Source organism: Dreissena polymorpha, unplaced genomic scaffold (assembly GCF_020536995.1).
Source record: "Dreissena polymorpha isolate Duluth1 unplaced genomic scaffold, UMN_Dpol_1.0 chrUn094, whole genome shotgun sequence".
Lineage (NCBI taxonomy): Eukaryota > Metazoa > Mollusca > Bivalvia > Myida > Dreissenidae > Dreissena > Dreissena polymorpha.
Window position 1 is genome coordinate 1 of NW_026273408.1, and position 72,089 is coordinate 72,089.

The following is a 72,089-nucleotide window of genomic DNA, read 5'->3' on the forward strand; positions in this document are numbered from 1 at the left end:
TACGTGTACGGCGGAATAGCTCAGTAGGTGAAGCGTTTTTTACTTCAGGACTCTGGCAGGACTCCAGGGTCACTGGTTCGAAACCTGTTCCGGGCAATGTTCTTTTCCTTTTTTAATTTTATTCTTGATTTTTTACTGGAGCTTTTTACGATCAAATGTTTACATTTATCGATATAAAGCATTTAATGAATAAGTTAAAAATGCCAAAATCTGTGAAAAGGCACCTTTAAATCGCAAGTCCGCTATCAATATGTCCACTTTTGGCCTTCTGGGTATTATTTGAAATAAAATAAAACTAAAATAATGTCGATGGGAAACAAGCGGCCGTAACGTGGTATATAATATTCTATATTAAGTTTCATTCACGTTGACGTGACTGTAAAGAAACGTGTAATATGTGGAAGTAAGAGATGCAGTGGCATTTTAAAGGACAACAGTTACCAATTTGATGTTATGTTTAGCGTTCACGGGCGTGTAGGTTTTTTTTAACAAACTTAACATATGTTTCACCATATAGAAAATGAAGATGGATAGTGTATACGTAATGCCTTAAACAACGCATTAAAAACTCCGCAAATGCGACTCAATTAAAACTCAAAATTGTTTAAAACTCTGGGCTCTAAAATTTCTGTTTTATTTGTTTGTTTTTTAGTTATTGACATTCTTTTTTTTATTAGAATAGGGACTTTTACCAGTGCCAACAACTTACTAGATCTTATCATTGTGAATTGTATATTTGTCTTATAATAAATATCGTATTGCTCTTTTAAAATGCGTATCAGATCATTGTTTAATTAAAAGATTATACATAAAATAGAATATTATAACATGTATATTGTATGATTTATCAACACCCATTACGATAAAAACATTGCGCTTCAGTTCATATTACATTTAAATATTTCTTTAAGAAACTAAAATATGATAACTATATTTGTGAATGTTCGCATGCTTCTACGGTCATTTTTAGATTGGTGATGAAGGTTTAACTGACTAAATTTGTCCTGACTTATTTGCAAGTGCCAATATTTAAACGGGACGCTAAACATATAATGCAATGTATATGACCTTATTATTCAACATCAACGTTTAGTTGTACCATCAAAGAATGTGACATGCTACTTACGAAAAGGATCTTCTACAGTCGCGTGTCGACAGCACACGCGTTGGACAAGATCGTATATGTGCCAACATATGTTTAGAGGAGGACATATAACAGGTCTCATTCCGTACTCCTTCAGTATGAAGTATCGCTGATAACACCACAGCGATTCCGATCGCTTATGAATACTATCGAATGTGTGACTAAAAATTTGAATAGGCAATTAAAATTAACGTCCTTGCTCTTGAACACAAACAAACACGTATACAACATCAAAGCATTTCGAAAACTGTAAAATTGTATGTATGTATTATTAAATAAAGAGGTATTTTATTCTCTGTAAAGGCATAATTGAAGAACATGAATATAATATTAATTTCAACAACTGTCAAGTGTTTCGACATATGCTAAATATACCTGAACATAGCAATCAGAAGGTTGAGAAGGAGTATATTGGTGAAAAGCATATAGATCCCCATCATGATTGGAACCACAATCTGTCCAGTTTTGCTTGGACAACGCGGATATATTCCGTTTGTCCAAAGCCTAACATCCGTTGTGCAATCCGCAGAACCTGTTTGGAAAATGATAATTACTAATCGATTCTAATGCGGTCAATTTCCATGATAAAAATTCATACCTGTAGGCTGTAGGTGCTTGAAGTTCATAATATGATTAGTTATAATATACATTGTACAATCATATTATACACAAATTAAGATTTTTTTGGTGACACATACATACCTTCCGTATCTTCTAGAAACAGTTCTCCATAAAGATGCCAGTAAGGCTTTCTTATAATTTGTAGAAATGTTTCCCAAGTGAATGGAGAATCAGGGAAGAGGATGGAGTGCGAGGCAATCGCGTACGATAATACAAACACTACCAAAATAACAAGGAAATACACCAGGTCCTTTAACTGGAACAAAATACACACACGAGTTAAGTGATCCAACATATCTCTTGCTATTGTGAAGAAAACGTAGAGATGCGCAAATAAATCTCACATAAACCCTCGCAAACATTGGTTGACGTTAACGAAAAAGCAATGGAAAAAACTTGCGATTAACAACAATTGAATTTTTTACTGTTTGTTATGAAAGATTGGTTATATGCGAGGGTCAACAAGCTGTTAATGCTGTTCGCCGATGTTCGATAATATCGTAAACACTATTATGATATTTATTATAGTTATATATGTTCCAGGGAATGCTGAGACTTAACTTTTAAAATGGCATACACATACTTTTGACAAGCACTGTGATTGCTCAGATATCATTAAAGTGATATAAATCGAACGTCACGGATAAGAAGAAAATTTTGTAATTGTTTGAATGTGTGTTTTTCGAAGTTTATGAGGTTCGTCCGCGCCTTAAGCTGCTTTATGTGTGAACCGACATGTGCACCACCTTATTAAATTTCAAGACTCCCAAACAATGGAAAGTATATATGCCATGTCAAGCTATAAAGTTGTTAATGAACGATTTGAAATGCTAGCGTGAGGGGGTGGGAGCCGGAGTACCCTGAGGAAACCCAACCTGTCCGGTATGATGACAAACAAGCTCACATGCTTCCGGAAAGGGGATTGAACCACAACGATAGCAGGACCGCCCTATGTAATTATATATTTTTATTTCCAAATTAACTCAACATGCATAACATACATATTATATTTATTGAATATTGTAAATGTCATATATATTTTTTTCTAATAATAATTTATTAGCTGTATTATTTTGTCCAGTTAACTGCAACCATACAACAATACAAGAAGAAAAATAATCATTCTCATGTATTGACCCTTTCAGGTGAGTTGCACTTGCAGTATCTGTATTCTAATCGACAAAATAATGCATTTTGCTTGCTGACTTTAAACGTATTTCCATAAAAAAAATATGAACCACTTTATAAAAGGATTTTCTAATATGAGCATTAAAAAATATTGGCAGGTTTTAGACATGAACTACACAACCGAAAAATAGTGGCTTTGCGCTATTGCCATGTCGCTACTGATTGAAGATCTTCTAATAGTAACAATGCATGGTATTTATTATGTAACATTTAGACACGCTTACGAATCTCACTGGATATACTATTCATTTGGATTAACTAAAACATCTAGCATGCTATGAAGATTTAATTATTTTTTAACGAACTTATCCGTTGATGTTCATTAGTATGTTAAACGTTTGGTTGTTCGATTTTAGCTGTATACAGCATAATGACATAGAACGTCTCTCACAATTTTCCTGACTCAGTTTACATTTACCGACATATAACCAAGCTATATAACGTGATGAATTCATGTAAAGATACTGTAAATAATGTATCATAAACGAAGCTGGGATGAGCTGCTTCGAACTCGGTGATAAGAAGAAATTCGGATTTACTGTCCAGCGCTCGAGTTACTGAGGCAGCCGTTTCCGTGTTACAGTAACATTATGGCTGTAATAATATCTGGCGTACAGGGCTTAATTTAAAACATTATACAATAATATAATAAAAACATATAACATCACGTACCATTTGTTGAATCATAATAAGTTTGGGACCAAGGACATTTTGAACAGAGAAGATGTGGATCAGTCTGAAGAAGAACGCTACAAAATCGACAGCAAGCACGACTCTGGGCCAATCCAACGCGTCTTGAAAGTGTTTGAATCGCAGTCCAAATCCGATAAAAAACATGGCGATTGTACACATATCAATGATATTCCATCCATTCGAGAAGTACTCTTTTTTCTCATTCGACGTAGCCATCTGGAAACATATCACACATGAATACGTCTATATGGTGAATAAGCACTTGTATTAGGTCTCTGATAGAAAATATGGGTGTACTTTTGATATAGTTGTAATATTGTCTCACAAACCCTACGGATAAAGAATCAAATCAATATCGGGAATGGATCTACCAATGCCTAATACGTAGAGTTAAGATTTTGAGAGCTACATTTACGCGCCAAATAAGCAGCTAAGCATTATTTTACAGAACAATATATTTAAAATAATAAAACATAATTGCATGAAAACTCCATTTCTACATAATTTTCCACAACAATTTTTAATGACAACAGGTAGTTTTTGGATGCATTCCCAGCTTAAACCAATACAATATGCATGTTCTGTCCAATCTCGCTAGACGCTCGATTCAAACCTTTTATTGGGAAAACTGTCCCCACACGGTAGGTTTGCAGAAAAAAATGTGTCATTTCAATTGGCAATCATTCAGTTAAAATTATAGGTGATTACAAGAAGAAATATTGGACGTATGTACGCAAACGTAGTAGATTATGCTGAATTTAACAACGATATCCTTATTATTTTGGCACATGTAAGAGACTTCTTAAGTGATTAAGTATAATCCGTTGATATATAATGATCGGAAATGTAAACCTTTCTGGGTTAACACACAAAAATGTTCCCCTGCCGTTTAGAGATTCCTGCGAATTAAAAAATACTTATCAAAAGTCTATTGGATATTAATATAATTTTAAACTAGGTAAAGCACAAGTCTATGATACGATTTACCTGCAAAACCATTCCGATGGATTTCATTTCACACATAATAGTAGTTTATATTAAAAAAACAATTTATTGTTTGAGATAAACGTTGTTAAACATATATTTATTTAAAAAACGGATAGATATTTATAAAGTAAAATCGTTGATTATATTAAAGTTCAATAGTATTAGACCTCAAATAAATTCAACATATACAAGCCCTATTGCATCGAAGTTTGTTTGGTTTGTGCTTTGTAAGCCATGTTTTATCTTCAATAGAATAAAATAATTAATATAAGCAGCCATTTAACTGTTATCATTTGTTGTTTTCTCTACAGCGTGCGTTTGAGATCACAACGGAAAACACGATTTGTATAATTTTATCTGTGGGCCTTCCCCAGCTTATGACATCATATTTTACTAAATACTTTGCTACCCCAATGCGATTTAGATCTTCAGCCACGTGTTCATGCTTTTGACTGTAATGGCTTTTTAAAATCTGTAACCGTTATAGAAAACCAAACTTTAGCATAACGGACATGTGTTACGAGCAGAACAGGGCATGTGTAACACACCTTGCATTCGTAGCAGCCGAGAAGTGTAGGATACTAACCTACGCACTTGGAAAAAACATAACTCGGCGTAACACCATAAGCCAATGTAGCAATACAAGCTCGAATCAAAACTTTGAAACAAATACTTTGTTATCGAGTACAAGTTATATCTTCAACAAGTGTGCATGCAATGACCGAGCCTTTATGTGATCTTTAACCTTTTTAGGAAACCAAACTTTAGCATAACAGACAATATGTAACGAGCAGAACAGGGCATGTATAACAAACCTTGCATTCGCTAGCAGCCGAGAAGAATAGGATACTAACCTACGCATTTGGAAATCAAAGTACTGAAAGTACTGGTGTGACGATGCTTTTAAAGAGGATTGATAAAAAAGCATCAATTTAAGTTTATCTACATCACAGCAATTGTTGTATGTGGGAACGAAATTTTTGGTACGAAAAAAAATTTGGGTGCGAAAATTTGGGTACGAAAAAATTATGCCAAAAACAAAATTTTGATAGGAGAAAAAAATTTGGTACGAAAAAAAATTGGGTACGAAAAAAATTAGGGCTGAAGCAGCATCGCAAAAAATAGGTTTTAAAAAAATCCGGGAAGACAGTTAACGCACAATTACGCCTAACCCTCATGTTGAAGTTAAAAAAATACAAAAGAAAAAGAAAAATAGCCTCTGCAGTCAGCCTGTGCGGACTGCAAAGGTTAATCCATGACGACATTTGACGCACAATTATGCCTAACCCTCATGTTTTAGTCAAAAACTAAAATAAAAAAATAGCCTGTGCATTCAGCCTGTGCGGACAGCAAGGCTAATCCGGGACGACATTTTACGCACAATTATGCCTTACCCTCATGTTTTAGTAAAATAAAAATAAAACAATAGCATGAACAGTCAGCCTTGGCGGATTGCACAGGCTAATCCGGGACAACATTTTACGCACAATTATGCCTAACCCTTATGTTTTATTAAACAAAAAGCCTGTGCAGTCAGCACAGGCTAATCCTGGACGACACTTTACGCATAATTATGCCTCACCATTATGTTTATTCCAAAAGAAATCTCAAAAATAGCTGTTCAGTCAGCCTGTGCGAACTGCACAGGCTAATTCGGGACAACACTTACGCACAAGCATTATGCCAGTTTTCTCAGAACAAGGCTCAGAACATATGACATATGTGGCAATCTGGTTATATGTTTTATTATGATTTATCAAAGAGATCAACACTTGTGATAAGAATATTTATTTGTCAATTGTTACATATTTTTATTAACATTTGCGTCTGCATTTGCCAATTGTTGTTGTTGTTTCCCATATTTCAATGATAATAAGTGAGGTATGCCGAATGAAAAAATTGCGCTAACTCAATCGGACTCTTTCGGTCTTCTAGGTAGGTCGCCATTGTGCATTTTTGTTTCATGGTGTGATAACTTAGACGAGATGCTGAAGCAGCATCGTCAAAAACCTAACTCAGCGTAACACCATAAGCCAATGTAGCAAACCATGCTCGGATCAAACCCGAGCGGTGTCGTAACTAAAGTTTGCATTACACAACATACATTTAATACTTTGTTATCGAGTACGTGTTATATCTTCAACAAGTCTGTATGCAATGGCCAAGCCTTTTTGGGATCTGTATCCGTTGTAGGAAACCAAACTCTGTCATAACAGACCAAATGTAACGAGCACAACTGGGCATATAAACCAAATCTTGAATTCTTAGCATCCGAGCAGTGTAAGATCCTTAACTTAGCTATTGAAGAAACAAAACTCGGCGTTACACCACATGACTATGTAGTCACGACCCAAGCGGTATAGTCTCTGTTGCAGCCTTATTTTAGGCAGAAGCCTAAGCGGATAAGCAATGTTTGCAAATCACCCACAGTTTATGATAAAAAAGCAGTTAACTTTGCCTTAAACTATTAACAAGTTATACGCGTACGTGTTTGACTGTTGTGTCCCATGAGTAGTCATAATGTTTTAAAAGCACCAATGCGATGGGAGATAATTAACCATTCATTACAAACTTGTTTCCAGTATTCTATTATCGTGTTTTACTGAAACGTTCTTTTGTATTCGGTACATAATTCCTCAAGATCAAGGCACAATTTTTCAAATATAATGTATACTATAAAATATAGACTATTTTGAAATAAATCATAACGTCGGAGATTCTTATGTTTTGAAAACAACGTTTAGGCATTTGGCGAATGTTTTCTATTATTTAGCGTCTGGAGTTTCACTTCTTCATATTGTATATTTCTCGTGTATTGACGTGCGAAAAAAACAATTGTGAAATGAAAATAATGTATGCATAATATAGAGCAGCAAAACAACATATTCTTCGAAGATTTGTAGTGAAACAAATTGGGTTATCGTTCTGGTGGTTTATGTTATGTATCGAAACTATCATGTTGGAAATTACCTCACACAACACAAATTACCGATGAATGGGGTTGTCAAATATTCTTTTGGTATTTACATTTTTTAACACATACCCATTGTATTTGTGTTTTTTTATTCTATTATTTACCTGTCTTATTTCTTCTCCCAGTATAGCCATTACCCATGTCATCAATACATATTCCAAGTTCGAGATCGTTGATGCGAGATCAAACAGCAGTACGTACGCGAAAAGGCTCAGAAACATCACATACGATATCTGTTGATCAACAAGGTATTAGATACAATTGATAATAGACACATGGTCTGTTGCCATTACAAATTATTGTCTTTATAAATTTATGTTCATGTATAGTTTATAATGGAAAATGAAAGAGGGTCATATGTTTGTAATAAGTTATCGTTGCAAAAAATAATCGCCTTAACCATAACCAGCAATAAACAATTCTTAATAATTGAAAGCAGGTTTAGATAATGTGAGTCCACAATAGTGCATGAAGTATATATACTTGTAATAGTATAAATATGCATACCAAATTATACGCAAGTTTTGTTTTTGGAGCTTGTAAGAAGTCCTTGATCTTGCTAAGGTTTGCACAGATCTTTTTCGGTGCTGTTTGTTCGACTGGGTTGTCCTGGGTCGTACTTTTGTCCGTTTTGTAATTCAATAGTTTTAGCGATAACGCTGGACACGTTAAACAAGAGAAAAACTGAAATAGCAAAGCATAAACAGATTTAATTATCATAATAATTTCAGAATCAGATGCAACAATATCGGATGCTAATAAAGCAATGGTTGTTCTTATAAACATATACAATAAGCGAATACATTAACACAGTTTACTCAAGAAATTAATACATACTCACATATCTGTCGTGGCTAATTATGTTACTACATTTAATTTGTTAAATGTTTTTGTTCATGTGTATTTATATATTATATGTGTATTGATTTCATCGAAAACATCACGCCATCGTTTTTCTTTGTATTTCCAAACAGGTTTAGGAGCATATTGAACTTCTTTTATATTGCGTCTAGTAAGGACGATACACGTAGAAGATCTTTTCCAGGCAGATAAGTGTAAAAATGTCGCTAGAAATCTTATTTGGACATATGTAAAGCGCCTTTGATTGGTATAACACTTAAACGCATCACCCGAGGCCAATTTAAATACATATTTACCGAAAATTTGGTTTGTTTGTAGTATGCGATGTGATGTTTGAAAACTGACTTTTACTTTTTTTATTGTGATTCTGTTAACAAGGTATGTTTACATGCACGACAATATCAATGTCAAATGATTATTAAATATTTTTACAAATGTAGTTATAACCACAATCGCAAACATAAACACGCTTAGCATTAGTTGAACTACTTTTCATATTACATGATTTCTTAAGCAACATGTATGTGAATACTATGCACCTTATAATCTTTGGGAAAGAATTATAAAAATCAGAACGTAAAAACTCTATCTTTCTTAAGCACTCGATTGGTGTATGTGCATTTTTTTAGATGGCAATAGGAAATTACCTTTACTATATACGGGCTATTTAAAAATGTGCTTTATGGTTTTAGAACATATACATTAACTTCGTAAATAATTAAAAACAAGTTTTTTATAAAATGGATTACCTTCAACGTAGTTGTATCCTCGAGTTTTCCATTCCAAACAGATCCAAACAGATTGCGGACTGCTAGCTGGTCAAGGAAATCCATGTGTTTTGATTTTATAGCCAATTCTATGCATGTCTTCTGCCAAACTGGTATCTCTAGCGTTAATATCTGATTCGTGTTTGTGTCATCACTCTGGGCACATTCGTTTAGAATACCCGTCGCCATAGCAGATGATTTTCTAAATGAAAATGCACATCAATTAATATCAATTTCGTTTGGTATTAAATGAGAGATAGTATCACTAACGTGCCATGTATACGCAAGTTAATAACAGTACCAACCTTCCTTTAACTGGAAGTCTTGGCTGTGACAACATAATGTATGTTGAAATTAAAACGTACATAAACACTTGCGAACATTATAATTAAACAAGCTGGAGTAACAACAATGTTAAACAAGCATTGAAACATATATATGCTTAATTATTGCATTTTATAAACAAATGTCATAAAACATATTGCTTATCCCACAATTTATGGGTTTTATTTATTGTAACCAAATGTTACACTGTTGATCGCAAAAACAAAAACCAAGTACATTAAATGCATAGAGCCAATTTGTTTTTATATTTTGCTACGCATGAAACATCCGAAAACAAATGTGTTATTGGATTCACGCCCACACACGCACGCACGCACGCACGCACGCACGCACGCACGCACGCACGCACGCACGCACGCACGCACGCACGCACGCACGCACACACACACACAGCACCACACACACACACACACACACACACACACACACACCACACACACACACACACACACACACACCACACACACACACACACACACACACACACACCACACACGCGCGCACGCGCGCACACGCGCACACGCGCGCACACACACACATATATATATATTTATATATATCTGCCTCTCTCCCTCCCTCTCTCCCTTCCCCCCTCCCCTCCCCCTGCCCCTCCCCTGCCCCTCCCCTCTCCTCCCTCTCCCCCTTCCCCTTCCCCTCCTCCTCTCCCACTCCCTCTCACTCAGAAATGCTATTATCTTTTTATAGATACTTTATATACAAAGAAGCGCTGTATATGTCTTCAATGGTATATATACATACTTAATGTATTTCTGAATTTCAGTCTTAGCACTTTGTCGTCCGTTTGTCGTTCCACAGCCTTCAACAAATTATATGTTATCAGAGCCATGGCGATCGGATTCTGAAAACAATAAAACTGAATGTGAGGTCAAATCCTTCAAACACAATATGCATAAGCAGTTAATATCCATTTACTATAATATGTAAAATGTTAATATAGCGGGGAAAGTTAATCTAAACGACATGCTATCTTAAAGTTGATTCAGTTTTTGATAACAATTTAAAAATTCCCCTTGTAGAAATTGCTAACCAAACAACCCCTTGGTAATAGGAATTCCATGTAATTTGCAAAGATATACACAATATATATTTAAATTTACCACACAGAAAAAAAAGACCTACTTACATTTGTGAATAACACAACTTTTATCCAGCTGAGTAAATGATTGTATGTTTAGTCCAAAAAGAATAACAGCGTGATAAAAATACTGAGTGATATACATGTGAACGATAGTTTTTATATTTGTTGCTTTCAGTTGCTGATATACCACTTGACACACGGAATAGTAAACAAATGTTTGTCAAGTCTCAGTGGCATTAAGGTCCCATAGTGGTTGCATTTAGTGAACTGAATTATTACACAGTGTATAACGATTTATTAAAGGTCGAAATCACAGATGGATTGACGATCATATTGAAGAAGACACCTACGAAAATGCTTATAATTGCAATTGATGTATAGTTATAAATCAACAATTGGTATGTTTTCGCGTTTAAGCTTGATCAATGGTTGTTTCTAGCACAATTCCTAAATCCATTTTACTTGATAATATAATAAACCAATTGGCCTGTTTTCTTACAATTAAGTTTATCAGAAAAGTAAGGTAATACCAAACATAAAATGGGTATTGAAAGTCCATCCAAAGTCAAAATTAGCGTTCTCAAGCCAGTATTCACCAACTATATGTTTGCAAAGCTTAAACTATGTATTTTATTGCGAACTCTTGTTTAGAAATAAAGTTCTTTACGGTGTTTTTACATTCTGCCTAGCCCGTGTGTAAACCCCTAAAAACCCCGTTGATCCTGCACCTTGCTTACAGTAAAACAAAACGTTATTAGAGCAACCAAAAGAAATTCAAACGACTCGCAACGATATAATCCCCCTGCGGTTACACTTTCAATCAACAGTACAATCTTATCAGATATATACACCTTATGAGTTTATAACTTAATGACAATCAGTGCAATTGCCTACATTATCATTATTCATTATGTATACCGTAGACAGGCAAACATGAACGAAAAATGGACACAAAAGATGAAACATAAACCTAAATTTAAATCGATCGTCATTACGTAGTTGTAATGGAGACAATCATACAATGATAAATCTCGGAACATGCAAAATGCATGCGTGGACTTTTTTGCGGGGTGAAACCAAAGCAGTCTGTTCGTTCCCGACCCTCACATGCACCCACATGCAATGAGTGTTTTTCTTAAATCAGACACAGAACTTCAGATATTTGTGAAAGTTTCAAATTTGAGAAGAATTTCAAAAGATTTTAAGCCATTTGATCATATGCCTTGAAACATTTGCTGCAATTATAACTTAAGTTGTAAGTGAATCCAGATGTAGCTGTGATCATAGCAAGACTGATGGGTGATGGTTGCACTTGTGCAATTGTAAAAAAATACTTTAATTTAATGTTACATTTTAAAGAACGTACTACTAAAACAGAAGTCACATTATGTTACTTTAAGAATATTAAATCGAAATGTATCTCAAGAATGCGCTGAACGTCTCTTATAATAAAAACTGGTTTCTTGTAATGAAAAATATAAAGAATCTTTTTGTTTTTTAAACAATTATTAATGAAATATCATCTTACCAATAAAGCCAAAGGCTTAAGGTCATTTACCTGAGACCAGAATTAAACTGTTTTTATCAGCTCTCACGCTCGATGTTTCACTAAGTATTTTGAACTCGACCAATAATCATTAGAACATATATTATCAGCAAGTTTCATTACGGTAAAAACTCACCTAGTAATTGATAACACGTGGACCAGTTCAAACTCCACTGAGATATCTTTGAACAAATATTCTGACAAAGTTCGTGAAGATTGGAAACAAATGTGACGTTTAGAGTGTTTTTTTAATGGGAGGTGATTTTAATACATTACAATCCAAACCCAGACAAAAAAAAACTTCAAAACAGGTAGACACATAAAAAGCAGAAATAACATAAACTCCATATTTGACTAATGGAATTTGATTGACATATGGTGACTGGTGAGCACTTCACGCAGAGCAAATATTTTCAACTTGGTATTCAAGTGGACAATTTGTAATTTTTATAGACTGGATTTCTACTTCATCACCCAAATATATGTATTATCATTAATAAATGTGGCCAAAATAAAACCATGATACAAGCCCCGTTTTTAAGGAATAAAATTGTAAAGCTAGCAAATGCGTCTGCAATCAACGAGTAGCTAAATCACACTGACACGTTATCGATCTTCTCATTCGCGCACGGAGGCTGTATGATGTGATAGAAATAGTTTAATGATTTTATTAATTTTCATAGATTGATTGATTTCTATATAACGCTAAATAAACTGGAAGATATCTAGCAAATATTCATTTTATTGTGTATATAAGTATATTTAATGATTGATTTATTGATGTAAATTTGGACCAAGAAAACCATTACATATTTCTTCAAGATAATGTAAAATTATCAAACGATGATGGAGACAAATACCCCGACCATTTGTCAGAATATGAATGCTCTCAAGCATTGAAAGACATAACAAAATTACAAAAAACCCAGGCTCAGATGGACTAACAACAGAATTGTATAAACTTGTTTAGACCGACATAAAACAATACTTAATCAGTTCAATAAATAATTCATTTTAAACAGAAACTTTAACCGAACTTCAAACACAAGGTCTTATTTCACTAAAGATATTTCATTTTTAATAATTGGCGACCAGTCTCTTTGTTAAATGTTGACTATGAAATAGAAAGTAAGTCTGTAGCTAATAGAATTACACCTTTTCATAAAAAAACGTATAACTACGAACAAACGGGATTCATAAAAGGAAGATATATTGATGAATGAAGTCATTGATAAAATAAACGATGCCGATGAAACAGTAATGATCTTTGTCTCTGATTTTCAGAAAGCCTTTGAAAGTTTAGACCATAATTGTATTTATGAATGTTAAGATCGCATTGGGTTCAATCAATCTCTAATAAAGTGGGTGAAACTGTTTTATAGTTATCCAAAATCTTGTGTAATTAATAATGGGTATTTCTCTCATTTCTTTGACATCAAAAAGGGAGTGAGGCACGCCTGTCCCTTTTTGCCCTATATGTTTTGAATTACTAGCGAATTGTATAAGACATGATACAAAAAAAGGAATTTACATAGACAATATCGAACTCAAACAAACATTATTTCTGATGATGCCTGTTTTCTGCTTGACGGCAGTCAAAAGTCATTTGAATAGTTAATTATTACCCTTGACAAATTCACAACTTAATCAGGTTTAAAATTGAATAACAATAAATGCTCTGTAATGAAACTATGTGCATTTATAAGGAGAAAATAAAAAATGTCCACATTAAAAAAATCATTGAGACTGTAAAAGCGCGACCACACTTGAGATAATAATATACAACAATACAAATGTAACGGCTGAACACAATATATGTACAAAGAATCAGGAATTTGAACACTGTTAACATAAATGGAAAAAATGCAATCGTTCACTTATAGGAAAAATCACAGTTATCAAAACTTTTGCATTGACAAAACGAATAAACCCATTTACAGTTTTAGAAGGACCAGATGACAGTTAAATTAAAACTTTAAAAACAACTATGTTCAAATTTGTATGGAACGACAGGATTAAACGTGATCAAATTATACAAGAATATAAAAATGGCGGTTTGAAAATGATTGATATAGAAAGCTCTGGATGGTTTCAAAGCTTCTTGGGTTAATCGATTTATACACCAACATGAATAAAAAATAACGAAATTATACAGTTTTCTTCTGCAAAGCTATGGAAATTATTTCATTTAACAAAATAACATTAAACCTGACGATATAGACACACTAAAGTTCGTTCAATGTTCTTAAAAGACATATTAAAGGTCTTGAATAAGGTCTACGCACAAAATTACATTAAAGCTATCGGAAAAGAAATAATTTGGAACAACTCGTGTATTAAAAAAAAATCATGTAGAACAAATATATGACTATAGAACGAGGCAATTTTATAGTTTTTATCAATTACAAAACTTGTACGGGTTAAATAACAGTGATTTTCTGAAATACTATTGTCTTATAAAAAGTGTGCCACAAGATTGGAATGAAAGCTGACAACTGAAGACATAAGTTATCAACCACCTGCAAATTTACTTTCATCGGATACAGAGTCAACTAAAATCTGCAAATTAGTATACCAAAAAGTCGTACTGATGAAGCAAATCAATCTAATCATGGCAAATCCAAAATGGTTATTATGTTTTGATAGAGACTTTGAAACGAATAAACTGTTTACTCACCCGTTTATACTGACCCATGACACAAAAATAAGAATTTTTCAGTATAAATATATTATGCAAATTATTCCTTACAAAAATTATTTACTGCAGTGTGGTTCAACACATTCCAATTTGTGCGTTTTATCCAGCATCAGTAGATACAAATATGCATATGTTTTAGGGATAGCCTATAATTCAACAGGTTTTGAACAATTTAAAAGTGTATATCGAATTTGCCGAGCATTTCAAATTTTGATTATGAACATATAAGCTTTCGTAACTTTTCAATTGGTCATTCCAAAATATCACAGATTGTCAACTTTTTCATATTGTTGGCAAAATTTTATATTTTATAAAAAAAAGTATCAGAACAACATTCCCAATATTTATCCGTTTAACACGTATCTTCAGAATAGGCTAAAAATTGAGGAGATAATTGCTTTCAATAAAGATCAAATATCAACTTTAAGAACAATTTGGAACAGTTTTTTAACATAAATGTTTAGTCAGAACATGTATTTGTTTGCTTTGATCTATTAGTCGAACAGTATATTATTATGTATATTGATACTGTCTCGTTAATTAATTTCGACAGATATGTCTATTGCATTGTTTTTTTCTATTCTTTATTGCTATTCCTTAATGTGTGTAATTGTATTATCACATGCCTTTTCTTCAATTACATCTATCCACCTAGTCTTTGACCCCAAGTGACCAAGTTTTGAACTAAACCATTATATCTATAGGACCATTGCTCTGATCAAGTTTCATACACATTGGGCTAGACATTTGGGTTCTAGAGTGTTAAAAATGTTTTCCTTTAATTTTGACTGGTTACGTAGTTTTCGAAACCCACGTGACTCAGTTTTAAAGGTTCACGAAGTCTGGAAGATTATTGTGGCTTCTAGAGTGTTCACTAGTTTTTTGTTTTTTATTTGACTAAGTTACATTGTTTCTGACCCAACGTGACCCAGTTTCGAACTCGACCGAGGTATCACTTGAACAAATGTTCTCTTGAAGTTTCCTGGTGATTGGACAAGCAATACATACTAGCCTGACTTATTATTAGAAATAAGTGATGTATTTAAATACCTATTTATGAAATTGAAGAATATTGAAGCATTCGAACGAGTGTAATTAAAACTAATATTACGCTGTGTAGCAGTCCAGTGGTTCCGCTATTTCGCTTCTCACTCTTCTGTTATACGTTATAACGGATACCACTTGATTTAAACGCACGCTGGGAACAGTTTACTAGTGTATTATTCCGTATTTAAATGCTATATAATGAACACAGCTTAGAAGCAATTGTTTAGAAACAGGAATGTAAACTTATTTACCTCCACTTTTCGCAAGAGTATTTCCGCCAACTTATGTTTACGCATCATGCAAGCCCACAAATACAAGTAATTCCAGTATGGCAAGAACCTGTTCTGGGACTCAATAGACTCAACTGAACCTTGACCACCTTTCTTCTCTTTCTTCTCTCCACAACATAATACTCTGAAACCATATTTCCTTCAGTTACATTTGTTAGAGCAAAAATTCGTGAATGTTCATGCGTGTATGTAAAACTGTAAAATGTATGTTTTCAGAAACAAAATATTATTAAAAAAAGAACCTGTTCTTCTGCGTTGGGTTAGAGGAGACGTCAGGATGAGGCTTCCAATGGTCATACACTTCCTTGTCTGAAGGAACAAGAATTGCACACATATTTAAACATAGTTTAACTACCATATTAATTGGTGCTTAATCTATGATTCTTCTTCGTCTTTGAATTTTTTATGGTTAATTCAAGTTTTAGTGAAATTTTAAAAACTGAGAACCCTGAGTCATTTTATGTATAATACTCTCTCGGATATTGAGGTTATTGAAGTTATGTCAAAAACATAAGCACAGTTTGTTCTAACTGTTTTACAAATACCAAATTTTCCTAGCTAGCTAGTTAGATATATTTACCTACATGTCAGCTTAAAAAGATCGTCAATTTGTTTAGCCTAATGATGTTTGTACGTGAGGGACAATGATTTCATATAAATTAAACGCAGAATCGTTGATTGTTTTAATACCATTTAGTGTAATAAACTGAATGAATAAACAATCATTGCTTTTGTCAAAACAAAGATATAATGTCGTTAGTTAAGATTTATAGTTTTAGCAATTGCAGTTGTAATTCAAAAGTTAATTTGGTAGGATTGTTTCTATTAATGCCGGCTCCGCGAAAACAATGCAGCTTTATGAGCAGAATGAACTCGTACATTGCGGATCCATTACGCTGTGCGCGGTCAACGTTAAATTCATTTGGGTCTCAGGTGAAAACCTAAGGGCATTTGACTATGCTTTTTATATTTAAACACATTCCCCGACTTTTCATTAAACTTAATGTATATATATATATATATCGTGTGCACTATGCATCAACGCTTTTTGTTATTTTTTTATCTGTCGCTTTAGATTCACAAATACCTTTCTGAAAGGGTCAACGTTCAAACACATATGCGCCTCTTAACGTACACAGTTGAAACGTTGAGATATAGTTTGGTTTCAAAGTTCACGTTCATACCACTGGTTGTTTTCAGTTAGGATTAAGTTCTATATAACTCAAACCATTATTGTACAAAATTGTTCTTTAATCTTTAGAAATAACTTGAATTTGTATTTACAACCTCTTCAGGTTTCGATAGATATCGAAATCTTATGGCGGTCGATTGTTAACTCGAACTCGATAACATATTCGTATAACCTAATTTATTGTGCAAACATTTCATAACACTTTCTAACATAATTGGAATATAGCATTTCAATTTTACGTAACCAATATTTAGTAACGCGTCCATGCATAAATATGAATGTTATTTCTACCACAGTCTATTAATATAGCATTATTATATAAATGCTCTGTGGTGCTGCAATAAATCTTTTGCAAGCATAACTATGTACACTTTTTTGTGTTTGACCGCACTGAACAAAAATAACATTCCTCGATATGGGTTCCGGAATTTACATTCTCAAAAGACCGTGGGCATCCGCCGACACTCTACTTATTTTATTTGCTTGACATGAAATTTCGTGTATTCGTAAAATGTTACATGTTCGTTAGATCTTACATTCGTCCATTTGTATAAATATCTGATGTAAAGGCCCGGTCATACAGCCAATTACTGCTTAATCACGTACAAAACGCTTTGAAAATCTGGTGGACGTGGTCGTTAGTGGTAATTTCTGGTCGATTTTGGCTTGGTTGTGCTTTGGTTGTGCTTTGTAATTTGTCTGGCCGTCGGCGACTGTTCCACATCTGAAACAATGCTTAAGCACGGCTAACCACTTCCAGCCATGTGTAAGGCTAGAGGCGTCAGTTCTTGTCAGTGATAAGCCGCAAAAAACACGCCATTTCCCTTGATACCGAAACACCCGTCCGATGACCGTGCTCTGCCCGTGACAGCCCGCTAAACGTTCGAGTCTTTCTGCGTCTTCCAAAGTTTTAATAACTGCCGGAAAACGAATTATCACGTGTATTACCCGTGGTTGTCCGCGGTATAAAGTGCTGAGCAGTTCAAGACTTGTTTCCGCGTCCAAAGCCGTTGCGAGTTTTCCCTGCGTCCTGTCACGTCTTAACATCGACCTTAGCTCGTCTTAAACTCGACATCAACGCGAACAACATCGTCTGCTTCGCGAGATATTAATTTCTGACGAGTTGTGGCCGTGATTAAGCCATAAACAAGTTGTTAAGCACATATTCAAAGATCTATGGTTTAACTGAGCATGTTCACGAGTGTAACAAAATTTGAATAACAATTTTTTTAACTTGGATCCTAAGGCCGTTTGGGGTTCGATTCCGACCATTGTGACTTGCTTTTAATCGCTTAATTTATAAATGAATCAAGCCGAATTCCTATAATTATTCCGCATAGCTGGTTGTGCTAAGTAAGAGGTCAAGAATGAAATCAACTTGTTCAGACCTCGAAAGCTTTTCCACGGCGATAATCCCGGCGTTAATCATGTTTATGTTTAAAGTCGCGTTGTATATAGTGTCCTGTATTGTATGAACAAAAGGTCACCCACCTTGAAAAACGACGTGCGCGTTTAAACAAACAATCCTCTCTTGATAATGTTCATGGAGTATTCCCGTTTATTGAACTAGGAGCATCTAATTCCTTTTTATAGGCACGTTGGAAATTTTCAAATATCAGGATTCAGCGTTATTTTGCTAGTCGATCAAAACGGTTGTCGTCGGCAAAATGGATAAAATGTCTATGAAATGGGCTTAATACTACCGTCGGCTATTGAGTGTTGCACTAGTTTCTACCCAAAAATGGATGGCTGCGTATCTTGTTTAGAAGCTTCGTCAAGAACACGGTTTTCTAGTTTTCTCAAGAGTCTAAGATGTGATACTTTAGGAGAAGCTGATGTGTGTCACCAGTGTGAGTTGCAATCCCATACAATAATGTAAAGGTGTTCAGTTAAAACAAAACCAACGCAGAATTACGTTTCTGTACCATAATGAAACGATAGATTTTAAACTGTCCAGAGTAAAATTCATGTTTAAATGTGCGTTTTTTAATGAATTTAAATGTTAATAATTTGTGTACGAAAAAAATCTTACTTCTTACTTACTTCTTTATATTTAATGTATTATCATTTACATGTATCAATTTTGTTTATGATGGAATAACGGATTGCTTTTAGACAAGACATTAATTGTTGGAACTTAATTAACAGTATGAAACGTCAATATTTCCAGCAACCGTCAAAACGATGAATGAGTAATCCCAATTATGTGTTGCCCTTTTATAATGTTATTATCAATGGATGTTGTTGGCGTCTTTGGTGAGGTTAAAGGTCAACCATCGCATGACACCCAAATCTCTTTCTGATTCGTTCTGCAGATTTGTTGTTTTGCCTTTGGTAATTGACAATAGTGCAAACAAACACTTTTTAAAAACTTTTAATATGACAAAGTGGATTAAGCGAAAGTTTTATATTTGCCAGATCATAAGTGTATGAATGAAAAGTGGCAGAACTTCGCCACAATACCATGTTGATTTGTGCCAATTAACTAGGAAACCAGGCTGCTTTAACAAATGTATTTTTCATAATCCCGTAAGTGTTACTGGATATTTTTTGTTACAACGTAGAATACCATAAAGCGAAAACTAAAACATTTATTTGACTCCTTGGAAAGTACCAATGACGAATTAACAATACATATTTTAATGATAATATTTCTAATGTGTTTTGTTAAAAATGGAATTTGGTCAGATCATCACCGTGCTCATTTTGGTCAATATTACATTTTATTTTAACGGTTTTGTGATTAACATGACATCTTTTCACTGTGTTTGAATGAATAACGCTTGGTAGCGTCTTGAAGATAACCGTCCTATTAGTTTGATGTTTTGTTAATTAAGACGTGGCTTTCAATACAGGCACCTTACTTGTCAAATCTGGAAGCTAAAATGTTTGTGAGCTATATAAACAAAACACATTTGTTTTCGTTTAACATTCTTAATAGCATCTTTAATTGTAACTTACATTGTACGCTAACATTGCAACCTATTTATTACTATTTAATGAGGCATGATCTTTGCTATTCATGGTTTATAGCCATAATTCGCTTAATATTAGACATGTATCTCAGTTGTGTAATAATTGTGGTAAGTATTTTTTAGTGTAATTACACCGTTACGTTTGTCACTGTAATAACAATACTCTGTCTGATGATCTCATGATTTCTGTTTATTTCATAAATTCCTATGACAATATGCATACATATATTTTGTAAAAAAACATAATTCCTGTATGTATATTTATAAAACCAAGTATCTTTTGTTAATGCTATTGCAATTGTAAAATTAGTCATGATAACCTTGTTTTATGAATCTGTAAAAAAAGAGAATGCTATTAAAACGTTTCATTGGCCACAAGACAATATATTTTCGGGATATAACACATGATTCTTGTTAAACTCATGTTATTAACTAGACGTTTGTGTAATGATTAACAATAAATCCCATATCATGTTTTAACTGTCTTAAATTATATTTATAGTGCAAAATGTTACTGTAGCATATACATTTAACTGTTAAATAAAGATAAAGCATCAAAAATCATATTACCAACTATAGTGCCTCGAACTGGACGCGCCTTCATTATCTGTATAACCTCCATAATCGTTGCAAGGTCCTGCAAACACAATTTGATGGAGGCCAATCATGATACGTATACTTGGAAAGGTAGTGACGAATACTCGCAAGTATCGGTTTTATTTATATTAAATGACCGTTTTGTAGTTGTACTGGTTATCTTTTTAGCCGTTTTTGTTCGGTGTTTCAATAATTATAATTAACGATAAAGGCGAACATTAAATGTATTGAAACTCTATATTTTAATTTATATAACTAAGGACATTAAGGCGAATTATACTTGTAGTGTCATCTATTGAATATTACGTGAGTATGCTGTTCTCAAAACGTTAATTATTTAAGTACCGTTTTTGAAATATTCTTCTTAAAACAAAATTTAAAAACGGTTAATTTTATGTCAAGGAATCAAATCGTTTTCGCGGAATGACAATAATTGCAGAAGCTAAACGAACGACTGAACTGACATGACAAAGGAGTATTAGTTATCATATTGAAACAGAAAACGTTTATAACAATTTCTCGATTTGGTGAAAACAATAAAGGTAATAATAAAAACAAAAAACTGTCTAAAGAGAATATTATCTATTATTATATATTGCCGTATATAAAGGTTTTTTGTTTGACATGTATTACTATCAATGACTTTTTTAACAAACAATCTACATTTTGTGAGGTTTTATGATTTCAAATTGATATACATGTATCACCGTCATTGATATTCAAACTAGTTCGCAAAAGGTTGTGAAAAATAACTTTACAATGAATATTAAAAGAAATACCCAGGCTAATGCGTGAACAATTTTAATGTTTTCAAGTGTCAATGAAATATCTATATAATTGATAATACTAGACAGGCGTTTTGACCGAGGCAAACATACTCCTCTGCCGTTAAGTATCTGATCTTTTTAACAGTTGTCTTCTCAATAACTGTTTATGCTAGAAGATCCTGAATACAAATTATTTTCTGACATTATGAATGTCACTATATCAGTAGTTTCAAAAAGCATTGATATTTTCATGCTGAATTTGCACAAACTGCATTTGTAGCGTATAGAAAGTAATATATTTATTTTAATTGCACATGCAGCTTCAAAAGCACTAAAACTTTATAATTCAGAGTTGTGTGACTTCGGTAGTTTTAGTAATATTGAACACAGAAATCTAGTATAAGCGTGTATATTCATAAGGAAGCACATTTAGGCGAATGCATATATTACTGATATATGTATTACATTAATCTTTTGAAAGAACTCGTGCGTAAATGTGTGTATTTTAAGCTAGCATTGCATTTTAATTGTTGGTACAGTTCTACTTGCTCTACAAACAAGTAACACAATACTATTTAGTACGTACCTTGTTTGCGGGAGGAACAATTAACTGCAAAATGCCAAGAGTACATCGTTTAATCAAAGACATTGCTATTTTACTATTTTCCAGTGCAAAATTGTATTCACTCCGTAGCATTTTACAAACATACGTAGAATATTATATACATTCATACTTTTCATAAACTATTATGACTTTCATAAACAGCGTATTTGATGTATAGCTATTTAATTGGTACATAAATATAATTGTCGTGCATTAAACATGCAGTCATAAAAAATATAATTGTCTTATAGTTTAAGTATTTTACATCAAAAAAACCACACTTGTTTGTACAATACAAACTTAATTAATGTTGAATATAAGTATGTAAATCATTTATTATAAACCTATTGCACATAAGAAAATTAAGTAGTAAGTGCTGAAGTGCATTGTATAAGAAAACTAATAATGCAGAGTTAAAAAAATAATTCATATTTGATAAACTGTATATTATGTGTTAAAATCAGTAATGTCATTATATAAGATGTCCGTAAATATTTTAACAAGGGACCAGATTTTCAATTCTTCATCAAATTTAATTGTATTTTTTTGTGAATTTCAACAGTGTGTTTTAAACTGTTTACAAGTCCATACTTTAAAGGGATACTGGTTTTTCTTTGACAATGAAAGATATACCGTTTAAGCTCTAGGTATACTATATTTTAATCGTTATTTTTTGGATGATTAATACCAAGTTCTTGATCCTGACATGTTATGTGAATATTTATGCTTGGTAAACTTCTACCAATTTATATCAGCACATATTTAGTAATTTCTTGGGTATATGGACCGTACCAGAACAAGTGCATTATATTTTCAACTTCCAAATTACAGAATGTACATAGTTTATTTGCAACTATTTGCATTTTGAAAATAAAGGATTTTGTTCCCAATATTCTGCGGATTATTATGTACTGGAGCCATTTGATATGTGTTTCATTATTTAGATTGAATGCAAGTGCATGTACTTTTTTCCAGTCAATATTAAAAAATTACAAACTGGAATGTCATTGTTTTGAATTAATGTTTTATAAATATGTTTCTCTTCTTTAGGGCTGGTTACTTTTTTGTTATGTAAGTTGGTTATATAGGTCCTTAACTTTTTTCGTCAAAATTCGGCAGGTCTTCAAAATTGTCAATATATTGCTTTATTATGTTAATTAATCCTTGTTACAATAGGAAGTTTACATTTGTTTCAACTTGTGTATCCAAAGATTCTTTGGAAATAAAACAGTTTCTTTCTACCATAATGTATCTAAAACAAACCGAATTCCTCTTTCATATATACATTTTATATAGATATAGCTATTGCTTATTTTAAAATTATGATTATAAAATTGAGGCATATCCAGAATATCATCACAATTTATTATTGGTAGATTTTCAAAATACAATATAAGAAGGGTCAATATATGAATAATACACCATCAACCACAAAACAATTGCTACAAAAGGTATTTTAACTGCTCCTGGTAGGGTTGAAGGTCCTTTATAACGTATCACAAGTTTGCCACAATCGGACCTCCGGAAAGTGTGTTTTTTTTCAAGATGGCCGCCAAGATGGCCACCTAGACCTATTAATAATCATAACTATGTAACTATCCAATCCAATTTGACACATTTGGTGTCTATACCTAGATTTCAAGGGGCAAAGAACACAGAAAGATCATCAGACTTGTTTAAGTATAATATAGTACACACAAATCCAACATGGCGTCCGAAATGGCCGCCAAGATGGCCGCAAAAACCTATTAATGATCATAAATATATGACTTTACACTCAAACGTGATGACTGGTGTACAAACATAGGTTGCAGGGGGGGGGGGGGCAAATAACACATTTAGATCATCAGACATTGTTTAAGTTTATAATATTACACACAAGTCCAATATGGCGTTCACAATAGCCGCCAAGCTAGCCACCGAAACCTACAAATGATCATAACTATGTAACGATACACTCAAATTTGATGAATTTGGTGTATATACACCGGTTTCAGTGGGCAAAGAACACATTAAGATCATAAGACAAAGTGTAAGTTTAGTATATTACACATACATTCAACATGGCGTAATAAATGGCCAACAATACAGTACGAAGGACCACAAGTCCATAACTTGTTACTCAAACGTTATGGTTGTTATGTAAAACGCCATAGTTGAGGAGGCAATGATCACTTTTATTGAATTGTAGATATCACTAAGCAGTTGAATAATCCTGAAATCCAATCTATGATATTTAGCTGTCGACTATCACTTAATACACAATCACATTTGTCTATAACATTTATCTCAGAGTGTTAAATTGTTTGTTTTGTCATCCTCCTTCTCAGTACCCACCTATTGTAAATTGTTTGAAGTGTTACAGTTTTCAGTTTTGCAAAGGCCGGATACAGCAGTGCAAGGAAGTTCATACCGTCTGCAGCTGCATCGAGAGGATTTACATTCTACAAAGCAGTTACAAAGGATGATTTTCAAAAGTTCTTCCTATGCAGCATTTTGTTTTTGTATGATTTGAATATATCGTCCTGTTTCGTTTCCCATTCAATTGGTTTCATAGTATTTGACATCTCCATTTATACCATTATTTGATAGTACATGTATACGCGTTGGCTATGGAATAATTTTACATGTGGTGTTGGGGGAAGTCGCTTATGAGTGACGAATGTTCCGGTAGTAGCCACTTTCGTTGTGAACATGTAATGACACAGAGATTCTAAGGAATAATTGGACTTACCACTAAAACAGATCCCCCATCAAGCATTTGCAAAGATTTGATATGTTCCCTTGAAACTTATTTGGAATGGAAAATGAGCTAGCACATTACTTTTTCGCGATGCTGAAAATCATTGAAATTAAATTAGAGCCTTAATAAGCACGAGTTCTTTCAAAAGATAAATGTAATACACTTTGTGTTCCTTTGACTATTTATTTACATCGAAGCGGAAGTAGATGGTCTTATTGTCCCTTTCGGAGTAATGAAGGATCAAGATGATCAATCTGTATCCTCGCCCACCAACGTTGTGGTGCTACGACGGGATCGTTCCACTGCAGCTTTAGCAATATCAACGTCAGCATCCCTTAAAGACAGAATAGCATAACATCCCATTTTAGTCAGAGCTGTGCTGATCAGAGCAATCATGTTTTTGTCACGAGACAAAATGTCTTCCTTTTAAGACGAGCATTCCATTTCTTTGCTGAAACTCACGATAGGATTAACCTTTTTTGATGGTCTCTGGTGTGTGTTGTCATTGTTATAATGACCGTTTTCGTAGCCATCGAACCCCAACGTCGCTTGTCCGTAATGCCTTACTGTGAATATGCATACGACTCGGCTATTGCGTTATATGAGTCGCCCTTTTCCATTGTCAACGATGCTGCAAAGTGCCACCTTCAAGAACGAATCACTCTGTTTTCGGAATACAGTTTATAACAGCCGCACTTGATGTGTCTACAGCATACTCTCAAATGGCCTGAGCGATCTGAGGCTTGTCTGCTGTACGAAGAATGTTATTGGCTTTAAAGAGGGCATGATGATGGAAGCTCAGTTCATAAGACAATATGTCTTCAAGGGAAAGAGCTCCAGATTTTGACACCAGCCGGAAACGCTGACACAGAAGAGCAGAATAAAAAGCACAGTCAGGAGCGATCTCAAGAGATTTGGCTCCGTCTTTTGTCTTGAATTAATAAGCTTTGACCAAATTTCCTATGATGTCTCTCATGATCGTGTTCCCAACCACCTATATTGCATGAACATTCACATCTGACCCAGCCACTATCCCATTGACCATGTTTCTCAGAGTAGTATAAGCTGTTTATGGTGAGCAGGTTGTAATCTGTGTCTGCATTTTCTCGAGATCAGAAGCATCTCCATTGATGCACACCTCAGTCGACTCTTTGTGTTGTGCACTTGTAGCATAGGTCTGGTCCGTATAATTCTGCATCGCACTGTTCCGCTCGGATGTTAAAGTTGTAGATAGGGTCCAATGGGTTTGCATTTCCTTGGTCATCCAACTTTTGCGAGTTAGACCACCTGTGCTCTATAAAAAAATCATCAATGTTTTCTCACTGACGAGATCACGTCCTAGCCCAGCCCCGTAACGTGAAACCCTATACCGAACTTTCGATAAACGTCTAGTTGGGTTTCTCAAGTTTGCTTATTTTCTGCATATACATGTCGTAATAAGCAGATTGTAGGTTATGTGCTCAGCTTCAGCAAAGATGTATAGACAATCGGGAACTGCCTGCAGATTCATCAGCCAACACCCAGTACGATATGCTTAAATTCACACCCTTAAATTGCTAATAATTAGCTGATAATTCAGCCATACTATGATTGCCTTTAAGGTCTAGGAGAGTTTCATCTTCTCGGAAGCCCTCCCGAGTTTGATAAAAAAAAACATGACATGTATCATCTGCTTAGTCTTTTTGTCCCTAAGAAGGAGAAGTACAACATCTTGGCATGATGCAGCAGTATCTGAATCTCAGGATCTTCCTTGTTCATGTCCGCTTAAAGCTTGCTAAGTAGGCATTTTTCAACAAGAAGATGGTCCTGTGAAGCCATCTTGACAGCTTTCCATGTCATAATTTGCAAAAATTGCATTTTATTCCAAAGACAGTCTCAATTTTGTTTTTGAGTGCGGTTTCTTCCATAAGGGATCCATTGCCCCTCCCCCCCGCCCCCTGCAAGTTTGTACGTGTTTGAAAACATCCCAACATCTGAACAACGTTTTTCAGGCAACTACTTTGTGGCGCATCAATGGTAATTTCGGCAGCCTGCCAATACAAACGTTACAATGGTAAAACGGTTGTGGCAAGGTTGTAAACAAAGGCTTATGTTGACAGAATGAACGAATTGTTCCCCAAAGTACATATTAATCATAGGCAAGAATTTGACTGACAACATCCCAGGGTACTGGCTTCCCTGATACGCATCATTCCCTGCCAATTCGGTATAACTAGTCTGAAGCTGAAAAATATCGACCCTCTTGTCATAATTCAGAAATCGCGGCAGGTCCAACCAATGGCGTTTCACATTACAATCATTACGTTTGAGTCAAAAGTAATCGACTTGTGGTCCTTCGTATTGCCTCGGTGGACGTTGAGAGAGATTTCTGTGTAACATAATAAATTTCAACTATGTATGATGATCTATATGTGTTCCTTGCCCACTGAAACCTATGTAAAAACAACAAAATAATCGAATTTGAGTGGAAAGTTACAGAGGTATGATCATTAATAGGTTTTGGCGGCAATCTTGGTGGCCATTTTGGACGCCATGTTGGATTTTAGTGTACTATTTTTAACGTAATATTGTCTGATGATCTTTATGTGTTATTTGCCCCTTAAAATCTAGGTATAGACACCAAATTCGTTAAATTTGATAAGATAGTTACATAGTTATGATCATAAATAGGTCTTTGCGGCCATCTATGCGGCCATCTTGAAAAAACATTTTTCCGGAGGTCCGATTGTGGTAAACTTTTGATATCTTATAAAGGACCTTCTGCCCTACCACGACCAGTTGAAATTCATTGTGTAACAATGTTTGTGGGGTCAAACTGTATATCAGCCCTTCTTTGTATTTTTTTTAAACATCAAGCCAAAATTTATTGTTCAAGATTAGAGTAAACATATTTTCTCGGCAAACATTTTTACAGTATTTAATAATATTTTAAAATCTATTAACGATTTTGTCAGTGAAAAACAATTCCCTTTGCCTCACACTATTCTCTTAAGCCATGTTATTGTCATGCTATTTTCAAAAGAACATAATTAAATCTACCATAGTTAACCCACCTTCGTTATAATCCTTAACAATTACTGTTTTTGTATAGTTTTGCTTGGTCCTGCCAAAATGAAGTCATAAAAGTGTTGATGTATTGCTTTAATGGTGCCTATTCTTGGCGTTGGTAGTGATACAAATAAATGAGTAAGTAAAGTTTAAAAAAACGATTTGACAATCGTTATCTTTCCTTGAGGAGTAATATTTCTGCGATTCCAATGACTTATTGCTCTTTTAATACTTTCGATTTTGTTTTAATTTTTTTTCATTACCAGGTTGTCTAAATCAATATCAAACACTAATCCAAGAACTTTAAAGATAGTACATTGCTATATGTTGATAGTATGTTAATCATGTGCACTATATAAACAATTCGTTTTTCAGCATTGATACTATAAAAAAAACTTATTAAAATGTAGACAGTACTCCACCTTTCGACGTAAGCCTTTCAGCAATCCATCTGTATCAGCCTGTAAAAACAACACAAATAAAAAAAAATTACATAGCATTTCAGGTTTCAAACATTGTGTAACTGTAATTTAATACATGTTAAAGCGTATTCATTCTTTTTGGCTGGCTGGATAAATTGAAGCGTTTTGTCATGATCCATAACGCAAGAATTTGAATCGTCACATGAATTTAAATTTGCAGTCGACAACTTTCAAATTTGTATCATCGTGTAGAGTTTATAGTAATCGAACTAGTAAATAAAAGTTGGATTATGATGGTACATGTACAATATGGTTGATTTATAAAGTTTAACAGACGGGTCCTATATAAATATTTTTTGCATTGTATATTTCCTTTTTTCAATTCAAAAGGTTTTGATTTCATAAAGCGACGCGCCACACACATGAAACAGACAACACATGTTAACTACAATTTGGGTAATTCAATTATTGATAACACATTTATTTTCATATTTTCTTTAGCATATTAGAACACATTTAAAAGTAAATACACTAAAGTATCATATATGAAGAGTTCAACTTACTTCATTGCACATTTTCTTGAATTGCAAAGCGCCTATCTTAACTGAATCCATCGAGCCAAGATGCTGAACTAAGATTCTAACAGGTTCGATATAATCGTGAATACAAAAATAACACACGAGGTCATCCGTCTGTAAAACATAAAACATAATCTAGTAATTCTGATTTTATAACATTACAACAGGCTTTCCATGTAAGAAATCATACACAATTATTTACTTAAATAAGACTTTCTGTTTTATTAATTTTGAATCCACTCCAAAATAAAAAAAATGCATTTAAAGCATTTGCTACTATAAATTCTCCTATTATGCAATAATGTTAAAAAAGATGCTTTTGAATTTTTGACATTTTATTTGTCATTATGAAATCATAAATGAATCAAAAAGGACAAGGGTTATAAATGTGATTCGATAAAACATAAACCTCATTTGAGTCCAAGCTTCCCTAGGTAGTGACCGCAGTTTAATTAATTGTGTATGTTTTCAGTGTGCGTTTTGTCATTAAAGGAAATTTGTCAATGACCTTAAATAAAAATGCTTAATCGAGATAATAACGATATTTCTGTTAAAAGTTTTTATTTTCATAGATTGGATCTTATTTCACATGTGAGTAGTTACAAACATGTGCCCGCATGCTAACACACACCATTTGATATAGATTGTTTATGTTGTTACAGCTGTTGTTGGTGCTTTTATATTTTTTAGCCATTCTTCGACACTTATGATATATACAAACAGTAAACGCCCTAGAATAAAATCATATGAAACATTGATACAAATTCCGGTGTCATTCATTAAAGTATATATATTTATGTAACGTACTGTGGAACATTTGTTTTTCCGATTTGTACATCTACGAATTAAGTCGAAAACTTACATTGCAAAGACTGCAATCTGTAGACGCCAGTAAGTTGGAAACGACAAATAGGTCGCGCTCGAGAACTGACGCAATATGTTTTTCACTCCACTTTGCTGCGAATGAAGTTTACATCTTTTAATCAACATAATCGACATAATAAAAGTATCTTAAAGGGACTGTAAAACCACGAATGACGAAAAAAGAAAAGTTCTAAAATACTGTTGTTTTTTTTACAATTATTAGTTTATATTGTTTAAAATATAACGACTGGTATATAACATTACTTGAAAAAAGTATTTTATTTTTAATTTTTACTCTATTTTTTATTTTTTAAATTTTTACTGGGTATGTCTGCCAGGTAACTACCAGTTAACTTTAAATAACGCAGGTAGATTGATCATCATCATAACGTGGTAAACCCAAGAATGCAAAATGTGTATGCGTAGTAAATTGTATATATTTTATATATGAACTGATCAATCAACTTGCGTTATTTATAGAGTGTATATTGTTATGTCACCTGTTTTCGCGATGTACTTGCGATTTCACATCGCGAAATTATATTACCAAGAATACTGAAAATATGAACTTTTGTTAAGTAATGTAATATACCAATGGCGATTTTTTAATCAATATAAACTAAAAATTGTACAAAAATACGGTATTTTAAAACTTTTCTTTTTTCGTCATTCGTGGTTTACAGTCCCTTTAATGCAGTTAAGTATATATGAAACAATAATTTAGAATATAAATTATCAAACGGTCTTCATGTCGCATGTAACACTATAATGACAATGATAAAAACATGTTTTAATGTATACAGTAAATGTCAAACATAAAGAATCTTGGTGGATAATGAACCGGATTTTATATAGACGAGTATGCATTATTCGGCATACCTGCATACATGTTTATTAAAAAAAACTGGCTGGGCGGAATAAAATTCGTTTCCTATATTTTGTTGAATAATATGCAGTAATGACAATTTACGAGTTGTCTGTATAAAAAATAGAAATGTCTTTTAAACAAGCTTCTCTTAAACAAATCTTGGGGTAATGTTTGTCCTGAATGTATAACTGCAAAACAAAGATCGGATCACCGATTTCGCTCTTTAGCTATAAACGAGACTTGTTATACACCAGACTGTTGAGACACCAATACCCAAACAATTGTTTGATATTTACTCCATCCATATTAATATGTGTACCGTGAGTAAAGCGAATATATGACGTAGCATATTTTCGTCATTGAAAATAACTTTAAAACTGAAATGACCTTTATCTGACGCGGTTTAGGTTTAATTTGTGTTTGTTAATATATTTTTTTGCATGGTATACTTAAACTAAACATGCTTAACAACCAACAGCAAAAAAGTCAATTCTATGCACAAGACTTAAAAACGTCAAACGTGGACTGTTATATAAGCAGAAGACCGCGCCTACTCCCGGGTCTTTTTTCGACAACCTTGTGCTTGTTCATGTGGTGATGATCTCGCGATTGTTTAATAATTTGATATTGTACCAGACTATTTATCTTTTCGCAGATAGTAAAGGAATCCTTGCAGTAACACACTCATGACCATAATTTATGTATCTCGTAACGATCTGAAAGGCAAACTGATACTATCATTCCATTACGAGTATTTAATTCATGCGAGGAAAATTCTTAATGGTTGTTAATTGTAAAAATGTTGTTTTTTCTCAATGATTATAATCCACGTAATATAATTATAAAGTATTCAGGCATCTACAATATTTGATAGAGTAAAGTGTTGTCCGTTCTCTAGAATGAACTAGTTTTATGTTAACGTAGCGAAGTAGTGTAACGGATATTGAAATTAAGTTATTATTTATACCCAGCTTGTTTTGTTATACGGTTAGCTTCCGCGTTCAAAAGCTCAGTTTGGAAAGTATCAGCTCTACTAGCAGGTTGAACACTATGCGACCGTTCGAATCTGCTTCGTAGAAAGTTGTGATGCGACTGGTAATAACGTTATAAGACAATAGTAGCACACTTTGACCTCCGTGTATTAATAAGTATTCATCCTCTGTTGATTGCAATTACCATACTTGTTTTACAGCAAGCCAGTGGACCGTGGCTTTTTCACGACACACACAAAGAAAACCCGGAAGTATCTCAATTACCTCAGTGACATTTACCATTCCACTGAAAATTATCGAAGTTTTACTTTATATGCTAAGTCACTTATTTTAAGTACTGAACACATTATTTTTTTTAATTCATCCTACATCGGCGACCCTGATATTTTTGTTCAATTCTTGCGGCGCCTGTACGTTTTTTTTTGCAAAATAAATAGCAAGTGCAGCCTTCATGGCTGTGGCATGCGCATGTGTTGCTTTATGCGCATTATTCCCGTGTGTTGCGTGATGCTATACGTGTTCTTGGCATTTTGCGGTCAAATTAACGTACCTTAGCCATAGCACGCGTATGGCCGGGTCATTTTCCCGGTTGGTAAACTCTGTATTTGGTGCGATTTTAAGCACCGCACGTCGTCTGTGTTTAAATGGTACGCGATTATCGTGCGATACTTTTGTATGGACGTATGCTGGCAGGTAAGAGCAAATGTGCACGGAGACCGCCCGCGCAATATAAAATCGTCGGTTTCAATGCGACTGTTCTGATTCTTCGTAAGCTTTTCTCGGTAACCGTAACGAGTCAAGCCTTTAACAAATTCGCATGTCTTCCGTGTGGAAACTTTTGCTGCATGATCACACCACGGACTTGATACGGTCGAATATCAATGTAAATACATTAATCTGCTTCTGGCCTGCGATACTCAAATACAAAAAATGAATCACCAACATATAGTAGTGCACCTGTAAGTTCGTACGATCGTATTTGAAAATCACATTGCTTCTTTACGTTTAAATGCCACTATACAGACGTATTAAAAGTATTTCACATTAACGCATTTAAAACGTTTAAAATAACTGTGAAGTTATGAAATTTTAATAGGTAATTTTCTTTATTATACTGCAGTGTGTGTTATTTCAAATATTATTAGTTATGGATCATATAGTTATCATATACAAATATGCATGCACTTATCATAATAACAAAATACAGTACGCCCAATAATACAATTAATGTTCAATTGATGCTAAGGATGTAATTTACAAACACATGCATCCGATCTGCTACCAAACATAGGTAACGATATCACAATGAGACCGAAATCATGTTCTTAACTTACGGTAAAAAGTATAAGGTCTCTTACGATAAGTCCGTTTTGAGTTAAATAACTAATCCGCTAAGGACTGTTACGAAAACAAATAGCCATAAGGTAACATACGGATAAAGACCCAGAACGGTTAATTGTTTCATAAATTATCAGGCAAAATTAAAACATACATAAATTAAATACTTTGGTTGTTATACCGCCGAGCGCTATTTATAGAAAGAAAGTCTTACTCGCAAGCTTGAATTAATTCACCGCTTGGTCAGACAGTTTACAAGTGCAATATAAACTTGATCAAATTTGCATTTTGTTCCATATTAATTTGAAAAATATCAACGAATATTTCAATTAGATTTTTTCTACAATATAGCATAACACTTTTAGTACAAGGCAGCCGTGAGGCGTTGATATTACTTCCTACTTCCCAACCCGTGGATAGCTCAACTGAAACTACTTTAAACGGTTCATGTATGTAAGCCAAGAAAAGTTGCTATTTATTTCGTTGAATTAATATATTAATACATTATTTTGATAATAACATACAGTCATCAAATTTGTTCATAAATACATTGTTGTGAGTTTCCTTTCGCAAAAACATGTAAACGTGTGCAATTCTATTGTCATTCAGTGTTCCCGTTGCCTAAAATAATCACAAAAAATCTAGTTTAAAACCCACCTTAGACAGCTAGGTCTAATATCATTGACCAAAATATAGCTGTTCTGAATAATCAAACTATAAAAAACGATATGGAAGTGGCATAAGTTGCGTCATCAGGCAATTATCTTTATATTGCTGCTTTATTGCTCTAATATGCGTTTATTGTGAACCTATACTTTTTTGATTTTGTTAATCCATTTTCCATTACCACCGCTCCGAGTCTTTGTGCGTTAGTGGACATGCACAATTTTGAATTGACCATAATGTGCCATGTGTGTGTTTATATAATTTGCTTGGTGATGGGAATGCGTCATTTGCTATACATATGTAACTGTTTGTCGCAAACAAGTCCTTACTATGTCCATGGGTGATCGTTTACTATATTTAATTACAGATAATATTTAAATGAAACTTATTTGTGGTTTATTCTTTGGCATAGTTATAAACATGTGTGCATAGAACCCGGGCGTCAAACAATAGGTTGTAGATTATCCGCGTTTATAAACCAACCATGTATTAAGGACACAAACAAGGTCATTTCGCAAAATATATGTTTTACATAAACATCTCATAAACATTCAATACACGTATTGCTGTTTGGGTTCGTGCTTATATGTATCTTGCTTATATTTGTACATCATACCTTCTGTATGTGTAATGGCTACTTATAGCCATTACACTGTTCATTGAAGATTAAGTATTATGTTTTTCTGTTGACCTTTCAGTCAAAGATAACCCATAAAAGAGCAAGCACTTATTTCCAATGGGGTCCTTTGGTTTTTTGCTGAAGAGACAGCAAGCAGAAGAGACAGTATTGAGATACAAGGAAGCCGGGTGCGATACCCTAGCTCTTTGCGAATAGATCCCTTGGTTCTTTTATGTTCTCAGTTTATAGCATCGATACACGCGAGAATTACCTGGGTCTCATACCAGTACATCTCTAGTTGGGTGGGAATCACTTGAAGCATTTCTAAAATTGCCAGTGCCCCGGCCAGGGATTGAACCCACGACCTCTGAATTGGTAGACCAGAGTGTTACCACTCGACTACCACACCATCCGGATATTAACATTACATTATAACATGTATTTTCCGTAATATCACATTTATACACTCCGATAAAATGCAACTAATCAATTGAGTCTTACCATTTAACAGCAAATAATACTAATGTGTATATGGAAACAGCCTATACATACGATTTAGTAAGTCTTGAAGAAAACCTGAACAACGAGACTTTACCAACCTTTCCAATATATGTCAGAAATCCTTTCATGAAATTTGTCAGGCATGTTTTGCAGATCACAAACCCATAAAAGGTATGGCTTTTCATGGAGAGTTGCTTGAAATGCTTTCATGTTCTTCCTTTCCTTATAATCCTCGTCGTGTCTACAAATAACCAAAGACATATGTATCGAGTCGATTAAAAATAAAACACACCAATAAAGATAGACCGCAAGTGCACATAGAAAACATATCTTTATTGATTAGTTTTTTTTCAATCGACTTCACATATTTGTGTATACATATTCTAAGTTTTCTTTCCGTTTGTGGATATCAGTCGTGCTTTTGACCTCATATGCTATGTTCTCCGCCAAACCTTGTCTGCAAGTGCACATAGAAAACATATCTTTATTGGTGTGTTTATTTTCAATCGACTTACATAATTTGTGTATACATATTTCAAGTTTTCTTACCGTTTTTGATTATCAGTCGTGCTTTCGACCTCATATGCTATTTTGTCCGCCACACCTTTTGATCCTTTTACTACCACGGATACTGTACCAAAATTCATTGCATGTGTAACAGTTTCAAGTGTGTGGTGGTTACCGTTGAAAACGAAATTAACGACGTTGACTTGTTGGACTGACTTGTCATGTTTGGTTATATCTGAAAAATATAATATCTGATCTTTATCTCAATGTGCAAAATCAGATTGGTTGCTTATTATCATTATTTTCGTGCACCTTCGTTCATAATAAAGCGGTACTATGTTTTTAACTGGGTCAGTTTCCTGAGTAGGAGATTGATTGGGCATAATGCTCACTGACCTAAGTATAAATGTATTCTTCCAATTGTAACTTAAAAGAGTGGACTTAAACATTTGTATAAGTGCTAAAATAATGATTACATATGCATATCGTAAAGTACCATCGACATTCGTGCGACGTCAACATCATTTGCGAGCTATTCAGAAATTGTACACATAATTGTGCAGTCAAATGTATTACATAAAAAAACAGTGTAATATATTAATCATTTACAATAATTTAGATGTATTATCATCTTGCTTTGAATCTGATGGTAAATGCACATTGTCGCAATAAGGTGTTGTCTTATGACGGCAACAAACAGAGAGCAATGACGTGGTTTGTCATGAAAGCAGTGATTTGAAATGACAATGATTCGAATTCTAAGAAGTCCTTAGATATCTTCCCAGATGTTGACTAGTGTGAACATGAAACATAAACCAACACAACAAACAAACGAGACGGACTCGCATATAAACGGAGTATTGTAACTATGGCTGAACACAATTTAAGACTGGATTGAAACAACTTGGAGATGTAATAAATTTAAAACGGCAACTTAAACATGTCCACAAAACACACCATGTAGAACTACCGCCGGAGATTTTACTTTTATTATAAACCTTGTTTTGAGACGAAAAATCCTTTGTCGCGATACTAACTGCATCGAATTAATAGATGTTTCAAGATAAAAATATGAGAAAGACACCACCTGAGCAGAAGTTTCTCATCCCTGATATATCTTCAATGATATATCCGTGATACATCTAACTGTTAGAGGAATTATAAGAATAACTGGGTCTGGAAGTGGGTTAGGTAAAAGCAATCCGATATAACATTACGCATTCCCCAAGGGCCAATTTGAGGCTCTATTTGCTAATATACACAGCATGTGGCTGGTACTAAGTATATAGTAGACGGGCGACCTCGGACGTTTAAGCCATCCATTGTTCCACTTTAATGAGTAGGATTCATAATTACCAAAAAGAAGAATTTGAGACTTTATGTTATCCATGTAATTGACGCTCATTATCCAAGCGCTTTTTTCCTTTACACAGACGCTTAAGCTAATAGATTTTAAGACAAGAATGATTATTGTTTACACGTACAAATGATAACACAGGGCTATCCAAGGAAGCATTCCGTTGGTATGGGCATGGTCACAAACATAAGCTTTGACATTTATTCAATGTTTGATTTTGACTAAACCGTGCAATAACCTTGTACCAACTATAACGTGCATTACTTTATCACATAGTTTATTATGTTCTTAGTTTTTTTAGCCAAAAAGCTTGTAGTATTTTAAAGAATGCCATGACAAATTATAGGTATTAGATTTCCTTAAAATGTATTGTATGTAGAAACATAGCGTTGTGTAAATATAATGTTTAAATTTTAGTAAACCGTAACATAACGTTATAAAACGTAGTGCATTGAAATGTACTTTAACGATGTTTGTCTGCCATTTAACTGTAAATATTGTGTTAATTGTGTATATTCTAGGTATTCAGGCATATTTTAACTACCATTTATGTAGAAACATGACGTGGGGTAATTATAATGCTCGAGATAAGTTAACCATCATATTACGTTATCAAATGTGTGTATGTCGTCGATAACTTAGATCACTGTGTTTATATACATGAATTAACAACGAAGTTTGGTAATTTTGTACCATTTTATTACAATACATACGGCATTGACCTTGTTTTGACTATGTGTTACTTACATATAAGCAGTAGCAGTATTCTTGGTTTGAGGTTTAATACAAATAAAATGGATCTTTATTTACTTTTTGTTTCGTGCTGACTGTCTCCAATATCGTTGGCGAAAACATTGATTTGGATTACCGGGTTTTCTCAGACCCGCGTATCCGTTTTTTTTCTCGCGCCCTTAAACCAAGTTTGAGAAATCGCCATAATAACAAACATAATTAAAGAGCATTATTTTCTCAAAATCGCAATTATTTCACAAATATCGAGAATTAAGAGCTTCAAAAGCTGACATGTTGCATTGATGTTGCGACATGTAGAGGCAGTGCAATTCACTTCGACGTTTGTAATTGCAACCCTTAGCATCAGGAGATTTAACGACATATATCGTCAGCCTTTCGACAATTAACGCCATGTACAATTGTTTGCATCGATGCGACATTAAACGTTGCTACAAAGGTAAATATTCATCATAATATGTAATAACGCAGTATCCATTTTAATACATGCCTTTTTGTCACTGATATATCTTTGATTCATGCAATGCAATAAAGCATCTGTCTGATTTTCTCAATACCAATAACGTTTCGCTCTAGCTCATAGACTTATAGGCATGTGTTTTGTTTGGTGCATTTTACCGACCACGTGTTTAGAATGTTATATAGTCTTACGGATTTGCCCAAGCTAAAACAATTTCGTCGACCTTTTGTATGAGTTCTACATACATGCTTACGGTTTGAAGATGTAAAAGACTAGATTGATGCACCACTCTTTCACAGTTCGCAGTTTTTACAGGTTTAATAATCAATGGTTGTGTTTTTAATGGATGTTATTGCTAGGTTTGAAAATAAAGATATCTTATGCGTAACAAGATAGTTACTTTGAATAACGTCAATGGCGGTAAGCCTATTAATAGCTCTTGTTTCTCAATGTTGATTTCACCATGATTTTTGTTACTTATTATTTTTTAACATATGCGTATTTTGATATTGTCAGAATGTAATTCACGCAGAAGCGCATCTAATCTGAACCTCTGAAATCGTTACTCAAAGTAATGGCCTTCATCTGGATTCGAACCAGAAGCAAAATCTAAAGCGATGCAACTGGGTTTTTCAGGTTTAAGAACTTCCCACAGTATTTTAAACGTTTAGTAATATTAACATTTCCTAAATTGTCCAGACAGACGTACGTTACAAACAGTTCATTTATCTACTTCAACCGATGATCATATGTATTCGTAAACGAAACTCATTTGTATATATTGTGCTAACGCATGAGTGTTAATTAGCCTGTTTGAATACACTTTATACAGTCTGTGTTAGTATGTACCTTGCTTAAATCACATTTTACCAAATTGTCATGAAAGTAGCTTGAACGGTTGTTATAAATGAAAAACAGAATCATGTGTATTGACAGTTGAACAGACAGACGGATGGACAAAATACATACCCTAGTTACTAGCAAATGTTTGCCGGATCCTTTGAAACAGAGAAACTTAAGTGTATTCAATATTTTCTGATCCAAATAATAAAAAAAAAATACAAGAAAACAATAATAATACAAAAATTACCCATGCGTGTTGTATTCATAAGCGCAACGTGCATTCCGAATGTTTGCAGTTTATTTTATGAATTTTAGCCGTTTTAAAAGTATCTCAGTAATATTTCTGCGTTTGATGTACCTGCTTATACTTTTCTCGGACAACTTTTCATGACCAAAAGTGTTAACAAGTATAAAATGCAAATACGTAAGTCAGTTATCGACTAACTGTCCTAATTGAATGCGAGAAAAGGGGAGAATGGCAAAAGAATTGAATCTCACTGATCAACCCTGGCCTGACGTAGCGATTAAATATAGACACGATAATACGAACTGTTCGATCCCCGATCTCCGATAATAATAAATAATGTACGCTTACATGTAAGATATATTTGAACATTTGTACATTTAAGTATTTTTGTTTATCTTATACAATTGAATCCTATGAGGGAGCTAATTACTTATCTGTTATGGTAGTACATGTTTACAGGAAAAACGCGAGCTTAACCGAACGTTCGAACTGTCGTGCATCGACCTGGTCATCATACGAGCTTATAACTGATGCGTTAGTCCGAGTAGGTTTAAATAAAAGGATTCTCGTTTCAACATCAGGTAAATATATTGTGATTGATAATGTAAGGAAGAGGTCGTATACATGATATTGAAAATAGTCGTATTGGCTAAAGTGAAAGCTTTAGACACTCAAGAAGTCGCATTTTGTATAATTGTTAAACGTGCTTCGAACATTAATTTTATATCGCATGTTGTAATATCGCTGCTTTATTAAAAAATGATTCAAGTTCGTGGAAAACAGTGGTCGCATTATTTTAGTGTCTGCAAACAAAGGTACTCATTCGGGTCTCATTCCTTCAACCTATGACCGTATGTTCTGCCTGAATAAATATCCTTATTTTGATCAATCAATTATTTCTATTGAATGTATCAGCTTTTTAAATCAAGCAGACACTCTACCGCGTCTCTATAAAAGCTAACTCATATAGCAAGGCAGTATAAGTTCTCCTTATACCGAACCCTGCTACACAAAACCTTTCCTATTGTGAAATTCGTCCACGAATTCACCTATGCCACGACATCTTTGGGACGTCTGACACAATGGGGGTTTTGTTTACGTCGGGCGCACATGTAACCCAGCCAGAAAAATCTTTGACCACCATGGGCATTGGACCCGGGACCTCCCGGTTCCAAATCAGGCAGACACTCTACCGAGTCGCTATATAAGCTAGCTCATATAGCAAGGCAGAATAAGTTCTCTTTATACATTGATAAGATCACAATTTACAAAAACCGCCATTGTTCCTAAATTCAAAACTTCATAATACTGTCTGCATAATCAGGTATGTATTTTAAATGTTCTTATCTCAAACCCAAAAATACCATCCGTCAAGTAAATCACCTATAATTACATATTTGCATTTAATAAATTATTACAGAGAGTTGATGATGTAACACCTATGAAATTACTATAAAATGTGTGATTGTAGTGGTCATATTTAACCTTATACTGAGCCATAAAAACAAAAAATGCAACAACAAAACAATTGTCGCTTTATCCTTAGTCTACAAACTATATGGAAATCCATTCAAACACAGAAAGCGCAGTAAGCATATCGGCGGAGCAAACTCAATTAAGAAAAAATCATTCGCGAATGTTTGCTGAAATGATATTTTTCTTCAGCAATGATAATAACCATCTTAAACCAATACAAACAAATCAAATGCGCGTGTATGTTTACGATGTATTTAAGAAAACGACAGTTACACCGCGTAAAATTGAAGTTCTAACATGGCAAGCAAACCGTGCGATGTGTTAACTTCTTTAATGGTTCTGTCTCGACAACAGTATTTCTGTTTGTCAGCGTTTTGATTGAATACACAGGCTTATTTTAAAGTGGTCTTCTTATTTAGTATTGCTTTAGGTTTGAATGGATAAATTTGCAAGGAAATCGACTGATTCACTGCACACACAAAACTGACAATGCTTGATATAAGTTTGTTTAGTATTTGTGACATGTCTTTGAGTGTTATGGGTATAACAAACGAGCTCGATGCGCATTATTGGTCTGGAGATTTAAGGCGCTGGCCCAGTGAGCTTTAATGACGTAGTTATAAGTTTCATGTTCACCTAGATTTGTTATATATCAAATCCTTACATTATTTAACAGCCGCTAACTCATTATTCTGCGTATTAGCTACCCTCATTAATAATTAAAATAAAATCGAAATAATTATTGTTGATATAGATTGTATTATGTGACCAAATTTATGTAACAACTGATTGATGTCAAGGATAAGTCGTGTTTAAACTGAAGTGTGTGGAAGACGTTTTTCCGTTGTAGATACGACAGGTTATAATATGTTTAAACTTGAAAATTTACGATGAGCTAATTGACATATTTTCCTACCGGAAGGTCCGTGTCCTGTTTGAGCGTACGTACCCAGTATAAAAGATAGTAAGTTTCCCTTTAAAGGGTTATTTCCATATTCCCACATTTAATAGGAAGGAAGTTTGTAGATCAGCGCATAGAGACATAAATTATAAATTGCGGTGGGCATGATTCAAATGTGTAGAGGACAATCCTATGTTGTGTACAACAAATCCGTTTTGTTATATATAGGCATCAATCAGTGTTGCTTAATACGAATGACATGATGTTTTTCCATCGATTGGGAACCAAAATGAAGAATCATATTGTTATTGCCCTTGCGAAGAGGCCAACAACAAGAGGGAAGTTATGAGTTTCCAAATGTTAAGGGACTGTTATCCACGAATGACGAAAAACAAAACGTTCTTAAATACCGTATTTTTTACAATTATTAGTTTATATTGATTAAAATATCACGACTGGTATATTACATTACTTGAAAAAAGTATTAATTTTAATTTTTACTTTATTTTTTTTGTTTTTTTTATTTTTACTGGGTACGTCTACCAGGTAACTACCAGTTAACTATATATAACGCAAGTAGATTGATCATCATCGTCACGTGGTAAACCCAGAAATGCAAATTGTGAATGCGTAGTGAATTGTATACATTTTATATATATAATGATCAATCTACTTGCGTTATTTATAGTGTGTATATCATTATGTCACCTTTTTTCGCGATGTACTTTCGATTTCACATCGCGAAATTTTATTACCGTATATACTGTAAATATGAACTTTTTTCAAGTGATGTAATATACCAGTCGTGATATTTTAATCAATATAAACTAATAATTGTAAAAAAATACTGTATTTAAGAACTTTTCTTGTTTTGTCATTCGTGGTTGACAGTCCCTTTAAGAAAAGGGACTTACACCGGTTTGTGTAAATGACAACGCCACTGATGTATAAAATGTTTCAACCTGTATGTTCTTAATATAATTATTTTAAAATAATGATCACTCTTATAACATGTAAAGTGTTCAAAATATCATATACAAAAAGACTATCGGTTCCTTGAAAACGGTGATAAATTGTCTGAAACGTGTTATTATAACCCCGTAACCTTACTAAAGATGTTCAAACATAATTATGTTAACATTTTAAACATAAACGAAGATATAGAATAGCTTCCTACCTTGCATCCTAGATCGGATCATTTCGGACGAAATTCGTTTTTCTAGATTAGCTCGAAACTCAATTTCTCCATCGAATTTCATAAACGTAGACTTTTCGACTAAGACAAAAAGGTCGTGATGTGGATTCAAATAACGTTCTGTATTCGCATTGTCTTGTGAATCAGCGATTGCCTTGGGCAGTTTGTATTCACAGATGCGTCCAACATCCTTCAATCAAACATGATACAATAATGGTACACATATATACTAATACATTCCATAGTCAACATTATATCTTTAAAACACACACACACACACCTAATGTTTATTTTATATATCATAAATAAAAGTAAAATAAATTATTTTAAAGCTTTTAAAAATGTGTATCTTATATACCGTGTCAAGTGGGCAAAGGTCATTAGTTATTATGTATCTACTATTGTGTCTCAAATGTAGGTAGGTATGTCTTACAAATGCAACATTACCTACATGTTTACTATCAAAATCGACACATTTATACAAGCGAACACACAAACCCCATCGATATATGACCTATAAGGAAGACACCAACGGCATTTTCTCCAAAATCGATTCATTAAAAAACATTTACATTCCATTTTCAATCAGATAAATTGTGTATCGAATACAAATGTTAAATTGATCAAATAATAAGACACAAATTTATCACACTTTTACAGCGAAATCGGTTGATTAAAGCCCCGTTTATTAAATTTCATCTATAATCAACGGCAAGGCTATAATCAATGGCACGAAATGACGTCATCAACTGCCGAACCGGGACTACTTTTTCCCACGCACCTCATCACCTGTATTTGCCAAGTGCATCAATAATAAAAACAATCTCAAAAGTTTGTCAATCTTAATGACCTTAAAACAAAGAAAAGTAGCAAATAACGTGTTTTTTGTCATTTATTTTTATTAAAACCTCTAGTATTAGGTAAATTTAACACTATGCAAATAGGTTCTGTTGTTGTTGCTCCCCTTTGAAGAAGTCAGTTCGAGTTGCTCCCCTTTGACCGTAGAAAACAATCGTCTGGACCAAGAAATCCGGTGTTAATTTACAAGCTGTACTCGCATATGCGTCCATCTGATTTTTCTTCAAAGCATCTTTTCAACCTGGCAATACGCACAAATGACACTGCATCCCAGTGGTTCTTGCGTCAACAATTGGGTGTCAACAAGCTAGGTCAGATGCTGAAGGCCATGGCAAAAGACGTCGGCTTTCTCAAGCACAAGAGAATAACGAACCACTCATTTCGCAAATTCCTGGTCCAAAAACTTCGAAATGCAAACATTCCATCCACTGAAACCATGGCCATAACAGGGCACAAAAATGTCCAGTCCATAACCAATTATTCCAACACATCTGTTGAACAGCAGCAAAAGTGTTCATTCTTGCTCAGTGCAGTAAATGTAACAATCCAACAGATTCCTCTTGTTTACCTTCATGCACCGAAACTATGGCCGAAATGCAGCCTAGACAGCCACTGTCTACCGTCGAACAAGTTGATCTTGATGTTCGCCCCACCCAGTCACTTCACCAGCAAATGTCTTTCTCTAGTTCGAACAACTTTGCCTCACAATTCTTTGGTGCCACTTTCAACATTTAAAATGTATATAATTAGCTTAAATCCAAGTAATCTTTGTTATTCCGTCACGAAATAACCACATATTATAACATAGAAGCAAATATTGTGCACCTCGTGATCGACTTGATAGTTTGATATCGAAAGTGAATTGTGTGTGGTGTTAGGCTACGTTGTAAACAAATGTAGTTCCTTGTATATAACGACTTAATGTCATCTTGATATCATAAAACTTTAAGTTTTGCAATTTAATATGATTAAAATTGTAATTTATAACGCTCAACACTTTGTTACAGAACGATATTCTGATTTAAAAAAAAAGATTATTTGATCAGCGGTTATTTTTGGAACGCGGAGTAATACACTGACCTTGGTTACACTACAGTCATTATCGAAGTACGACAAACACCCATGAAAACTTATTTCGTTTAAATAAAAAAAGTTTACTGAATAAAAAGTGGGATAAGTAGAATAATAGGTCAGTGTTGATTATAGATCAGGTTTATCATGCTCGGCACGAAAACCTAAAAGCACTCGCCAAGGCTCGTGCTTTTTGTTTTCTAAGCCTCGCATGATAAACCTGATCTATAATCAACACTAACCTATTATTCTCTATATATTCGATGTCACTTATTTCGATTAACTCCGCTCGTGGGATACGCACTCACGTTACTAAAAACACTAAACTTGAATGACCATTTCATAACACCCGTATTGAAAGTGTGCATGGGGTAACGCGGTATTTCATGTACATTTCCTTCAGAACGAGTTAACTACATCTTTTGATTGTCCACCGCCCGCTTTAAGTGACCCCGGGACAACTTTGTATAACTTTTTAAATTAATAGTTTATTAAGTGATCGCAAAAATGAGAATACGTGTCTTTCAACCAGTAAATACATTAAACTGATACATTGTTTTGTAAATGTAATACCGTAGTAAACGTTAATATGCCATTTACATGAAACCTTGCAGGTAGAGAATCTTAACAGTGCAGAGATTTCAAAATCAAAACCATTTTGACATTGGTATAAAGTGACTTTGACATATGACGGACCTGAATCTGGAACTCTATATAAATGAATAACATACATAAAGATGGGCACAAAACAGGACCAACGGACAGGGCGGCAAGACGGCGAGAGTGCCGGAAGAAGAAACGCGGAAAACGTTATAACATAAAACCCCTGTTTGTAAAACGCCATTTCATACGTTATATAACATTGTGTTGCCTTACAGGCATGAAGTGGCTTTGGAGTTTAATGGGAAACAAGCGGATGCGTTCCAAACATGTAAATCCCTTTAATGTCTGTTCCAACGTTACACGTTTTTTGTTACTTTGTACGTGGATAATAAAAAAAATATGCCGATACGACATTATTAAGAAGATATTGATTTTAAGTCTGTGCAAGATTTGGCAATAAAGTTTTATTTTTCGATCGTTGAATTCAACTAATTTAAACAAAGAAACACCTGCCTGGGGTATTGTTATACCATAATACCGACACATGTCTAAAATGGACGTATCTTGTCGAATTCCAATAAGCCTACGAAATAATAATTTCTATTGGTGAATTCAAAATAATGCATGTTATACAGATCACTTTTCACTTTGAGTAACAATCACACAGTCAAGACGCATTTTATAAGAAGAACCAGTTCCGTGTGCATCAGATGTGTGTACACTTCTTTAATAGACACAGTGTCGTTCATAAATCATATTTGCTTACGCGGTATTTATTTTAGATTGCAACACATACATTAAACGAACCAAGCGGGCATGATTTTATCGTTTGTTAACCATCGATAAATTATGTGTTCATGTCTTTATTTTAAATTAAAGCCTTACTTTGTTAGCCTTGCGTGTTATTCTGGTCACTTTCTCGAAGTCGTCTTTGCTTACAGCTTGCGGAAGCTCGTCTCCCTCATATGCCGACTTGTGAATTTTAAAGTGTTCCTTCAACAGGTCATAGCGCGCTGAAAAATAAATGCTGTGTAAGACATGTTTTTTTTTTAGTATTAACCATACATCATATCAGTATCATATTCGTAACGACATTTGATAAAAACAAAATGTCTTTCGAGAAGGAAAGTGTCGTTTAGAAATGCACATACATGATTGAATGGGAACAAAGTGGCAGCATGGCATACACATAATCTATTATATACTAAGGTGTATGGTAAACTCAATTTGTCAGGAACACATTCACCTTTCAGCTTAAAAGTGTATAGAGCACTTTTGTGAAGCTTTATTTGGTATTTTATATATTAATTCTGCAAATTGTGTGATACTGTTTAAAGGTATTTTTTTTATCAATTAGTTTAAACCTATTGATTTTATCTCGATTGCATCGAAAGCCTTAGGCTTATTTGAAACGCTCTCGAGTCCGTTTTCTGGGACTAGAATCAATACCTGATGTCTTTGAGTGAGATCGAAAGAACGCACCCAATGTGGGGATCGCATCCAATGTGGGGATCGAACCCGTGACCACCCGATCGCTAGGCGGACACCAAACTACTACTCCGCGACGACCTTTTATCAATTGCTTTTAATAATAGTATAATTGGAATGCAGCTTTGATACCTTGCGAAGGGATTAAACTGCGAGAATCCAAAAGTGCAGGTCATCGATGTTTCCGATCGAAAAACACACATTTAGGCGTCGTATACAACTTATATTGAACGGTACTCGAATGTTTTTTTGTTAGATTCCGTTAGCAATTAACAGCTCCTCAGTATTTCTATTCAACAGCACAGGACATACTCTTAAAAATGCTTTATCAAATGCATCGTAATACAGTTCATAGTTGTTTTTATAGAAAACAGATATTCGTTCTGCAGAAAAAAAATGGTTTAAGCAAAATGAGAACACAGCTTATTTTATTAATACACAGTCCATTAACAATTAATAGCTGGCAGGTAAAAGTTAAGTAGACGAGATTGTTCCCCGGCTTGTTAAAGAAGGTTACACGTTTCGCAGTTGGACAAATTTTTCAAGTTAAGACAAAAGTGGTTTGTTTAATATTCTTGCAACTTGTAAAATCAGATTATGTTTATTTTTTTTATTATTTTTAACTTAACGCCATGGTTATTGTTGCTATGTTTAGTATATCAACTACTTTTCAAGACCCAACAACAAATCAGTTCATGAAAAAACCTGTCCATGGCGTCGACATAATGCAAACATATAAAGCTACCAAAATTTGATATGCTCATATTTTATTATCTGAACGTACATATGGTAAATAATGCATACATCAACATGTAGTTTTGATTGAGAAAAAAATGCAAATCAATAAATAAAAGTTTAGAAGCAATGGAAGGAAATACAAAACTAGCGTTTATTTGTCTTTATCCAGAGTGATTGGGTTCTTTCGGAGAAAAATCTATTTCTTAGTTTTATGAAATGGAGTTATATATTAAAAAAAGTAAATTTAAATATAAACAGTATATTTCAAATATATTTGAAACACAAAAGATGAGTAAACACAAAATAGGATATTAAATCTAGGTAGCTTAAGCAATTTTATTTGGGGATGTGAATTGTATATTCCTTATGAGAAAGACAAAAATGTAGAAGACTTACGTAGGCATGACATAGTGTTCGATTTCAGGTACATGTTCATATCAGGTGCATATATCAGTAAAAGTTATTTACATATATATTAACATACATTTATTTTTAACAGTTTACGAAATAACATTTGTTATTTACACACATATATATACAAATAGTACGTATCATATACCATTTTTACAACGTTGGTATTGTAATTGGTGCATTTGTGTTTTGCGATTGTATCGGTAATGTGTATCATTTCAGATTCAAGCTCATAAAAATATTACTATCCGATATATCTACGCGTGCTTCCGTTACACAGTCTATTTAAGTGGAAATACTGGAAATATTCGGATAAACCTCCGTCGTGGATACAGTTAAATAGATTTTATCATGGTAAGTCAACGTTGTAAGTGTGGTACAGTTTTACAAGCTTGACAACCTAACCCGAAAGCAAAACGTTAGTTTGAGGCGCATGTTATTGTAAAGGTGACCAACTTTTAAGTTTGTACCGTCTGCTCATGTTAGTCAAGCAATCTTATTCAAGGAACTAGGTCACTTCACATGAGAGAACTATTTGTATATACTAATGATAAAATTGAATAGCATGATATGTGATGGACAATTTATCACGCGAACAATTTTTCGAAGATGTCAATGTTGCACATTTAGACAATAAGAGCACACATGTATATCAAGATTGTTATGTGAGAGAAAAATGCATTGTATTTGCATTCACAAATAAACTTTACAAATATAATATATGCACATTTGGTTAATTATTGTAACCAAATAAATAGAATAGCACGATATACGATGGACAACTGTTATACACTTGGATATAAATATGTTCATCTACAGCAATAAACAGGGTGTTTTTCTGCTAATTTGGTTTAAAAAAGTTGTGAGTGTTTCATCGGTGCTTTAATAAGAGGCTGGGAAAAAGAGAAAACGTGGAATGCCATTTATCACATGTACAGGCTTTACAGGCGGATGGTTGTGAGTATGATTATACTCATTTTATGTATTAGGTGATAAATAATTAATTGTGTGAGTATATATTGTCTCTTAGCACAAGTGATTTATGTATATATATATATTCCTAGGTGTTTTATTATACCTTTGTTACTTGAGGACATTAATTCTTAAAATTGTATTATGTTTGGATGTTTGCAATAGTATTCATTAATGTGAAGTTCTCAAATTCCATGTATAGTGGGCATTCTAAAAAAAGTGACATTCATCTTCTAGTGTATTGCAAGATAAGCATTTTCATTCGTATTTTGATATTTTGTTTGGTTTGTGCCACCTTCCTGTTTCTACAGCGAGTTTGTGTGATGATGTTCTGAGACGAATGAAAGCTTGTCGGTATTTTTTTTATTATATTTTAACAGTTGAGATCATTTGTATAGCCAAAGTCGTGGAAAAGAGAACAGAATAGAACATGATTTTATTACACTTAAACTAACAGTTTCTAGTATTAAACAAAATGATAATACAAAATACATGAATATAGAAAGTCGTTTTTTGCAGAAATTATATAATCAAGTAATGGATGAACTTTACAGATATTTAAACAAAAACTCATTTTTATCTCTCACGTAAAAAGCGTATCTAGCTATGCATGGAACCGTTTTTGTAGGTCGTTGTAATCGATGATAGAGTAAAACAATATTTTTTTAAACACAAAATTATACAATTTGAATCCGAATCTCATAACATTTAAGTAGCACACAAAATACCGAATAACGGAAAAGTATATCAGTTGATGCTCTTGAGGACATGTGGAATTCATTGTTTAAGTTTTGCAAGAAAATAGCTTGTTCTCTTTGTTTTAGAGATGATATGAATAAGTCTTCGTTTTCAACACCCTGATTTAGCCATATATTAAAAAAGCCTAATTGTTCTAGACATTCCTTTAGTGATTTTACCCAAGACGGTTTGTTTGTGTTCTAGCTCTATCAACATCATTTTGAATGTGATTTTGACTAGTTTGGTCTCTGGGCATTTTAAAAATTTGAACCAGTATCGAATAATGTTAGCTACATTGCTGCATTTTAGAGGAAATCGCCCAAGTTGGCTGTATACATAATTATTTTATGTTTGTATCTTAACTCCTAATAGCTGTTTGTAAATTTATTTAGTGTATCGTCTCTAATCTTTTACTATTATTAAAACCCCAGACCTCACTTGCATAATTCAGAATTGGTGTTATTAGTTTATCATAGAGATATCGGTGAATTTATATAGATATGATTTTAATTCAAATATGTCTTTTAGGGCCTGGCCTGCAAGTTTAACGAATGTTACGTTGAAGGATCCTTGTGAGGAAAATGTTGAGTCTGGACAGTTTACTGCTTTAAAATATCTAGCAAAGGTATAATGTGATATGCTTGTAGATGTGTTGTTTGTATATGCTTTTTAATAGTTTCCAGTAGTCATTTGCATTGGTTATTCTGGCGTTTATTAGTTTTTCTGTATTTTTTCTATCTTGTTGGAACTTTTTTGATCTTATGAGTGATTTGTATTGTGACCTGACTTGCACCATATTTTTCCTGTTTTCGTCACTATTATCTGATCCATGAGTATTGAGGGTTTCGTAAAATTCTGCCTGTTTTCGTTTACATTCACTGCCATACCAAAACAACTATTTTGCTGTTGTGTCAATGCATTTCTGTGTTTGATGTTTTGTTTGAATGGTGAGCAAGTTTTGATAAATAAGTTGCAAAATGTTTCAAGATTATCATCAAGTTCTGATGATTGGGTAATATTGTCTATATTTGAGATTAGATTGTGTTATTGATTCATATTCTTTCAGATTCAATGTTATTGAAAAGTACTTGTCTTTTATTTTCATTCCATATAAAAGTATGATCTATTTGGGGGTCAAGTTTGTGGTTCATTTTCACTGTTTATATTCATTTCTGTGTTTATTTCAGTTTTAATGGAAAATTCTATTTTGCAGCGATCTGATTTTATGCTTGGATATTTTTCGCTTGTGTGAAATGTGGCATCATTTCAGGCATACAAAGTACATAGTCAACAACACTGCAACCAGCGTCCTTAATACATGTGTACCGACCTAAGTGCGAGTCTTCACATACACCATTCATGATTCGAAGGCCTGTTTGTTTACAGAAGTCAATTAACAATTTACCATTTTCGTTTACAATTATGTCTTGACTGTTTCGCACCAAGAATACATCTGTACTGTAAACATCAGGCAGCATATTTAAGTTATGCAGGCATTCATCATCTACAAATGCATTGCGATGTCCAGTTCTAGAATTAAAATCACCTGTGGTAATACAGCTAGTCTTGTTTTCATATAAAGCATTCAATTCTACAATATCTTGTATAAATGAATTATAAATGTTGTCACCAACATACACTTCTCACACTTTCAGTTGGTACATTGTATAAAAGACATAAATAAACATCATTGTCTGAGGTGAACACAAACTAATGTATCTTTAACCAAATTATTCTATCATTTTTATATTTAAGCAATTCTTCATTTTAATTCAGATTATTTCTAACATATGTAATAAGTCCGCCACTGACTCTTGTTGCATGTGTATGCTTGTTTGTTCTGTTCAATATCAAAGGTGAAAAGCCATCCACTTTGCAATTGTGGTGCTTGTTCAACCAGTTCTCTGTTGTTATGTCTTTATTCAAAAATAATGATCATACTTCTTCAATGTTGTTTAATTTGTCAAATCTTCTGCCAATTAATCATTGAATATTCCAAAGGCAGAAATCGAGTCCATTTTCATCCTGTATTTCCTATTGTGCTGTGCGTGGGTGTTCCTCGTCTGTCGCTGCAGTTGGTGTGTTTATTGAATTCGGATTATTTACATCTTTGGTTGTTGCATTGTGTTGGGGTTTCCCTTGTCCATCATTTTAGAAGCGGAGCGGTTTCTTTGCGTTGCATGTGGCGTCGGTGGTCCTTGTGTAGTTTTTTTTCCTTGTGTTATTGAGAACATTGGAGGGTGAATTTACTTTTTTGGATTTTGTGGTCGTTCGTTATCTAGATGCCGATGCCGTGCGTATATGTTGTGTTGTTTCTTGATGTTGTTTGTACCGATTCTCATGTGTTTGTTCCGTAAGCGTTGGTTCGGCTGCACATTCGTGTGATTGCTCTCGATTATGTGGTTTGTCTGTCGAGGGGGCGTGGCACATAGTTTTATCCGACTGCGTTTCGTTAAACACTTCCGTTTTTACGTTTTTTATTGTTTGTGATTGTTGGTGTGATCTTAACATTTTTTTAAATTTGGATCATTAGTGTCCCATGTCTTAGGCAGAAACAAATTATTACTCGAAAGTCAATAATTTAAAAGACTTCGAAAATCAGCGATGATCGATGACCTGACAATATAAGCACGTCCACGTCCTACATATTACATGTAACAGATTCTGATCAGTTGTTCCCGTGATATCGGGTAAAACAGGTTATACTACATTAGCAAATGATTTTTTATGAATGAAAGGGAAATATCGCCCTTTATAATCCTTTTATAAATTTGACATTTTGTGCATGTAAAAGCTATACGGATGCTGCATTTAATGTTTTATGATATATGGGTCACTAGCGTTCAACATCTTTTGTGGTAACGCAGAATTAGTCAAGGGACAATACAAAAAATGAAAACCCGCACAACGACATGGCGGTATCCTCTCGTCCAGACTGTAGTAATACTTAACATTAAGTTAAATGAAATTAAGGATGGTTAGTTCCAGTTATCTTACACAGAAACGTTAAAGTAATTAAAAACTGAAATTATTGAAGCGGAGAAACCTGAATCTATACGCATGTCCTATAAGAATACTGAATATGAAGTTGAATTCAATTCTGATAATAAGCGTCATATATCAAATGCGGAAATGAATGTTTATTCAAATGGAAATAATTCATAGAAACAAATGGACCCAAAAGACAATATGTTAATGTCTACCTTAAAATGATAGTGCATAGAGTGTTTAGCCAAATTCAAGTAATAATTTTCAGAGATCTTGCATGGAAACGATAACTTCAATACAATAAGCAAAGTGAAATATTTTCCCTCAAAAAACATTGGACCGGAATGACATGACAACGATACGCCCATTGCTATTATATAATCTCAAAATAAAAGCCTTCCCGCTGCATATTAAGTTTCATCAAACTCGGATCATGACTGAGATATCGCGCAGACATCAAACCTGGGACGGACCCAAACGACGAGCGGACGGATGAACAGATAGACGGACGGAAGGAAGGACGAACATGATTTATGGAAAATGTGTTACAGATCAACGCAAACTCAAGTCCATGAAAGTAAGAGTTCGGACGGTAGAACAAAGGAGCGACAATGCCCCCCCCCCCCCCAATTGCTCGTCGAGCTTAACACAACGCGATTCCTTTATTATGTGGAATGTAATTTTATTCGCTTGCTGTCTAATCCGTTACACCCTTCCTCCGCACCATCCGACCAATGTCTTCAATTTTAAAATGATTTGTCATTACAAAAATAAAATACTCTGAAAATAAAAAGTTTAATTGTATTAACTGTAAACACAATTCTGACATAAGACGAATTTGTTGAAAATAATAAAGCGTGTTTTATTCATCAGTCAGGTGTTTCTGATAACGTGTGGATCGGCTGCGTGCTGTATACACTATAATCCTCATAAAAGAGTAGCTCAACAGACTCCCGCGACTTCTGCTTTGTGGTGTTTTTTAACGCATATACATGCCGGTTTTGTCATTGAGACTAAGAGCGTTGTATAAAACAGGTGTCTATATTATGCGGCACAGGTGAGCATTGAGTTAGTCGAATGAACAGCTCTTACATAAAATATTAGTAATACCTTCAAAAACCCGGATAATATAGCAATATGATGAACTTGTTATAGGTCTTTCGTTTTAACCAAATTATTTAAAGCTCAATTACACAGAAAGCTCAAGACTTATTGAAACTCTAATAGAGACCGTTTTCTATGTAGAACCCGTACTTCGTTTCTTTGAGGGAGATCTAAAGAATCCTTGACTTCACGGTCGCTAGGCGAACACCATACCCACTACGCCACGGCAATCTTAAATATAGATCCCCAGCAATATAATGGAATAATACGCACTGTTTTCATTCGCTCCGTTTATAGCATCATAATTACATTACATGTATATGTTATATTATAAATAAAATTAGTCCACATTATCTTGTCAATAAGTTATTTTACGGTATATGAATAGTAATCTTAGTATCCAAAGTTAACTGTGCCCGAATGACGAACTTGTAAAGTTATATGCCTTTGATCACGAGGATCCTAAGTACAATCCTATTGAGCTCAAGTTTTTTATCACAACTTTTGTTTTACTTGTCATACAAACATCGGCCGCTTTAATTAGTTTATAAGATATGCAAACCCAAATTAAACTATGTGAACAAATCCCGTTAAATGATCGTATTATCCAATTGCCAAACTGAAAAAGTATACTTGTTTTTGGTGTAATATGTCAAACAGAAAATATATATTAGATGCAATCAACTGAACCACTAACTAGTCATATTTGGATTTATGTTCATCAATATAAATAGCTACAGCTTCCAAAGATGCTACATATGTTATTGTTAATTTCGAACATAAGTTTTGAATTATGAATTGTTGATTCAGAGGTCACGTGGACTTATATCAAAATATTTCATGGAAAACAGGCTTAGATACACGAATGTGGTTTGAGAGGCTGGTAGCGGTATTGTGCTTTTATTACTTTTTAAGGTACTGTTTGGGCAATCGGTCACTTGCCTTAAATAAAGGACCAACTAATTGTTGTTAATGAAAATTCAATACTGCTCCAGCAGCTGGAGTTTCACTTCTTTATATTGCATTGCACAACAGTTTGATGTGTGCTGCGTGGATGCAGTAGCGTGTATCCCCGTACATATCTTCGATGTTGTTATATTTTCAGCCTTCAGAGGCTGGTAGCGGTATTGTGTTTTTATTATTTTTTAAGGTACTGTTTGGGCAATCGGTCACTTGCCTTAAATAAAGGACCAACTAATTGTTGTTAATGAAAATTCAATACTGCTCCAGCAGCTGGAGTTTCACTTCTTTATATTGCATTGCACAACAGTTTGATGTGTGCTGCGTGGATGCAGTAGCGTGTATCCCCGTACATATCTTCGATGTTGTTATATTTTCAGCCTTCAGAGGCTGGTAGCGGTATTGTGTTTTTATTATTTTTTAAGGTACTGTTTGGGCAATCAGTCACTTTCCTTAAATAAAGGACCAACTAATTGTTGTTAATGAAAATTCAATACTGCTCCAGCAGCTGGAGTTTCACTTCTTTATATTGAAGATCAAAAATCAAATGCAAAAGGTAATTAATGATATTAAAAATCATAAATAATCTAAAATATGTTCATTAACAGAGCATCAAATAAGCATTGTTTAACACAAATATATTTGAAATTTGAATCACACAGTTTAATAAATAATGTTATAATCGATATAATCTTTTATTTATATAAACAACCACATAGTAAGAACTAGTTAAAATGATTGATTATGCGCGGTCACGCATTCCGTAAATGAAAAGAAAGTTGGTTCGTTATTCATTGTTCCTTATTCTTCATTGATAAGCAATAATAACGTATTCCTTGTTTAACCTAAACAAATAATAAGTAAGTTTTGAAAATACATAATACTAACAATTTGTAAGTAGACCAAAACAAAACCAATCGTTCCCTATTCCTTATTCAAAGCAAATAAGCAACTGTTGCTTTGTTACTAAATCATCTAATAGTTTTAATATTAAAAATATATATACCAAAATGTTATACATGTATGGGTAATACACTTTTGTTTATTTTAATTTTAAATTTATTTAACAAAATGCCAGTTCCTTATGTTCGTCATCTATATACTTGTTGTCATCGTTTATTGATAAATAAATTATACTGTAGAAATGCAATACAACACAGCCATGCAACGTAATTAAGATTATCAAAGACGGACAAATTTGAAAATAACATACCCAAGAGTGATCATTATAAATAAAGTTATCCGAATGAGGAGCTGTGACCAGTTCATGACTTCCAGGCCATAATTTTGGACAGTTAAATTCGGATCATTGGCTTCAAGCATAGCTTTATATTCGCTAGAATTTGCTATATAAATGCAAGTACCGTTTTATGTTCTTATTTCTTGCACAGTTCTTGAAGTTTTATTTGACACATATTTGGCCAAGACTATCCGATAGCTGAATACTAGACATGATTTGTATATCTGATTTCGTTCTTATACGAATACAGTAACAAAGGGACACTGTTAAGGATGCAAAGCGATTACACCACGTCACTATATAGGAGAAATCACTCCGGATGCAGCAGCGTATGTGTCTCTAGGATTATTGAAAGTTTCATGAGTAGCCTCAATATTTTATTATATATTGCAATTCAAAAGCAGGCGCGCATGTGCGCTGTAAGTGATTGTTTACTTTATATATTTTTGTAGAGTGTGTGACCTCCCCCGTGCATGCCAAAGGTACATCCGACGACCTTCAACCTCGACAAACGATAAAAGGCCGTGTGAATCTACATAACGGCGATGGTCTCGATGGTAACCAATCCTACGCCAAGCGTAACGGTTGCGCTCCGTATACGTACCGAATGCCAATATTTCGGACAGCTTTGACGTCAAAGCGACATCCCTAAGATTTACAAAAAAGGCGAGACAGCAGCGGCCAATTTGACTCATGTAGACTGAACAGTTTTATAGAGATGCCTCAATATTATATTCCCTCTTTAATTCAAAAACTTAAGAGAATACATGCTGTAACTAGATGTTTTCTTCGGGTATGTTTTTTCTCGCTCGTTCATGCCAACTGTCCGGCGAATTTCAACCATAGTAAACGATGAGAGGCCGTGGATATCTACACAGCGCCGATGGTTAGGATTGTAACCAGTCCAACGCCTTTGTGACTGTAACTGTTGCGCTCTGTTTGCGTATCGAATGCAAATATTTCGGACAGCGTTGACGTCCGTTTGACATCACTGCATCGGCATCAGTGGCCCAACTGTCTGTAGTTGACGGAATGTTAATCGAGATTTACAATATTTTTTGTATTCATTCAAAAACCTGTGCGCAAACGAACTAGATCTAATAGCTGGTTTTCTTCGCAGAACCCTGGCACACGATAAGGGGCCATTGGGACCTACAAAAGCGCTCTGGTCTCAAGTGTGACGAGTCCTACAAAGACGTTAGTGCAACTGGTTCCTTTTTTCCTAATTCAACAGCGAAACAAGAACTGTGTTTTATTTTTTTTAATAATACTAAATAGAAATTTATTGCAAAAAAAATAGTTTTGATATTCAACCTACAAAAAAATGCTTTTCTTTGATCTGCAGTACTTTTTAGTTCATTTAATTGTTTTTGTTAGTAAGAAAATGTCAGTTTCTTATTTAGTTAGAGGAATAAGCAACCGGTTCCTGTTTCCTGTTTGAGCCTCGAAAAAGGAAACAACAAGTAAAACTAAGAAGATATATATTGCAATTATTATTTGTAATATCCAACAAACAGCTACAGTTATTCTAAAATCGATGGGGAAACACTTAGGTTAATTTTAACTTATATTTAAGTAACAAAATGTCCGCTCCTTATTCGGCTTAATTTTTCATTAAGTTAACTGTTAATATGACCCTAACTTTTGGTCAAGACAATCCGATGGCCAAATACTAAACCAGTTTTAGAATATCATTATGCTTTTAATTTTAAACATTTATTATGGGATATGATATGATTAAGGATTCAACACGATTTTAATAAGTCATCATAAAGGCGAAACTCTACCGGAAGCAGCCGCGTAGTTGCCGCTAGTAGAACGGAATGTAAAATCGAGATTCATAAATATATATTTTGTTTTGAAAAACCTATGCCCTGTTGCTTGACTCCTTTATAGATTGCGTGTTAATCCGGAATCGAATTTTATTGCTCGTGCATGCCAACACTACATGCGGAGACCGTTAACCTTGGCACACAAGGGCCCGCGCGGACCTTAAAAAGGCAATGGTCTCCATTGCAACCATTCCTACTCCAAAGTTAGCAAAATTCTTGCCATCGGTATTCGAACCAAATGTCAATATTTCGGACAGCGTAGACGTCAGTGCACAGATTGGAATGTTAAATCGAGATGACGCTATGTATTTGTTTATGATTCCAAAACCTATGCTCATACGTGCTGTTGTTGCGTACTTTCTTCATATATGTTGTCCTAGTCCGGAAACGCATTTTCTCGTTGGTGCTGGCCAATAATTAGTTTAATTTGTATGTGGTACGCGTTGGTTCAATTTAACTTATTATAAAGTCAGTGAATGTGAGTTTCCTATTCGGCTTGATTCTTATATTATAAATTGGTATCTTTTTCCTTATTCAACCGCGAAAAAATAACTGGGTAATCGTTATATAAAACTATGTTTTACTATATTGCACTTAATATTTTTAAAATTCCACCCTTCATATACAATGATTCGTATTGATATGTTTTACACTTTAGTTCAATGTTATCTATTATTTAAGTAAGAAACAGGCAGTTCCTCATTATCGTCACCAATATAATTGTTTTCAGCGTATATGTCGAATAAAATATACAGTAGAAATGTGACAGACTATACTCAAATAGTATAACTTAGCTTAAAAACACATAGAACGTCTAAAAATAATATATCCGAAAGTGAACGTTCGATCATGGAAGTGTAGCATAGCGCAGAACTATACGTGTAATATTTGATTTGCTAATGCTGTTTGTGTTCTTGTTGTTTTTGAAGTCTGATTCAGTGCTTCAATCTTTATCTGACAGTTACTTTTGTTTAAGAGTATCCGATGGCTGAATACAAGATATGGTTAATAATATCATTTTGTTCTAAGTATTAAAAAGTTATGATGGGATACGATTTAAGATGCAATATTCCAACAAATCATCATAAAGGTGAGAATGCACCGGAAGCTGTAGCGTGGGTGCCTCTAGTAGTATAAAAAAGTTTATTCGAAATGCATCAATAGTTATTTATTTCAACAACCTGTTGTTGCGTGTTTTCTTCATATCATTTAAAGTCCGGAAACGCGTTTTCTCGCCAATGCAGGCCAACGGTACATGCGCCGACCGTCAACATTGACACACGATTAGGAGCCGTGCTGCTCTACAAAACGGCCCCATTGTAGATTGTAAGCACTGATACGCCGAAGTTAGCGCAACTCTTGCTCTCTGTATAGACACAGAATGCCAATGTTTTAGACAACGTTGTCGTAAGTACGATGTTCCTGATGTCACCATTAATACGAGACTGCACTTCAAAAAGCGGCCCGGTGCCAATATTTGACTGGAAAACTTGATCGACATGCCTCATTCCGATTAAGCAATCAATGCGCACATCGTAACGGGTTTGTTTTTCGTGTTGTAAGCCCGAATCGCGTTTAATCGTTCATGCAGGGCAATGGTGCATCCGGCAACCATCATCCTTGGCAGACGTATAGTGGCCATGGAGACCAACAAAAGGGTCTCTATGGTGACTATTTGGTCAATGAGGTACGGGTTCCTTATTCCTTATTTGTGAATCAATTTATGAATGCAATAACATTTGGTTTTATTTTGATTAACAGAAGAATTGTATTATTAAGTGTCTTTAAAACCCAAATTCAAACAGGTTGAGCTTGAATAAAGAATAGGAAACTTGTTATATTGCTTATTCGAGTAAAAAGTAAGGATCGATGAAAAAGGAACTAATTTTATCTCCATATTTCGTCAATTCATGGGTAAATCGAAAGGACGGCAGAATAAACATGATACTACCGAGTATAAATGATTACAAATAAAATTACCGTAATGTAAACATGGCCTGATTGGTAAGGACGATGTCTTATATGTAATGTTTACTTGGTTAACAAGTTGCAGAGATGTTGCACATGCATATACATATGTGAAATTTAAAAGAAAACAATATAACCACTAACTATCATTATAGAATAACGACTGGGACACGTCCACACTCCTTGAGACACACTTTATATTTTAAGATTATGAAAAATAAGTTTCTCAGATTTGAAACACAAACAAATTGCTTCTTTAACATGTCCATTTTTAAATTATTGGGCGATAACTTCATGGAAAATAATTAGAGCGGTTCTGAAAATATCACATTGTAGAACAATAATACTTATATGCTTAAAATTTGATTTAATCCTTAGATCTCGGCTAGAAATTAATGGACACGAAGTGTTAAATTAAATAAAAAAACGTCTCCATATATCATTGTTAAACGCTGTATCGCATACCTGTAAACGTGAAACATGACATAGTATTTAAGTTTCGGTGTCGCCAATTTTCGTCCGTTCTTCACTTGATAGCTTCTTGTGCATGTATAGCCTATATTTAGTGTCTATATAAAGCATTGTGAGCAAATTAACGTTAATGCTCTTCAACTGTTAAATATAAATTACATTTCCATATTACTTATCCCTAATCTCCTGACTGAAACGAAGGAAGTGATTATTAGAGAATACTAGGTCGGTGCCGAATAAAGCAAAGTTTATTTTGCGAGGCTTAGAAAATCTGAACCACGAGCCTTGGCGAGTGGTTCAGATTTTCGTGCCGAGCAAGATAAACTTTGCTTTATTCGGCACCGACCTAGTATTCGATTTATCCCATCAATTTTCTTAGTCGTAAATTATTTCTTTAAACAAAGAATAGGAAAATCGAACAAGACGGAAAATCCCAAAGATATTTTAAGCAAACATTGTTTAATTATTTTAATCGTGTCGAGCCTAATACATTACAAAAAGATCAGTAACCAACCTGTTTTTCGTTTATCATACCTCTACGTCCCCGATTTTTAAGAAATAATGAAAAAAAAGACACTAAACAACTGCATCTTTAGCGTGAAAAAACATGCATTGTGTCGTATGACGTATTAATAATGACGTCACGAGTACGCGCACTGAATATTTGTAAATAATGTTTATTTGCTTTTTGAGTTGCATTATGTGTAAAAACTATATTACATCTTGGTATCAAATTGTTTGTTTTGTTAAATCTAATTCGATTTTACTTAAAAAAAAATTTTTTTTAATGATTACTTTATAGTTGATTCCGAGTAATATGAACATTCTTCGCCGCGCGTGACAGCTATATTTCAGCACTGCTGAAATAAAGGTAAATTTATTCCACAGTGGTTTATTTCGACAATGCACGTCTGATGATGGGATAAAAGTGTATATTCTTACCTCGGTTCATTAACGCCACATCTTCATGCGTGTACCAGCCGTTTTCACCGCACACATTTATCAAGAGGATATCTGTGTCCACATGTCTTATTGTACCAACTTTACCGAGTGTCTGCAAAAAAACACCTGTATTGATATTTAGAGCATAGAAGCGCTCCATAAACCAGCGTTAAAATACAACGTTAAACAATAATACAAATTTGTGTATTGAGCATTTACACATGAGATAACAATGTAACAGTAGTGTCTTTTTTAGGAGGGGGGTGTGGGGATTCACCCCTTTTTAATTGAAGATCATCCCCATATTTTACATAAGAGGGGGCATTTTTAACATAAATAAAGATGGACAAATGTCATACAACTTTGTAATAATTAGAATTATCAGTAAAATTCCCCCCTCTTACTGAATTCTAGAATAGACACTGTAACAGTGTATGTATTTTTTCAGTGTTTTGTTTTCACTTGAACAATACAAACATATTGTTTATGCATTCGCTTACAAGCGAAGCGTTAGTACTTTCAGATTACGAAATGGCAAATTTATTACATTATTTACATTCCTTAGTAAAAAACGCAGTGTCATCTACTATTTTATTAATAAATTAACAGAATAAACGAATGCCGTCAGACTGTAATAACTGACTTACAATGTCAAGACAAGTGCTTTAAATATCAGCGATATTTTGTAAAAAAAGTGCAACAATATTGTCCCTGAAGCGTTCACTTAAGTTCAATGTACACAAAATCATGAAATCTTGACTCAAATTAAATTTATTTTCTTTACGGTCGCGTCCAAAAGGTGGCATCTAGAGTGGTAACTATGAATTTATCTGATTTGAATCGTCGATTTTGTTTTTGGACACTCGACCAATATTAGAATGTTGCCTATAAATTGTCAAGATATACAGTTTTACGAAGTTTCAAAAGAACACGCTAAACCTGTGGACTCTAGAGGGGTAACAAGCTTAACGTAAACGCAAGACATGCGACGCCGGACATTAACTGATCACGAAAGCTCACCTTGGGCGCTTCGTGTTTAGATGAGTTAAAACAGCCATAATAGAAATAAAGCAGACATTGATTTGTTCATGTTTATTGATTTTCTGATATTTCTTTTACATCTAGCAAAATGTTTATTTAACTCAAAAAACTATGAATATGACGGTAAGTGTCCTGTGTCGAATTGAGTGTTCTTCTTACACACGCGAAACACGACTCTGTTAAACCAAAGGCATAGTTTTACATCTCGTCAGTATCGTAAAATGGTCAAGTTTCGAGTTCAATCTCATTAGATAACACAATATTTTCGACGTAAAAAACATTTACCAACGAATCGCAACGGTATATTACGGAAACCAGTACGATTACAACGAAATGATACTACTTTAGTACGATGCGATATATCTACCCGTAAGTACCGCCGTACTGCCATATTATCGTCATCATACTGCCGCTTCATCGTCATCGTACTGTTGCCTCCAGTGTATATCAATCAGTATTATCAACATACGGAATAATGGTATTCTTTAACTTAAGTGAAAACTTTACATGTTCCAAACTGTACCAAATGACAACAGACATAATTCTTCATATATTTATGAAAACAAGCATTCTAAAACTAATATGCTTAATTATGCGTATTTATACTTCCGTACCATTTTCGTTTCTGAATGAGAAACAAGGAACCAGTACCGTATTCTCTTTTAAAACCTAATGAGACATTTTTTTAAGTAAATTATAGTTTCAGATAAACCATATTCTGCTATTTTCTTTGAACATTATTTTTAATGTATTGTTACTATCAAATAAGAAAAAGGACTCAGTTCGTCATTCCTAATTCAAACCGAATAAGGAACTGACATTTGCTCACGAAAAAAAGGGAAATGTGCACATATCAAAGTGTTCAATATACCAATAAAAATCAATGTGCATGTGGGTATGATATTAAACGTATTTATTACATACATTCCGAAATTTCTATTATATAGTTTCTTAGCGTTTATTGCTTTGCTTATATTACCAACTATCAAACGGTCAATTTATAACTACAGCTTTGTATGTTAACTGTATGATCTTAACTGTACGGTGTCAATTTTAAATGCTTATATTCATAAATAAACAACAATAAAGCATTTGAAACTAAAGTTGTCACATACAAAAAATATTCACATGTGCCCAATGAATTATGCGCGACTAAATACCCTAAAAGTATACTCAAAGAACGAACACTACTAAAGGGTGTATGGGATACGATATAAGGTACGGTGGCTAACAGTATGATGTGGTTAATGAAATGAACGCTTGTTGAAGTTCTGCTGTACATTTGTCTTTAGATTTTGATTAAATATAATAATCCAAAATGTGAAGCTTTTTTGTACATAATATTGGTGAGTATTTTGGTTAATATCATAAATGGTAATATCTCAAATTGTTCGTACGAAACAAAGGTTTCCGAATATGCTTTATAAGTATCTATGCCGACTGTTTAGTTAATATTTCCACTTAAAATTGGTATCCGATTAAAGCACATTCTAGGCTATGAACAAGTTGAATATGAATGCATGTTTCAAGGTATTATTTATATTCGTGTTAAATTGAGAATATACATAAACATGTTGTTTGTTTCCACTAACCGGACCCCCGTTATTTTTTCGTGCTGAACCTTCCTTTTTGGTATTAAATTTTCGATATTTGTTTATAAATTATATCAGATTCGAAAAATTAACGTTAACATGAAAATATTATTTAAAGATTAAGAAGATTTGATTTACTTTGTTTATTGCAATGAAAAGCCGTCATAATTTTCGTTTGTCTTATACACTCGACTTAATTATTATACTCAGTAAGAACCAGTCACATCGGACATTGTTTCTACAGCGGTTGCACGGCATTCTGAAAATCCGTCAGAGCGTCGCGTGATCGCAACGAAATATACATATATAACAAACTCTTTATTTTCTGGTACTCACACCGCGACCTGAACACGTCCTCATAGAGTTTATAGATCATCGTTTCACATACACAATGATCCAACGAATTGCAACAATTTTATATGGTTCTTTTAAGATTCTTGAAAATATGAATAATTTATAGGTTCAGAATTAACCGTTAACACGGTTTAGTTATAATTCCATTTAATTACTTGATTTGAAGATAAATATAAACAATAATCGTTGAAAGATAATGCGACCTTAGTGAAAATATACAATTTCGCTCTGTTTGTGTACTGTTGTAAAATCAAATTAAAAATCGCAATATTGTATCATCAACAAATCGGTCTAGCAGTCAAAGTAACTCCCATTGACTCATTAAATGCGCGTAGAATAAGCACATCATTTGTTAACCGAAATGATGAAGATGTTTTATATAATTTATGATAATTTATTCATTATGACACATTTTTGTACATCAAACACTCTTTGGAAATCTGTGACTTCATTTAAATTTGAAATGTATAACGATTAAGTTATTCTCGCTCGTATTTATATGTATTTATTGTTTAATTTAAGGCGTGAAAGAAAACGTGGTACTTGTGGCAGAAGTATATTTTGCCTTGTGGATATTCCACTGGTGGTTTTCTAGAACCAATAGTGAAATAAAATCAAATGAAACAACAAAGGCAGAAAGAACCCTCATTATAATGCTATTAAGTCGGCGACAAGGACATTATGAAAAAATGAGAAATAAAGTTAAAACATATAATGATCGCTAACAATACGCAGATATAAATGTACAAATAAACGAACTAAAATATATTTTTACAATTATTTTCGGTTTGTATTTCGAACATATTCGTTGTTAATGCATAATCAACCCCGAACCTCCGATTTTTCAATTGATTTGTTTTAAAGAAACTACCTATGATTTCTTTCATCATCATTGTCAACAATACACACATCATGTACAGCAGCAGAAACACAACCAAGTCATCACCAGTAAGCCCTCTATCATCACAATAAAAGTAAATTTAATCATAATCCTTCAATACTTTTTGGATGGTCAAAGCAAAGGTTGAGCGATCGACTAACTCACAAAATATCGGCCAGTCGGATAGCCATTGATATTTTTTATGTAAACAGAATTTATCTTCTTAAACATGAAATCTGAAAATAATTGGGATGTTACAAATCTACATTTTTTGTTAATGTTTCATCTGTTTTATCCATTAGTGATTATTACTATGCACCATGTGCAAGGCAAATCAAGTGCCTGCGTGCCTTTCTCTGTGGCTGTGTAAATGGGTTTAAATGTTTAAAATGATTATATAATTATATAACATAATTAACAAACACGTACTCGTATAAAATGGTATTTTTGGAATTAAATATTCAAGTTTGAACTTTATTAACGTACATTCAGTGCGTTATACTTCTTAAATGATATATTTTTAAATATATGTTTTGTTATATCAACAGTATTATCCAAAATATGTGAATTGTAGATAACATTTAAACATATTTCATACTAGCTTATTATATACTAATGAAGGTAGAAGAAATACAGGACTGCTCAGTTCCCAGTTCCTTATTTGGAGGCCTGAATTTCAGACGAACGAAGTCGGATCAATCATTTCGACCGTGGAATGCCTTCTGTCATTTTATTGTTTTGCGCCAGTTCATGGTTCGTTAAATAATTAGAGTTCAATTTAAACACAGATAGATTCATTAATACTGTATTGCTCCAATGCTGTGAAGCTTAGGTTATTTAAAGTCCAAATCATGAAACACTCGTGGTTGGTGAATACACATAATACATACTAAGATTTTTTCAAATTAATATGAAAGCTCATCAAAAGGTGAATTAGACGAAAACAAAAAAGGAGGACGTTTAGGCAGAAAAGCAATCAATATTTAAGCATTATTTTATCGCAATATTCCAGACAGCCACTTTAACAATCGGCAAACGATGTTTGTCTCTGTTGCTTTCGGAGCAAGCAGAAATTCATACGGCGTGGTAATGTAAATAGTAATCAATAAGTGGAAACCGTCTCGTTCTTTTGCTTGATATACTAGTATGCTGCCCCATAGGTGGCGTTTGTGCACAACATCAATTTGGCTCAACTACACTACTTGTTGTGTGCTCTGCTTCCCCACACATGTTGTTTGATATAACTGCGACGCATTATTCCCTGCAAAACGCATACGTGTTTAACATGAATGGTTTAAGTACAATTCGGGCCAATTTCGGTTGTTTGAAAACTACTTAGAGCTATCGATGCCTTGAACCAGCCATGAGTGGTCGGGTGTAGTTTGGTAAACATTTTTGACATTGAGAGTGCGGTTATGGTCTTTGCATTTTTATTTCCAATATATTTTTGACGAAAATGTTCCGCTTTGCAGATATAACTCCTGATTTAAAAACATACGACTAAATCCATTCACAAATTTACGGTACGTATACGTTTGTAGGCGCAATGCCTTTTGCGATAATGACAGATGATAGCTATGATTTTTTTGGTTTTAATCAAATAAAGTGCACATGACTTTGTGATTACTAGTCATCGACTTCATTTAAACTCGTCATCGCAATAAATCTTAACAAAACGTAATGTTTCTTAACTGATGCCATTTTTGCCATCACCGATGTGTGGATGTACGATTAGACACCATTTGTCACTTTTATATATGGTGCGATCCCATATGATACTTGTGATGCGATAATCGCGATTGGCTTTTGATCGACGTTCATCGTTCAAATCTTACTATCAAAACTATTCCACGATAATCATGATTACTTCATGATTGACCACTATTTTAATCGTGACATTTACTCTGATCGTGGGAACGTATTATTAGGCAGATCACGATCATGATCACGATTTTGATAGGTTTGTCGGGCTTTGTTACAACGCATTTGAATGTAGCTGATAATGTCAATCGCAGACAACGTTTACGGTACACCGTTCAAAGCCGTGACTTCAATTAACATGATGCTGCATTTGACCCCAAGATCTGATAGATTCACTACAGGTTTTCCATGATTATTACCAGGATTTCAATCGCGCAGCGAATCATTATTGTAGACATGAGCATAACCGATTACATGTTCTCAGTTGGTATGCTTATTTATGTCAAATTATTGTTGGATTGTTTTAAAATTTCAATTGTGTAATTGAAAATAGCAGTTGGGATTTAATGATACAAAATGTGACGGAGTTCAGTAAATATGTTCATTCGCGTATATAAACACTGTGTAGTACAATTTCACATGACTTCTGTTAAAAATGATAGTTGTTTTAATGACATTGTAATAAATGAGTGCGATAAAGTACCGCACGTATTCTAATGGGATAGTGACAAAAAGGATATTTATATACAATCTTTTAATAATGAAAGAAGTACTCAATCTTTGATTAATATATGTAATGATATCGATCTTACAAATAGTTCGGCGTCATTAGATAACTGTTTAGAACAATTTTGTTCTGTAATTGATGTTGTTAGTTCACCTTTATTTAAGAAGACCATAAACATTCAAGTTAGACTTAAACATCGCGAGTACAACAATTATCGATGGTTTAATAACGAGTGTCAAAGAGCAAAATCTGAATTCTATAATAGCTTGAACATTTATAGAAGGGATAGGTCGGATAAAAATAGAATTTTGATGGTTAAATCACGGAGCATCTATAAATGTTTAGATAGAAAAAATTAATACAATTATGATTCAGAGCAGACAAAGATTTAAGAACATAATCGATTATTAGAGGCAAAAAGATACTGGAATCTATTTAAGGGATCGGTAAAGCCATGCAAGTCAGATAAATTAAAAACTGATGATTTTTTTCAATATTTTAAATCCATTAATGATCCAGACACACATATTTATCAGCCAGATGAAGACATTCTGTATTTTAATGAAAGATACTTTAATTAGGAATTTCAAGTAATGTTTGATGATTTAAATATTGAAATATCACAATACGAAATTAAAAAGGCATGCACATCTTTACAAAATGGAAAGTCTGCTGGTCCTGATTACGTTTTAAATGAGTTTCTTAAACCCGGTGTTACAAATGACCACTTTTTGAGGGTATTATATTTATTGTTTAATAAAATGCTTGATAATGGTTATTTCCCAGAGACTTGTTGGAGCGAAGGATTTATTGTTCCGATGCATAAGAATGGGGCTTTAGACGACCCGAGCAATGATAGAGGGATATCACTGTTAAGAACGATAGGCAAATTATTTAGTAAAATAATTAATAGTCGATTGAACATAATGGGGGAAAATATCACGTGTACATAGAAGCTCAAGCCGGATATCGAAAAGGCATGGGTACTATTGACAATATTTTTGTACTGTAGGGTATTATAACGCATATTTTGAATCAAAAAGGCATTTGACTTTATAGTTAGAGATATCATATGGTATAAATAGATAAAATAAGAAGTTCGTGGCAAAATTTTGAATTCAGTAAAATCGATGTACAATTTGTTAAATCGAAAATAAAATTTAATAATGAAATCAGTAATGATTCGTTTACATGCTATTTGGGAGTAAGACAAGGTGAATCTGTATCGCCATTTTTGCTTTCGATGTATTTAAATGATATTGAGGAACATTTTATGCTTCATAAGTTTGAAGGAGTTAATCTTGGTATGTTAAATGTGTTTTTATTGTTATACGCTGATGATATTGTATTATTTTCAGAATCGGAAACGGGACTGCAAAAGGGTTTAGATTTATTAAAGCAGTATTGTACTTAATGGAAGCTATGTGTAAATATGAATAAAACAAAAACACTGATTTTTTTAAAAGGCGGACAAAATAGACGAAATAAAAAAAATTGCAAAGGAAACACTGTAGAAATAGTGAATAGTTTAACATGTCTAGGTATAGTATTTACCACTGGGGGTATTGTTTCATTAACATAAGACGCACTCCCAGGACAGGCTATTAAAGCATCATGAAAGCTGAAATACCCAGATATATCTGTTAATCATAGACGCGAGCTTTTTAATAAACTTATTGAACCTATTTTAAGCTATAGTTGTGAAGTATGGGGGTTAAACAACAGTGTTCAGATTGAACGAATACATTAACGATACTGTAAACAAGTGTTAGGTGTGAGGCTTCAAACACAAAATAATTTCGTTTATGGAGAACTGGGACGAGTACCGTTAATACATAAACGTATCATTTGTGTTTTAAGGTAGTGGTGTAAAAATATTACAATCTGATGATGTCAAGTACATAAAAATTGTTTATGATATGTTATTACATGATCATGATATATACCCAGAAAAAAATCTTTGGTTAAATCTCTCAAGGATTTATTAGACCGATTAGGATTTAGCGAAGTAAAGTTTTTTTCAAGGAGTAGGAGATATTAATATATTTTATCCATAGCTAAGCAACGAATATCTGATATGTTTTTGCAAACCTGGTCAAGTGAAATGGTAAACACGACCAGAGGTAGAAGTTATAGCCGTTACAGTATATTTAAGTTTTAACCATATTTAAATGAAGTAAATATTTCAAAATTTAGAATTGCGGTAATTCGTTTTCGACCATCTGATCACAGACTTGAAGTGAAAGCAGGGAGATGGCACGAGCCTGAAAAAATACTTTTTGAAAACAGAAAATGCAAACACTGTAACGTCCTTGAAGACGAATTTCATTTTTACTTGAATGCCCATTGTTTATTCATTTACGTAAAAAGTACATACATACATATTATCGGAAGAACACAAACATGATCAAGTTTATTGAGCTCTTACAGACTGACAATGAAAGGAGGGTGTTTTAAAAGCTGTTAAATTGAGAGCTGACTTATATTATTACTTTATCTCCATTTATTTTCATATATTTATCTACTTTGTATAAAAATAATCATTAATACGATCTAGGTTTTGTTAACAATTCTGCTCGTCATTGGCCATCGGTGACTTTATAATGTTGTTATATGTGTGCACTCATGGGCTTAAAGCCTTATGTATGTTGAAATAAACTATCAAACTATAAGTTGATATCGATCAAAACTCCACCCCCACCCACAAAGCAAAAAAAGAGTTGAAATAAATTAATATAAATAGATGCATTACGAAGCTAGTAGGACTGAAACAATATAGCATTGACGATGTTTTTATTAACAATCCGATAATATGACTGGACTAACGTTTTGAGCGTATCAGCATACGTATAGCCTTCGTGGGGATTTAAAGGGACTTGTTCACATATTTTGGCATGTTTTTGAAGTTTGTTATTTAATGCTTTACAATTGTTCAATGTTAACATCAGAACTAACTAGCTTCAGTATAAAACAAGAAGAAAAATTAAAGAAAGAAAAAAAGTAATCCACACCGAGACTCGAACCACTGATCCTTGGATTATAAGTCTAGCAATCTTCGTTATGTCACAAAATATAACGATAGCAACATAACTCTCCAAATTATTCAATCGTTTCGCGTTTGTAACACTTTATAATGTTCAGCTTTTGCAATCGTCAAAAGATTCATACAATGAATATTTCAGCGCATGGTAACTGTTCAGTATAATTGTTTCCTCGCAAATATCATAACTAAAACCGGTGACAGATCAGTTAATAGTAAAATGGAATCAGTTAACATGCGCTATTATTAAAGTACAAAAAAGTAAAGACATTTGCAGATCTGAAACACTAATTTCAAATTTTGTCAATTCACCAAAACGAAAAAGTCCCTTTAAGACCTTGATTTGTTTTAAGACGCGTATTTGAAGTAACAACGAATGTTATTATTTCAGTCGTGTTTTCGGAAACTTATTATGTGCGTATGCACTATCTGCAGCTAAAATGTACCGGCATATCCAAGAATGTGAAGAATATGAACATGATTTAGATTTATCTTCTAATATGTGAAATGTGCAAACTAGTATGATTTGATTGCATACACAACGATCTGACATGTTTTCCAAATTCACTTAAATGTGAAGATACCCACTGGCAGCTGTTAAAAATGAGATCCTATCTTTCACACGCGGAAAACATACATTTTTGTTCATACGAGTGGATTTCTTTTATGTATTCGTTGTTTGAACGAATGGTTTACCATATGTTTCGTTAAATATCTACGAATACACGCACATGAATATAATTGCATCTTTTGAGCGTGAACTTCAATTTAGGACTTCAAGTAAAGGCTGCTATTATAAACATTTATATTGAATATATTCTTGACATAAAAATGTTTGAATTTAATTTAGCAGCGTTTGCAAATTAAAATTATTACAGAAACAGATTGTGTTTGAATGTGTTTTTATCTTATTTGAATAGTATCATTGTAAGTGTGTGCTTAGCCGATACCAGTAATACTGCACCGCTTATTCCCACTTATATAGGCCTTAATTTCGGACGAATGAATCCGGATCAATCATTTCTACCGTAGAATGCCTTTATTGTTTGCGTCTAAGCAAGGATATTTGAAAATATTCGTATGATTAAGTTGGTAGATAGCTAGATAATTCTATTGTATTCGATAATGCTGGGGAGCTTTTCGTGTATACAATGGATGAACTATCTGCATGTAAAATACACTACGAATCCTAAACAGTATAAAACAGATAAAAAGTTGAATGCACTCGACGGATTAGCGAAACATAAGCATTATAATAAGAATGTAGGGTGTCCCATTGTGCAGATGTGTTTAAATACAACTTAATCAAATCACAGATTGGCGATAAAATACAATTGCGGTTGCAACAACTTTTACAAACATAAGATGGTTTCTATGACTATTGATTATAAATTAACACTTGTTTTTACCAATTAAAATTTACTTGACCAGGTGATAACAATCTAGCTACCACAAATCTAACTACAGAAATGCATGGAATCCCGACTTTCTTATTGACTTAAATCATTCTTGCGATTTTAACATATCTCAACAGAACTGGGTGTCTTGCCTAATGTTGTTTTTTAACTGTTGCCCAATCTTTTTCGATCGCCCACTTCGC

At 33.7% G+C, this 72,089-nt stretch overlaps 1 protein-coding gene and 2 long non-coding RNA genes across 3 annotated transcripts; all 3 read right to left on the reverse strand.

Moving 5' to 3' along the window:
• Positions 1-1,106: 1,106 nt before the first annotated feature.
• LOC127864066 (uncharacterized) lies at positions 1,107-1,988 on the reverse strand. The gene is made up of 3 exons (XR_008041416.1): positions 1,847-1,988; positions 1,520-1,676; positions 1,107-1,305 (listed from the first exon to the last, which is right to left on the reverse strand). It is a non-coding gene; the product is annotated as an uncharacterized LOC127864066 (long non-coding RNA).
• A 1,640-nt stretch (positions 1,989-3,628) lies between these two features.
• On the reverse strand, positions 3,629-8,268 carry LOC127864065 (uncharacterized). Its single transcript, XR_008041415.1, has 3 exons — positions 8,115-8,268; positions 7,712-7,840; positions 3,629-3,862 (listed from the first exon to the last, which is right to left on the reverse strand). It is a non-coding gene; the product is annotated as an uncharacterized LOC127864065 (long non-coding RNA).
• Positions 8,269-10,319: 2,051 nt separating this feature from the next.
• Positions 10,320-42,952, reverse strand: LOC127864064 (uncharacterized). The gene is made up of 12 exons (XM_052403750.1): positions 42,753-42,952; positions 35,584-35,776; positions 35,399-35,491; positions 35,133-35,275; positions 30,049-30,143; positions 29,172-29,300; positions 28,609-28,647; positions 22,378-22,401; positions 20,998-21,064; positions 16,503-16,569; positions 16,222-16,384; positions 10,320-10,439 (listed from the first exon to the last, which is right to left on the reverse strand). Exons 1-12 carry the CDS (start codon positions 42,832-42,834, stop codon positions 10,320-10,322), a joined length of 1,215 nt encoding a protein of 404 aa, XP_052259710.1. The 5' UTR covers positions 42,835-42,952.
• Between the last annotated feature and the right edge of the window lie 29,137 nt (positions 42,953-72,089).

Coding starts and splice junctions, on each gene's coding strand:
- LOC127864064 (XM_052403750.1), bottom strand. CDS start 42,834: ATGAAATTCGATGGAGAAATTGAGTTTCGAGCTAATCTAGAAAAACGA. Junction 30,144..35,132: donor TTCTGACATATATTGGAAAG/GTTGGTAAAGTC, acceptor CTTCATTCGCAG/CAAAGTGGAGTGAAAAACAT. Junction 10,440..16,221: donor TACTCTTGCGAAAAGTGGAG/GTAAATAAGTTT, acceptor TATTGTTTTCAG/AATCCGATCGCCATGGCTCT.